The sequence below is a fragment of the Zingiber officinale genome, unplaced genomic scaffold (genome assembly GCF_018446385.1).
Source record: "Zingiber officinale cultivar Zhangliang unplaced genomic scaffold, Zo_v1.1 ctg196, whole genome shotgun sequence".
In the NCBI taxonomy this organism is placed as follows: domain Eukaryota; kingdom Viridiplantae; phylum Streptophyta; class Magnoliopsida; order Zingiberales; family Zingiberaceae; genus Zingiber; species Zingiber officinale.
The window spans coordinates 18,932-80,999 of record NW_024589879.1 but is presented as its reverse complement, the minus strand read 5'-3'; the positions used below and the strand labels follow the sequence as shown (position 1 = coordinate 80,999).

The window sequence follows — 62,068 nt, the reverse complement described above, 5'->3', positions numbered from 1 at the left end:
GGAAACTCTCTCCCGAGGGGACGGACTTTGATGAACACACTGCCTTTTATAGTCGCAGGGTTGGATGCTCGCCACATGCCGTGGCACTGGCCATGGCTGCCCGTGGCGCAAAGATTAAACTCGCCACGGGTCGTGGCGTTGGTCACGATCGCCCGTGGCAGGCCAGCAGAGAGGTTGCCCGTGGCAGGACAACAAAGCTTGCCACGGCCGCCCGTGGCAGGACTGGGCTTTTGGATTTCGGCATTTTGCTCCCTCAGACGATCCAATCTTTCCTCCTGTCATCCAAAATAAACGAGAGCAGTATCTAGGAACAATAAAATATGAAAATGAAGTATAAAATCAAATTACCACGAATTATATATGCAAAAGTGAGTCGAATGTAGTGCGAAAATATGATAAAAACCATATATACTTCACACTTATCAGTTTTCCTTCGGAATTAGGGATCTGGTGCCGAACTCTCTACGTTTATGGGGATGCAGATAACTATCGATCCCTAATCCAATCAGGACCATACCCATATATAGTGGATCCGCATTCATTATCAGCCCATAGATAATGACAGTATGCATTTAAGGTTTTACACATGTGAAGTCTATATCCAATAACCAAAATCCAATAAACTTAAGTTAGATTACATAGCGGATTTGGTTTCTTAATGGCATAAATTCGTATGTGACAAGTCACATGTTAGCCCACCTAAAGGAAATAAAATCCAACAACTATATGTTCTGCAATGAAAATCTCAGGGGTGGTGGTGTGTGCTTTAGTCCAAGAGTCCTTAAGACAGAAATATAGTACGAGCAAAGGATAAATTGACTGTACTGTATTTTTTTTTCACCTTTTTTCTTTTTTAAAAGACTGGATCAACCATCTGCTCTGTAATGTCAGTCACCGTGAATCAATTGCAGTAGGAAGGAAATTGTAATGTTCTTTTCTAGGTTAATATGCCATCTTGTTTGATTTTTGTGTTCTTTAGTTTTCCTTCTTTTGTAACTTGATTTTCTTGTTTGCTGGTATTTAGTATGGTTTTTTTTAATTGCTAACAATATTCATATAATTTGAAGTGGTTAATGTGGCCAAGTTCATGGAGAATGTTTTGAGGAAGGTGCTATAGATAAGTCAAAATTTTCCATGCATGTAAATTGCTAAGCTATTATGAAGATACATTAAATTAGATGTAGACTCATGAGGAAACTAAGAAATTAAGATTGGTAATGTAGTTTGTCATCTCCATGGCGTGTTATTTCACATGTCAAGTGTATGTGATATTGATAGTCAGTATTTAGTGTATTTCTTAATTATTTTAAATTCTAGATCATTAATCAGACCAATAATTAATGAGCTTTAGGATGAAGACACTTTCTGGTCCTTCTAAAATGATCTTCTATTTCAGGATAAAGATGAAGAGATACTACAAGTTATATATAAAATTATCCTCTGATGCCTTTACTAACCATTTACTGCATTTCCTTTACCTCTCTTATTAGAAATTTTTTGGCTTTAATTTAATGTATTCTTTAATCAAACAGAAACTCCATTCACTGCAAATAATTCATCCCCCAAGGTGAGATTGAATAAGTTGTTTCTGGTTATTCTCCTCTTCTATTTGGCAATTTATATTAATCTCATGTTTCCCTTTGATTTAAATTCAGAGAATGGGCCATACATCATCAAAATTAGCCATTGCTTCAGATTCGAAGTTAATAAACTCAGTGGCCTTAATTCCTTTGTCATCTGCATCTAGAGCAGATCTGTCATCTTCTTTGAGTGATTCTTTGCCGTCTAATCCAACTTTAACAAGGAAGCTGTTCCAATCACCCGGCCATGAACTCTCACAGGAGATATCTGACAGCAGAATAGCATCCCTTCAATCTGTTGATGAGAACAGCTCTGCTGGAGCAAGGCCATCGTTTGTGCTCTCTTCCTGCAGCAATGACTTCTCCATAGGTGGTTCCCATGGTGGGTCTTCTGATGCCTGGTCCACGCGGGCATTCTTTGAGCTTGTGGCTTCTTCAAATAAGGAAAGATGGTCAGCTGACAGTGTCAACCTTACATCATGTAGAAGCCAACGAGCTTGCTCAAATCCTCCGGATACACCTCCTCATCAGAAGATTTGCAAAGCATGCTCAAAGCGATTAACAGGGCACTGTGTGGTTGCTGTTTTGGTTTGTGGTCATCTTTATCATTCCGAATGTTTGGAGAAAGTTACTATTGAAACCAACCGATACGACCCACCTTGCCCTGTCTGTACGCATGGAGAAAAATCTGCAATAAGGCTATTCGAGAAGGCTGGCATGGACATAATCAAATCTTGCAAGGGTAAAATGGCAGAAACTGATGCACTTGGAGACGCTCAGTCTGATGATGGGAAGGGGGCTCGAAAAAACCTCAAGATAGGAACCAATTCGAAGTGCAGATCTTACAGAAGGTCTTTCTTGAAGCAGTATTTTTCCCTTGCTAAACCATCACAATCAACATCCAGAGGTGGACCTAAGATGAAGAAAGGATTCTGGGAAAAATATCGTCGCGAGTGAAGATTCGAATCATCAGTAAGTTTTAGAAGCAGGTTAGGCTGTGGCAAAATCATTCTGATCCCGCATTGCCATGCCACATAGAATGGAAAAAAAAGCATCACAAAATTAGTTTGCTGTTCACCTAGTAGATCAATATGCAGAGAAACAGGTGAAGCTGGGAGAAAATGAAGCCCTGAATCAAGCCCCTTCAATAATTTCCCCCTTTCTGTGAAATATTTGATTCTAGGGCACCTGGTAGTAGTATCTCAGAATTTATTTTAATTGTTGGCAAATCTGCTGTCTAAAATTTGGCACTCCCAGTGACTTTGGGGAGCATAGGCTGAGTGATTGTATGCTATATACGCTCATCTTGATATAGAACTTGTCTTCTGGTCGCCAATGTTTTTAATTTTAATATTTGATTAATTTTAGAGATGATGGAGCCGGTTTTATGAAAGTTTTTCATTAATTATCATGTAAATCAAGAAGCACAGATGACATGAATTTTTGAAACTTGCCAAGTGTAAGTTTAGGAAATGTTTATTATTTAGTTTCAGGAAATGTTTGCTCTACTTATCAATTGCCTGGCTTGAGTTTGCTTGCAATAGGAATGCATATTACTATTATTATTTTGAGTATCGAGGAAAAAAATCTCAATTTTTTTTTTAAAGATAGATATATAAATTTATAATATATTATTTTTATTTTTATAGATTTATCATTTTATGTGTCTATTTTTTCCATTGTAAATCATTTTTCTTAAAATAAATAGCATCTAAGATGAGTAAATAATATAACTTTCTTATTGGAATGAAAAAAAAATATAATTATTAATTTATAGAAGGCAACCCCTGTCCTAAATGATAACACCTTATAATTATATTATTTTTAAATTATAAAATAATATTTTAAATTTTATGGATAAATCATGGGCAAAAATTTAAAAAGGATGTTTTTAATTAGGGTCCCTTCCTTCTAAAACTATTCTAATTTCAACTTTTTCAACATTATTATAGCAACTTGATACTTTTTATATATATATATTTTATAAATTTAATCAAAATTATTTTAAATGTATTTTAAAAAAATAAATTTATTATAAAATTAGAATAGCAACCTGATTGTAGCGATCATTTAAAGTAATTTGATTTTTTTATAATGATTTGATTTTTTTTAAAAAAAATAATTAAGATTAAATAATATTAACTAGGTAAGTAAAAAAATTTATATAAAAATGTATGCATAATATTTTTTTTGAAGAAATTAAATTTTAATTTTACACGTTGTCATTCCGAAAAGGATCGACTTCAGGTAAATGAACTAAGTAATTATGAACAACTATGGACTTGAGTTTAGTAAGATTATTTATGTTCGCTCAATATATAAGATTAATTAAACAAACAACTTTAAATAAAACAAATAAATTTGAACATATATGTATTTATTATGTTAACGTTCGTAAACAACGTTAATGAACAATGTTCACGAACCATATTTATTAATAAAGCTCTTTTCAATATACTAAATAAATAATAAAATAAATAAATAAATAAATTAAAATTATTAATCTTAATAACCAATCAAACAATTAAAAGTTTCACACAATCAAACAAGCTTGAATTGAGAGTTTGATAACATCTAAACGAACCAAACTCAAATCAAGCTCAAGCCAAACTCGAACCAAGCTCAAGCCAAACTTGAATTGAGAGCTTGATATCCCCAGGGCGTAGCATAGTTGGGGGTGCATGATTTCGTGGCCGAGAGATCCAGAGTTCGATCATCGGGATGTCATTGCCTGGGCATCCCGGCTATGCGCTTTCAGCTATGTATCTACATTTACTTCCCTCTATATCCGTGGGACCGGCTTTAAGGGGGTCGCTGATGTGGCTGTTCTATATTTTTTTTTGAATTGAGAGCTTGATAATATTTAAACGAACCAAGCTTCAAACAAGCTCAAACTCGTAAAAAATAAACCAAACTTTTGAAATGAATGTTGAAGTTTAACTTGATTTATTTTAAATTTAGCTCGACTCGACTTGACTTAGATATCTTATCAAATAAATTTAAATACCCCAAAAATCTCGTTTACAGCCGTGCAGTTCCATGCCTCCATCCCACAATTAGGTAAGTAAATAAATAATAATAATAATAATAATAATAATAATAAAATTACCCTGAGATAGCATCGCCGCGACCGTAGCCGACAACCGCCCCATCACCGCCTCCGGCTTGTCACCAACGGCTCCTCCGCCCACGCCACACCATCGATCCCCGCAGGCGCCACCCGTGCACCTCTTCCCCCAGATCTGCCACCATCTCACCGCTGCGCCGGCCCAAGCCCCAGTGGGCGGCGCTCATTCGGGACGCAACCTCTGATAGCCCAGCCTGCAGTCTCGGCAGCCGAGTCACGAATCCTCAGTTCGCCCCAATCCGAACCAGAGAATTTCCATTCCGGACCAACCCTCGTTGGCTTGTTCACCATACGAGAAAAGGTGGCTTCCGAAGGAGATTGAGTCTCTTCCGTTGTCAAACCGGAGCCGAGATCTCCTAGACCTTGGCCCCCATCCTGCCTCAGGTACGTAACGACGTATTCAAATTTCAAATGGACAGTGGTTAACAACTCGATGATCTTTGTTCTTTGATTAATTTTACTTGTACAATCATCCTTTTTCTCCCCTTTGACCAGAAAACTGCTTTATCTCAAGGTATATTGTTGATAATCTTTGGTTGCACAGGAATGCCGAGCGGTGGGAGTTCACTAACTTTTGGGTTCTTCACTTCTGCGTTTCTCCGTTTCGGTCTAGGTACATTACACCTTATTACTGTCGGTCTTCATTATCTGACTTAGTGTACGGAAGGATAGATTACCAAATCTAGCATAAGCTCTTGTTTCTCTTCTTTGTTAGGTTCTATTCCTGATTATGTTTCAAAGTCTAGCGATAAATCAGATCTCTCACTCCATTCAGCCAATCTAACATGAAGAATAAGAGAAATGACGCCAATAACTGCTTGATATTGAGAATACAAAGAATTTATTTGTTTGTTTATATGTGCTGCTTCTTTTCATCCTTAGGACCCTCAAGGTTTTAATGATTTAATGTCATAACGATTTACATGCATAAAGTTAGCATAATGGTTTTGTTGGGAAACACATATTACTTTGTTGTTTATATTATCACTAAGGTTTGAAAAACGTATGCAAATGCTCTATGGTCAATTTACCACATAACACATGCAGTAGACAGGGGTATGTGCAGATACTATTCAAAATATTAAAAAAAATATATATTTTGATAAAATTCTATGAGACTCACATATATACGATAAAGTATACTAATTACTGCATCCAATTCATACTTTCACATAGAATATATATATCGATCATTTAATGCAAAAACATATGAAATATAATAGTCAATATTAATCCATCGTGTAAAATATATCATGCGTATAAGCATGCATATGGTTAATATATAAAAATCTTTATCATTTGCAAGATAAGAATTTGAGTTAACATTTACAATTACAAGTTATAAGCTATGGAATAGGGTACCGTATGCTTTTAAGTTGATTAGGTCTAGTTTAAATTGGTTCAAATTAACCACAGGTTTTTTTCTCTCAAAAAAATTGCATATGCAGATTGCATATGTGGCCATTAGCTTCTGCTATGTGCTCCCTTTTTAAACCCACTTAGGAGGCCACATAAAACCATGAGTGTCACTTGCACTTGTCCTTCTTGATCGCCACGCAAATGATTTATTTTTACAAGATGACTGGTGTTTCTAGTCTCTTGTGCCATTTTACTTTTCTTACATTAAACCTGTCCATGTGTGTATCTTTCTTAATATTTCCCTTGTTTCTGTTTTTTCTCTCACTGTTCAACAGCAACCTTCTTGCACTTCTACTACGTCACATCTCTCACGGTGCCAAGTTCTAGCTGTTACGCCTTGGATAATACTAGTCGCCTTGTTGATTTTGTATCCTCACTCTAAATGATAAACACTAGACTATATGCTTAAATTGTCATCATTTGGAGATTCTTCATGGATTGTTTTCTTTGAGCTGCTAGTAGACTGAGTGGACTGGCCATACTTTTGAATATGATGGAAAGGTACGAAATGATCACTTTTTTGAACAATTCCATTCTTTAGAATTAATAACTGATGGTTTTAGTGAGAATACCTTGACCAAGTCTCTTTTAATATAGCCAAATTTTACTTTGTATAATTTCACTCACAAGCCAAAACAAGTGTTCTTTCTGCCTAATTACTAGGATATATGTTTTAGCTCAACTTCTGAATTATATCCTTGGTTTGTTATATTCCAAGAATTAAAATTTTGTCAGGGATTCTACTCAGCTATATCACTGTTTCTGTAATCTCATAATGATTCTTTGAGGGCAGAAGGAGAGATTAAGGAGATACTTCTATAGAAAGATTTAATCTGCATGAAACAAATTACATCAGAAGCTTATATAACATTGAGACATGGCATCATAAGCATGTCTTACTGAAGCAAATAATTTATCCTACCATGTGATACAACATAAAATTAAAGCAACTATTGCACCCAAAGAATTAAAGTTCATTCTGTGCCAGTTGACATGGTTAAAGTTTTTCATTCTGCCCGCCAATTGACACACAACAAGGCACGAGACACACATAGTTGCAAGAATTGCAATTACCTTCCTCCTCTATGAGCCTTCCTTCGCTAGTGAGAAAGGAGACTAGGGTTCCACAATGAGTGGGACTTCTTCAAGGTATGCGGTATGCCTCTTCCTATCCCTCGTTCACCTCCTCTACCTTGTAATGCTCTTCCTTTGCCTCCTCCTCCTTTATCGGCCCTCTTCTCTTCCTCCTTCGTCATTGCTCCTCTTCCTTTGCCTCTTCCTCTTCTGTGGATGCTTTCTCCGCCTCCTCAAAGAGACCGACACCTAATCTAAACGAAACAGTTTTGTTCCAATATCTACTCAAAACTTTAAACCTTGAGTGCATCATGTATGCACATTGGATGTTTTTTAGCACTGCTCAATAGATTAAACTGAAAGATGTACAGGAAATATAAGAGAACATTATGGCATGAAGGGGTGACCAACTATGGAATTCTCAACAACCAACAAGAATCAAATACAAAATGCTTGGATGGCGAAATGGATATGTGGGTTTCTTTGGTTGTAAGATTATGTGGTCTTACACTAAGAAGCTATAGGTGTTATTGTAAAAAAGGTGAAGCAACATGAATACAAATGATCAATGTGGCCTTCCTTGATGCTAGGTCTTTGTGTTTGATCAATTTGGCAAAGTCTACTAAAACACTAGAAGTATGTTTGGGTTGTAATGAACAAGTTATGAAGTTGAATTACAAATTAGGGATTTTTTGGAATCTAATGTTCGAGGATCTTCTTGAGATGATTATTGCAGGTCATATGAAGAGGGCAGTAACCAAAATCTATTAGATGTGCTCCAATATGAAAGAATGACCTTTATCCCTACTAGATTTTTACTCTAGCATGTATAATTTTTTGTAATACCCATCTCTAATATTGCAATTCCTTTTCTTTCATATTTTAGTCATGTAAAATATAATCCTTAGAATAGAGCATTAGTAAGTTTTCCATATACATGTGTATCATTGAATCTACAGTTTGTCCGTGTATATATAGGATGCTGATTTGGTGGTTCGATTCTGCAAGGATGTGGAGCGCTGTTCTCAAGCGGTAAGGATGTGAGCTCTATGCTCATTCTGTGACTTCTTTTTCTATTTGCTTGTATTTAGACTGCTAATTCTTACTACAGTGATGTTGTCAGTATACCAAATTGGAAAAATTAATGGTGTTGATGAAGGACTGTTGGAACATATTTTATAAAACCTTCAACAGAGATCTGTAGATGCACCAATTATTTATTTTATTCTATTTGTCAAAACCTTTATGGAGAGCCGAAGAAGACAATATTAGAGGCATTATTATTGAATTCGGTGTTTATTAAGTTTGACTAATGATATCACTGTCCCAAGGCAATTCACTGGTGACAAAAGGTTCATGTTGCTGATCCCAACTTGTTGGGACCTTAATTTTGCTTTACTGTCATCATTTTTCTTCTACATTCTTCAGCTAATTCTGCTTCTTAACCACATATGCTATTTTGAAATTTCTTTGTTCAGTGATATGGAATATTGATTAATGAACACATATATTAGCATTAGGTGAAAACTTGATGATTTGATTGCTTACTAGCCAAAACCACAAATGGTATTAAGTCATGCTAAGGAAATATTCTTTATGTATTAGCCACGTCATTTCTGATGGATTGCCACACAATATCTCATTAATCAGCACTGTTCTTTGCTCTAATATTTCACTTGCAGAGGGATATATAAAGCAGTTACAGAAACTGGGTCATTATGATTATGTGTCTGAACCTTGGACTTCAATTCAAATTAAACTTCTTAGATTTATAATGTCAGTGTCTTTCTACTTTTTCTTTGTCAGATTTTAACAAAGTCAACCTACTATTGTTTTCATGAGAAAGGAAAATACTTTTTGAGCTATGTATTGATAACTTCAACATTTCTGCACATCTAAATGTATCTTCTGTTCAGAACACAAACATAATTTGCCACTCCATTTTGTAGGGATATATAGATTTTGGCCGTTATGAAACTTCAAACTATTTTGCAGCTGGTTCAGCACCAGTAGACTTTGTTCAGGTACATATGCAAAAAATGAGGTGAAAACTTTTGGCCCATATTCGCTCAATTTTGTTTCTGTACCTATTGATGTCAAAATATATATCCTAGATGGATATTAATGAAGACTCAACAACAGATTGACTTGTTGGGATAAGGCAGTTGTTCTTTAACTGGTTTTGATTTGTTGGGGCATGTCATTGGTCAAAAATCAAGAGGGCACTGCACCCTAATTATCAGAATCATAAGGGCGCCTTTTTTTTAAAAAAAAGTCAAAAGGATGTCCCATCATATTTTTCATACCGAATATAACCTTATTCCAATGCTGTTGTAGAAGGTATGACGTTCGATATGGTTTTGAATCTACTATGTTTTGTATGATTTTGCTCAACCGATGTGCTTGAAGCATCAGCCACCTTATTGATTTGATATATCCTTATAAACTTACAGATGATTTTAGTTCCATCACTTGCCATCTGATCTTAATTTGTCACTTCAGGGGTATTACAATGGAGACTTGCAAAATTGTGAACATAGTTTTGACCAAATGGGTCGTATATCTCAGGTTGGTTCATGGTATTCCACATAGTTCTTGGCTTTTATCAACTAACTATAATATATAATTCTATTTAATTTTGACCTCTTTTGTCCTGTGTTTTTTAGGTAGATATTATATGTGGAAGTTGCTTAAATGGAGCATGTACAGGTCAGTGCCTTTCATTTTAATCTCTGTTTTGTATAAAGCAAGGAAACATCTAAAGAAAATGAAAGCTAGAGAAAACAATCTCATAGGTAAAAAAATTATGAAATATTTATCTCCTTAGAGGAAAGGAAACTCAACTTTAAAAGATTGTTTTTAAAATGTAGAAAAAGCTTTAATGAAAATTAATTTAAACAATTATTTAAATTTTTTTTTTTTTTTTTGCTTGGATTTGAGCTCTACATGCATGCAAAAGTAAGTTTTCTATTCAAATCAGATAGAAGTAATATAGAGAAAAATTGAGAAAAGATCTTCCCTATCTTTTTCATCCCTCCCACTTTACACCAAAGGAAATAGAGGAAAGGCTCTTTTTCCTACAAAGGAAATAAATAACTAGGAAAAGAAAGAGGGAAGGGAAAAAAAACTCATATGAAAAGAATTGTGAACTAATTTTTGTCTCTCTCTTTCCTTGGAGAGAAGGAAAGAGGAAGGAAACTTAAGCTTCAAAACCTTATTTGTTAAAAATAAAAAAATTAACAATAATTTAAAAAGATAATATTTTTTAAAAAATTAAGGTTGAATTGGAACTCCATTAAACACAAAAGTGAGCCTTCTGGTCCCCAATTGAACTGAAACAATATAGAGAAAAATTGGGGATTCCCCAATCTTTTCCTTCCCTCTTTTTCTGCTAATGAAGTCCGATGAAAAGTGCGGTTGGAGAAATCTTACCTTACTTTATTTTTGGTTTCTCTCCCTAGTAGGAAATACAAATTTCTATTTGGATGGATATGTAAATCTTTGACAGTGTGCATATTTGTTGTATATGGTTGCTGGTCACTGCTTTAAAATCCTGGTAACTATATACGGATATAGAAATATAAATGCTTTAAATCCTTTAGTGGTTTCCAAGCATAGGGCCTTACCCATTTTCTAGCATAAGGTCGTGAGGCAATTAAACCAAGGCTTTTATCCTGCTTAAGTACTTGTGCATATATTTTATCAAGATAGTAAGATATTTATAACTAGGACCCTATACTCAGTTGTACCTCTTAGTATCAGAAGATAAGTAATATTCAACATTAAACAGTAGCTTGCATTAGGTCTAATATTGGTCTTGATCCTTATTTTAATCCCGTACATATCAACTAGGTACAATCAGTGACCTGAACGTTGCATTATTCCACACTTTTATCCTTTAACCATTTTCAAACAAGGGCACATTAAATCTATCCAAGGCTTATATACTGCTCAAGAACTGGTGTCTATATTTTATCAGGATAATATGATACTTATAACAAGGACCCTATACTCAATCATATCTCTTAGTTTCGGAAGCTAACTAATGTTTGGCACTAAATAGTACCATGCATTAGGTCTAATATTGGTCTTGGTCCTTATAATCCTGTGCATATCAACTGTGTACAATTAGTGACTTAAACCTTGTATTATGTTACACTGTGAATAAGCATTTAACTTTTACAGTTTTGTGTTGTTTTTCTTTACATTTTGCTGATTGTCAGAATTTTTGCAGGGCAATCTGGTTGCATATGTAGTGTAAGCTATGATGAATCTCTATGCAGGTATGTTAATTTGACTTGTCTTTTTTAATCCTTTTATGTTTTGACATTTTTGTTTTACTTATGACTTCATGTTGTTGTCTTATATTCTTCCCAAGAAAGATAAAACATTTTCTTTTCTTGTTATATTGGATAAATTTGAGAGCAGACAATATTTACTATTCATAGCTATGTCAGATGCAGTGATATTGTTCTTTACAATAGGCTTGTAAGATTCTAATGGATGAGGAGTCTAGATCATTGCAAATTTGGTCCTTTCATGTCTTTGTGAGTTGGCCAATTTTTTGTTCATGGAAAACCTGCCCAGATAATCTGATTATCTGCTTCTTCTGGTCCTTTCTAGCTCTCAGATCCATGTTTGGCTTTTGAACATCTTCCTGCATTAGGTATCTTGGTTCATGATGATTTTCTCGTCCAGATAAGATTCTCAATGATTAGACTAAATTGGATTGTTTTACATGCTTGGCTTGGTCAGCGCAATTTATCAAGCTGACCTAAAGCACAAGCATGTCTGCATCCACAGAATTGTTCAAATAGATCTTGAATGTCAAATTTTATAAGCTGGACTCCATGAGTGGTCACATTAGTTGGACCAAAATCATATTAGACAGATTGCTGCTTTGTTCAGTGTATCATGCATATACTCACATAGTTAGGGTCAAATATGAATCCACTTGCCAAAAACTAGCCTTGACCATTTTAAATTATAATATTAAGTGATGCTGAACCAGGAAATTTGAGTCAGTTCACTACTCTTACATACTGAGTGACAGCCTCATCAATTGATTGGAACTGAAAGAATATTAATTTCAGCTGACTTCTATTAGAGCAATAATGCATATGTTGTTACTATCTTAAGCCTGTCAATTGATTACTCTTTTTTCTTTCTTTATGAACTAGGGTGCATGCTCAACTAGCAATTCCATGCACTAATCGTGGTTCTCGAGTATTTGAAGGTTTTACTGTTGGTTTTCATCCTCGCTCATGGGAAATTGTAATACTAAATCTGCATTCTATTTTATGGCATTTTCTCTCTGTTGTTGAGTACAAGAATTCTCATTTGACTTTTGGAACAGGTGTCCAATGGAATGACTCAACTAGGATACGAGAAGCTTCATAATGAATTCAGGTGTTGTGCTCTTGGAAAATAAGTAGTTTTATAGCACTGTAATTCTCAAAATTATTGCCAGTCTTTCATTGTTTGATTGATTGATCCTCATTGTTATGTTGCTATAATGCTATTCACTATTCTCCAATGTTTTATTTTATTAAAAAAAATACCCGTATGAAGATGTTAATTTCTCAAGAAAAAATTGTGGATTTGGTTTCCTGAAAAATTATAGTAGCAACAAAGAAGATTGACCTTAACTACCTATGAAGATGTTGATAGGACCTTTGCGATTGGCTAGAGGGGGGTGAATAGTCTTTCTTCGATTTTTCGCCTACAACTTGTTAGTGGAAGCAAATAGAAAGAAATGAAAAGAAAGAAAACAAGAAGGCAATGCTAATTCCTTGGTTTACTTATTCTCCACCTCCTTGAGGTGACTAATCCAAGGCACACACCCACACAATCAAGCTCCAATATGAACTTCTCCTTCTTGTTATCACAAACAAAGGTGGAGAAACCTTCACAAGAAATGCCTCTTCCTCTTACAAGATGAGATCTAGGTTTAGGAGGAAGAGACTCAAATTTTTTTTCTTTGAAATCACTTGGAGAGCTCTCTTTTTGCTTAGCACAATGAGTATCTGAAAAGTTATTTTTGTTACAGTGATCTCCCCTCTTTTATTCGTCTTCAAAAGTTACCGTTTCTCACATAACCGTCATCGTTGATCAATTGAGAACATCTCTGATCAATTCAGATATAGCCGTTGAGCTTCATCGATCGATCGGATCAAAACCTGGATCGATTTAGCCGCATGTTGCATTGGTACAGAAATGAATTGAATCGATCGGCCGATCGATTCAAATGCTTTCTGCACAAACACAGTGCACTGCTGAATCGATCAGCCGATCGATTGGAGGAATCAATATTAAGTTGTTCAATAATTAAGAACTTCTATAAAATCAATATACAATTTATTTTTAAATTATACACAATAAATATATTTATCTAATAATTACTATATATAAATAAAAAAATATTGAAACCGTATCGGCACAACACGATACGATATCGAAACCATATCGTTCCGGTCTAGGACCGAAACCTCGGCACGGGTTGAGATTTTAAACCTCGGCACGGGCTGAGATTACTTCCACATTTGATGTTTTAGGTTTAGGGTTATGCATTGATTTTTATATACCATGTAATGTATCTCTTAACCAACAAGAATTTTAGTGGAGCATTCCTTTCCCTAATTAAGACGGTATCAAAGTCCCTCTTCTATGGTTAGGATTTTCAGGAAAGTAATCCTGTTAGAGGGAGACCAACAATTTTAGCAACAGTATCCCCTCATCTGTCTTCCTTTCCTCCTATCTTCAGAGTCCTAGCCTACTTATCTTTGTTTTAGTCTCGTTCATGAGTTGAAACTTCTGTCTGAGAGTGAGCATGAGCTCAAATCATCCATGGTAGCAGTTTTCTTCCTTTGTTGAAGAAATTGCTAAATCCCCTGTTTGCCTGCTCCTTGCCCCCATGACTAGTCATGGCCTGACAAGGAGACTTATCTTTGAATACACGACAAGGGATTCCTCTATTCTAGATTATTCCTAGGTTTCTGTCATCATCAGTGCTCTACAGCCTAGGTGAGTTAGTCTCAGATTTGCTCTTCCTCATTTTATTTCCTCCTAGCATTTGTCGCTTACTCCCCTCCTTGTCACTGAATCTGGGTCTATTTGTGTTAATGTCTAAGCAATCTCCTTGCATGAGAGTAAGCTATAATAGGTGGTGCCGTCTTCTAACTCCTGCCTCTGCAAAAGATAAGCATACCCATGCTGATTGAGCATGTGAATGACATCTCCTGATTTACTTGTCCTTGCTCATTTGTTTCAGAGGGTTTCCTCCTTGTTCATTCCTCTGCTCACGCTTATTCACCTCTTCATTGCTTCTTGGCGGCCAAACATCAGTTTACTGCCCATGGATTTTTAGACTCGAGCAATACCAGCAACACCATGGTATCAACTTGAGATTACTGCAGCATCATGCTTAGTCCGGTTCAGTTAGTCTCCAACAACCTGCCTTCAGAACTCTTCCTCCACAAGAGATCACTGCTATATGTGAGTCTTATTCCTTTGCTAGATCCAGATGGTGCTACTTTCATTCAGTTTTGAACATCTCTCCTTGCTTGCTTCTTTGAATCTTTCCTCTTTCTATATGGAGCCACTTCGAAGTTAGTATGCCATCTTCCAATAGTTCTAGGTCTTGATGCCTTTTTTTCAGTAAATCTGACCAGATTTCTTTGCTTTCAACCTTCTTCTAGCATCAGAAACAATGTCCTTATCTCATCCTCTTACCATTGGCTTCATTCATGCCTCCACGATCAGTGATTCAATCTCTTTCCTCCAGAACTGCTCATCTTCTGTCATGTGTGGAGCTACCTTAGTTCCCTCTTCTGCTGCTTTCCTTCCCCTTTATTCAGTTCGCCATGTGCTGTCAATGTTGTCACAAGGAGAAGCCCATTCAAGAGATTTACTAATGGTCTTGCCTCATCCTCTCTGCCGACTCTAGAACCCTTGTTGAATGCTTTCCTTCTCATCTTTCATTAGTTTGCCATGTGTTGTCAATGCCTTTGTGAGGAAAACTCCACTCAAGATATTTTCTCTTAGTGTTTCACCATATCCTTTTTGTCAAGCTAAGATGAGGCTAAATGAATCAGCACCTACATACTTGTCAACGCCTTCAGAGCTTTGCTTCTTAGTGTTTTCACTTTCATCATGGTCATGTCTTAGTTTTCGTGAGAACTTTTCTTATTTATGTAACAAGATGGATATAGATAGTCTTTATGTTCAAGCCCCTGAGGGGAGTCGTAGAAGGATTTAGGGATAGGGCTTTAGTTCCACATTGAGCGTTTTAGGGATAGGGCTTTAGATTGAGTACTATATACCATTTAGATAGATATCTATTAAGAAGAAGATATGAATGGAATAAATCCCACTTAACATAAACTTTAAAGAATGGATCTAAAAATCCTTTTTTTTGACTAATGATATAGCAATGATGATTAGTAAAGAGGCTGGAATCTTCCTAGAAATGGTGAGAAATTTCAGCTTTAATTGTTTACGTTGCTTTCATTGATTAAATTTTATGCCCTGAGGAGATCTGCTCACCAGTATTATAAATTATTATTATGTGCCTCGTTGTTTCAGTATGACTCCCAGAATGACAAGTTGAGTTTTCATGATAAGATATATGTTGATGTGCTCTACTCTGTCAGGCTTATTGTGAATTTTGTATTACTGCAGTTTTGGTACTGAACAGACACATGTATCTCTATATTTGACAGCAAAATTCAGCCTTTCTGGTCTTGTAAGAAAACCACTCATCAAGGTAAACTAATTTTTTTCATCAGGTTGTTAATGACCTTTTTGTATATTAATTATTGGTTCTCTGCTTTTGCAGGTTAACCCAGATAAAGGGCTAGAGGTCAAGTTGACAGGTTCAGCAGAAAATGGCAGAGCCCCTACAACTTTATCACCAACAGTTCTCAATATATATTGGAGATGTATATTTCTTCAGCAGTTTAAACACCTACAACTTTGTCATTAATGATCACCAAGAATGCTTTGCTACTATTTTACAGGTGAAGTAGCTCGTGACACTCCTTATGAAATCGAGATTATGGTACCAGTGGATGGCTATGATCCAATTGGATTCACCCTGACAAAGCTATGCGGTTAGTTTTTCTTTATATATTTGCATGATATCTGTAGTGTTTAATACTTTTAGATGCTATGTAAATAGTGCTGGAATATTTTACCAATGTAAGTTCTCTGCATTGAAAGTCTATAGTTTAACTCTTTCATACTGTGTTGTTGTTATCTGGTTTGGTTTTAAGTGGTTCAAATGTCTGCTTTTTAAATAGTGATGCCTATTGTCCATCGTGGTATAGCATAACAACAGATCAATTATAGTATTTACTTGTCATTTCTGCCACCAGCAGAGCTACTGTAGTCCAGTTTGCTGCATGTTTTTCTCTGTAACAGATCACTATACATGAAAATTTGCAGATTAGTAATCAGTCCATGTATTAGAATTATCTGGATCCCATTTCAAAAACAATATAAAATACCATGGTTTTTAGTGACTTTGATAGTGACATTTGTTAGAGTTGACTGAATGGAATGATGATAACTTGAGTAGGGGTGTAAACGGAAATTAAGTAAATATCAAATTTTCTATACAATTTAAATTTAGTTATTTGTAGAAAAATTTAGAATGACTATAGCATACTATTTATTATACTTTTAACATTCAATTTAAAAGTATTTATGCTATAAATAGTGTTGTTAGATTAGAGAATTCAATATAACTATCATATTTATAAATCTCTGAACACACTAATTGGTATTTGAAATTGTTTGATGCCAATTCTGTAATGCATCATATGCAGATTATAGGCAAGAAAGAGAGGATGATTCTACTAATGGATGGGCTACATTTGGAGTGCTTTCTTGCATGTACGTCAGCAATCAATATTTGACAAATTGCTGGTATTTGATACATATATATGTTTTCTTTTTCTTTTGGAAGTGCCTCCTACGTTCTATTGGTCAAACACAGGTTCAATATCTGACAAAAATAATGTTAGTTAAGTAACGAACATTAGAAGATTTTTATAAGCCACAATTGTTAGTGTTATACCATTGAGAAAGTGTTGGAAAAATATTATGTACGAATGGGATGGATATTTGAGCAATTGTTTATCAAGCGGGTCTAAATAAGCATTTCTCCTTAAATTCTGGTTCTTTCTTCTCATTTTTGTCTTCAGTTATGAAATCTCTATCTGTTTAATTCAGCTTCATTGTCTCCTCTATGATTATTTGCTGTGGAGGGTTTTTCTATAAATCCCGTGTAGAACATCAGGTAATTTACTTGTTAAATTGGCAATACATAGTGAACTTGCTTTGGGAAAATGGATGTGACTTGATAAATTAACCGCACTAATCTGCAGCATGGTCTTGATGCCTTGCCAGGAATTACAGTCCTTTCTGCACTTCTGGATAAGGTGGGTGACTTTTTTGCTAAAGGATGAACATCATTTACTTCCATCTCTTCTACCCTTAGTTCTGATTTGTTACGCAATCAATTCATTAGACATTTAATCATTTTCTTACATTGATCAAGGTATCTGGAAGTCGTAGCTATAGACTAGGAGATGTAGATAGCCATAATTTTGCAAATCAGACATCTTGGGAACGCCCATCTGCTTCAGCACAAGGAAACCCAAGGACAGAGGAGACTAGATATGGGTCAATCTGATAAAAAAAGCATTGATGACTAGGTAAACATGGACTTCTCATTTATAAATACCATGCCACATCGATTTTTTCTATCAATTTGGGAATTTTGATTCTACTTGGCAACTTTAATGTTTTATTTCAGAGAGGTAATTTCGATTTGTTTCATCATATTATGTTACACCAAGGATTTGAAAATATCCCTGGGTGAATATTTCATAAAATTTTCTCCAATGATATGCATTAACACTAATGTAGATCTGTAGTTCACATTGTCATAAGAGGTATGCTGTAGTAGATATAAAGTTCTTGGAAATTTGTTTATGAGCATCGTTTTTAATTCCTGGCAGACTGTCTTTTCTGTCATATTTTTTCCTTTTGTAGATTCACTAGTCCAGAAAAAATGTACATGAAAATTTGAGCTGGGAAGCTGAATGGCGACTGTACACTCTGGATATTCCCTCGCGAAATGATAAAGCAGTTCCGAAGTTGCACTTGAATCCCATTTTTTTGGCAAGTTTCCAACTTGACTCAATTGCATTAGTTTTTTAACCCATCCTTCAATGGCGTGCACATTGTATTGCACGCTTACTTTATCAAGAGGTTATATTAGAGCAAGCTTTATGATATAGCTTTTTTATTTATTTTTCCTTTGGTTTGTTTCAACAAAACTTGTGGAATTCTGATATACTTGGAGATATGGAAATCATGGGCATTATGCTAATTGTGGATGCCTACTACCAATTATTGGTGCTCTCCTTCATCCATGCTAGATCCTTTTCTCAAAAGTTAAACTATAAAAAGACAGGATTGTTATAATTTACATTAAGTTTGCATCTCGAGCCCACAAATAAGAGTGTAATATTCGAATCTAGGCAACTTTATTGATCTGAAATCGTATATCACATTTCTTAGTTCATTGATCATTGGGAGAATTGACGCAACAACCCATGATGGTAGTAGTGCTCATGATGGCTAGCATTCACGCGGTCTTTTCCTAATCCTTTTGATTCTTCTTCCATTTAGCAGCAATTAAGAAACCGTTGCTAGCTAGGCTTCTTGAGAGACTTAAAGAAGTATAAACCCTCTTGGATGAGTTGATGTAAATCTATGTTGATAGCACATCAATATAACTTTGTTTTTTTCTTCTCCTTTTCTTTCTTGGCGTTTATGTAGCGGAGTTCATTCTATTCCAAAATCGTTAGTCACTTGGGAATAGTCTTCTCTTAACCTACCGTAACATGAATTGTGGTGATCATTTGATTATAGTAGAAGGTGATTATACTCCTTTCATATGCCTCTCATATTCCGTCCTCACGTACCATGTTATTTAAGGGGTGAGAAGAGTTGTTTTTTTTTAAGAATATATATCTCAGAAATTGATTCTTTGTTCCATTATAACAAGTCTATTACAACTAACTGGACATTTTGTGGGGACTGTGATGATCATTTCCTGATAACACCACTAGTTATTTCTCTCTAATTAATATAACCACATCATGGACTCATCACACTTACGAGACTACAAATTTAGATCAGTCACATTGACAGACAGAGTTGAGGTGAAGAGATGCAATTCAATTGTGTCGAATGGATGCACAGGCACACAACTCGCCTTCATCATAAGGGCTACACTTCTAGACGACTGAGCTAACCCACACTATAACAAAGTTGGGCTGGTCCCCCTTCATATTAAAGGGAGATTAAGAATGCGAATGGTCGCCATCTGAATGGTGGTAATTGGGTAGATTAGTTTAACTAATTTAACCATAGCCAGGTCAACATTCCAAGTCAAAAGGATTAGGTACTTTCAACTGCTCCCATTTTACTCGGCGCTGAGCTAGCTACATGTCTCTTATTTTCTCAATATCTCATCAAACACTACTTTAATCACCTTCCAAATAATTAAGTAAACTAATCCGATCGACTTTTCCTTCTTCTTCTTCTTCTTCTTCTATTGCTTGAATCATTCGCTTGCTTCTCATGCAATCAATTCAGGAACTAACGCGCAACTCTGCCTACTCACCCAACATTAAACTACTCTTTGAAGACCGCATGCAGTTAAGTAATTCATGTTCAAATCGCTTTTCAATGCGAGCAAATATAACAGAGGGCGACCTACCTACTGACAACTACTCTTCGCTTTTCTACCGTCTCCTCAATTGTTTTCTTTTCATTTCCTATTATTTTATCTTTAACTTCTTCTGCTTGCATGCATGCATGCATGAATGATTCTAATCCACGCATTCCTCTATAAATACCCACCATACTCTTCTTCAAGCAATCAGCTAATCAACTAGTTCTGATCGATGGGCTCGATCAAGCAGCACTACTCCACCCTTCTTCTCTTACTCGTAATTGCCATCGCCGCTTCGTTCCTCAATGCAGGCGAAGCATTCCCCCTCTCCTCCCATTTCTACGGCCATTCGTGCCCGCGGGCGCTCGATATCGTGAGATCTGTGGTCGCCAGAGCCGTGGACAGGGAGCCCAGGATGGCTGCTTCCCTGCTCAGGCTTCACTTCCATGACTGCTTCGTCAAGGTTTTATTCGATCAGATGCCATGATTTTAAGCTCATAATTAATTAATGGCCACTGATGCTTTCGCAGGGCTGCGACGCGTCGCTGCTGTTGGACAGCAACGGCCCCATCGCGAGCGAGAAAGGATCCAAGGCGAACAAGAACTCCGCGAGAGGATTCGAGGTGATCGACGAGATCAAAGCTGCCCTGGAGACAGAGTGCCCCGGCACCGTGTCTTGCGCCGACATCCTCGCGCTTGCTGCTAGAGATTCCACTGTCTTGGTAGAGATCCGTAAATAAATACATTTCTGAATTCTGCTCTGTTTTCACAGTCGATTTATTCGATCATTAATTAATTGGTATTTGATTCGTAGGCAGGAGGCCCCGACTGGGAAGTGGCACTGGGGAGGAGAGACTCACTGGATGCGAGCTTGAGTGGCTCCAACAACAACATTCCGGCCCCCAACAACACCCTCCAAGCCATCGTCACCAAGTTCAAGCTGCAGGGACTCGACATTGTCGACCTTGTTGCGCTCTCAGGTGGCCACACCATCGGGCTATCCCGTTGCACCAGCTTCCGGCAGAGATTGTACGACGGCCACACGGACTCGCTGGAGGAGGGCTACGCCTGGCAGCTGCGGTCCCGGTGCCCTCCCTCCGGCGGCGACGACAACCTCTTCCCGCTGGACCTGGTCAGCCCCGCCAGGTTCGACAACTCCTACTACAAGAACCTGGTGGCCGGCAAGGGGCTGCTCAACTCCGACCAAGTGCTCTTCACGAGGAGCCCCGAGACGTCGGCGCTGGTGCGGCTCTACGCCGACGACGGCGGCCTCTTCTTCGACCACTTCGCCAAGGCGATGATCAAAATGGGCAACATCTCGCCGCTCACTGGGGACCACGGCGAGATCAGGAAGAACTGCAGGAGGATCAATTAGGAGGTTGCTCTGCTCCATTCATCTCCATCGATCGATCGTTCTATTTATGGTTATCTATTTGTTTGCGATATGGTTTGTAATTTGGTAAACGTTGTGCTGTAATAAGAAACAATATAATATGGTTAATGATATTCGCTTTATGCTTTAATCATATATAGTTGAATGTTTGGAATTAACAAGAACTCAGCAATCAGCATCGACATGAATTCCATGCAAGCTAAGATTTTATGTGATATTGAAATTTCTTTAATCACTTTTAATTTTTTTGTCCTTGGTCTTATTTAGTGTATTCTTGGATTTATTTTTTTTCCTAAGCTAATCTATTTAGTCTGATGGATTATAAAATTTATACAAATATCTCTACAAGATTCATTGTTTTCGCAATTTATTTACTTTACTTTACTTCTAATGTTTGCCATTTTCTAGTTTTTGTCTCATAAAATAAGCATTGATCCAAGTTTTACTACATTTTTCAATTTTCGTTATTTAAAATTTATTGAATAAAAAGTATTAATATTCAATTGAATTTTGGTTACTTTCGAATGAAAAAAAATAAAATTGAAGTACAGAAATTATACATGAAGATAAATTTACGTGATAAAAAGATTTAAATATAATAAAATTTAGCCATTTATAGTGAAAAGGAAGATATGGAAAAATTGAGGGGGCGTTTGGTTCTTTCCTAGGAATAGGAATCGAAATGCGAATCATAGTATTGTGGAATGAGAATGAGCATGAGCATGGATATCACTCTTAAAAGTAATGTTTAGTTAGTTGCATATTTTCTATCAGAATAAATCAATTTTTTTTTTTTACCCTTAAAGAAAAATAAGATAAAAAATTAGATGTGAGAGAAAGTTGAATGTGAGAGAAAAATATGATGAGAGAGAATGTATGATGAGAGAGAAAATGTGCTGAGAAAGAATGAAGAGAGAGAAATATAATTGTGATGAGAGAAAATGAGGAAAGAGAGTGTGATGAGAGAGAGTATGATGAGAGAAAAAATATGATGTGAGAGAAAGTATGATGGGAGAGGATGAAGAGAGAGAAAGTGTAGTGAGAAAAAATGAGGAGAGAGAAAGTATGATAAGAGAGAAAGTGTGATGAAAAAAACGAGTGTGATGAGAGTGATTGGGGAGAGAGAAAGTGTGATGAGAGAGAAAACATGATGAGAGCGAAAGTGTGATGAGAAAAAAAAAGAAAAGAGAGTGTGATGAGAAAGATTGAGTAGAGAGAAAGTATGATGAGAAAAAAAAGAGAGAAGAGAGTGTAATGGAAGAGATTAAGGAGAGAGAAAGTGTAACGAGAGAGAAAGAGGAAAGAGAGTCTGATGGAAGAGATTAAGAAGAGAGAAAGTGTATGATAAAATGAGGAGAGAGAATAAGGAGAGAGAAAGTGATATGAAAGAAAAATTAAATAAATATATTTTGATATTTGATATTAAGGGAGAAAATTTTAGTTTTAGGTCAAGGGTGTTTTTGGAATAAGAGAATATTTTGATTGTTGAAAATAAAGTAATGACTCATTGAAGGGGTACATGAGAATAAGTTATTATCCAATTTTAAGGATTCATTTTCTTATTTGTATTCCTATTCCTGTAATTCAAATATTAACAATGACAATTAATGATTGCTATTCTCATTCTTCACTATTATTTTCCTAAATAAACCAAACACCCCCTTAATTTATATGTCTTTTCTTCTGTTAAACTCTTCAATTTGATTATTATTCTTTCCAATTTCATTCCAAAAACTATTTTAAACCTAAGTCATCCTAAAAATTTAAATTTCACCCTCACATATAATTTTGTTTTCATTTGGTATTAATGTTTTTTTTTTTATTTTAAATTTAAAATCTCTCAGGATACTCTCATTCTCCCACCACGAAATTTTATACCATTCTCATATAAAAACAATCATATCCTTATACGAAAAAACATTGAGGTTACAATCAAATTGTACTATGCTACATCAATATTTTTAGTATTCAAATTCCAAAGTTTCTTTATATTCTAGATATTTATTGATCAATATTACAATGCATATAAACTCTTCTTCTGCCATGGCAGTGAATTGACAGTAATACAGGTAGAGAGAGAGGGAGACAAGTATTGTACAGAATGCAAGCTTTCAATCGCCCAATAAAACAGGGGAAGTAACAATTTATGCACAGAAGTCGCAGACGAACACTTCACCAGTCACTCGTACCATCGCTGGCCTGGACTGGCATCATCTGATCAATTTTCTTCTAACAAAGAGAGTTAATGGCGTTCTCTTCTCTCTTTTGCTATTTTGAGGGGACTTGGGATGGTCGATTGGCAAGGGGGAGCTCAGTGGGAGTGCACACCACCAGAGCTCTCCTCTGCAAGTGCCTCAGGCTCTGCTCCATGCTGATCTGAACCATCTCCGCCAGCATCTTCTTTGCCTTCTCTGTCTGCTCGTCGCCGTCGACGACCTTCGAGACGATGCTGCTCACGATGTTCTCCAGCGTGTCGGCTTCCAGTTGGCGTCTCCGGTAGGGGGACTCCCTCAGCAGCTCCAGCAGCCGTCGGGCTTTCGCTTGGCACTGTACTGACCCCTGAACCGTCAGCTCGAGGAGGCCAGGAATGGCGCCTTCTCGGAGAATTACTTCCCGGTACCGACTCCGGTCGCTCTCGCACATCGTTAAGAGGGCTCCGACCGCGTGCTCGCGGCTCGGAGGGGATCCTTCTTCGAGAACTTCCACCACGCTTAGAACCCCACCTTCCTCGCGCGTCAGAGCGGTTCTCCCTTCGTCGAAATTGACTAGTAATTCCAGAAGGGCGCAGCACTTCTCAGCTGGTTTCGTGGACTTGTCGCAGGATTTGAGGAAGCTGACCAGAGAAGGTATGGGATGAAGCGAGAGGATACTTCTGAGGTTGTCTTGGATGGTGGAGAGATTTTGGAGGGCTGCAATGGCATCCATCTTGGCTTGCTGGCTTCCTTCCTCGACGACCTTGACAAGAAGGGGGATAGCTCCGGAAGCACTGATTCTTGGCTTGTTCACGTTTGAAGCCGACAGCGTAAAAAGTGCAGCAGTAGCAAACCCTTGCAAATCCAAATTTGTAGAATCCAAGAAGCTAATTAATGGTTCCAGGGCACCTGCATCCACGACGCTGATCTTGTTCCTGAAAATTCAAGAAGAAAAAAAAAAATCAATTCGTATCCTCTTTACTTTTGGGACCAAGGATAGATTAGGGAACAAGAATTTGCTTAAAAAGGAGCGATTTTTAACCCTAGTAAGCACGAAAGATCGCACCTTTCGTCCTTGACGGCAAGATTGAGGAGGGCGAGGATGGCGGCCTCGCAGGACTCGTAGCTCGGCGACCGCAGCATCGCCACGAGAGGGTCGACGGCGAGGGAGAGGTGGCGGCGGTTCCTGGAGGAGGTCTTGGTGAGGCGCCGGATTTCCATCGCCGCCTGAACTTTTTGCTCCTCCTCTCCGGACCCGACGCGGACGATGATGCCCTCGAGCTCCGCCGCCGACACCCTCCCGTAGAGGCCGCGGCTGCTCGAGCTCTCGGTGGAGGCCCAGTTCTCTGACGATCCCATGAGGAGAGAGAGAGAGAGAGAGAGAGAGAGGGGGGGAGATGAGAGCGGAAAGGCGAGAAGAGGAAAGGGATAGAGAGGAGCGGATGGGGGAGGAGCGGGGCGGAATTTATTGCGGGCCGTAACGGTGGAAATGACGGCGCCGACGGCCGTTAAATTGTTCGTGTCGGCTACCTAAATTTTGACCGCGGTGGGGCCAGAGGAGGTTAGAATGGTTACTTGGTTAACCGAGAGGGGACCACTTGGGTGTCCTGCGGAAGAGAACAAATAGATAATTTCATAATTCGTATGGACTAAACAGAATACGGCATGTGTTTAAAGAGGTGGGACCTCTTATTAATCTTGCCACGTAACGTAAAATCAATACAAAAATCTTGGGAAGTATTTAAAACGATAGGAGCAAGTGCAAGAACCTTTAATTCTTCAATTTTGATTAGATAAATTTGATGGAGCATCGAATGAAAATAGATTTTTTTCTTTATGAGTGTCCAGATCGTAAACGAATTAATCCGGATTAAATTGTACCATATTTAAGTTTATTTAATAAGAGCATCCATAATATTATATCTATATATCATCTCGTCAAAAAGTATGAAATGCATATACTCATTATAATAATATCTTTCTTTCATTTATATTTCTTTTAATATTAACATTCATTATTTATAATTCTCACAATCCATTTAATCATCTTAAAATTATATTATATTGAATAAATACATTTTAAATATATTTTAAAATATTTAAATTATTATTATTTTTTTAATAATAATCTTACTTTTAAAAATATAATTTTATTATTTAAAAAAAAATATATTTATTAAATAAAATAGATGTATGTGAGAAAATAAAATTACAAAGTTGTGAAAATAAAAATGATGGGTATTTATAGATAGAATTTCGAATTAGTCGCTAAAAAATAGTCGTTAAAAATAGTCATTAATAAATTAACCGTTTTATTTAATTTTTAATTTAAAATTTATAATTGTTTATAATTAAAATTTAAAAACTAAAAAAAATATAGACATGGGTTGACCCACCTCATATTCACACGAACGCCTTCAAGACTTTGAATGTGTTTTAACAAAGGATGTTATAACACCCTTTTTCTAATGTTTTTAACAAGCGATTATTATAATACCCTTTAATATCTACATTGCACAAAATAGATTGAGTTGAGCTTGAAATGATTTAAGTTGTTAAAATTGTTGTTTAAACTTAATTTGATTTCTTTTTTCCAAATTTAAGTTTGGTTCAATTTGAGTTGAGCTTGGTTCTCTCACTCAAATTTAATTGATTAAAATTTTTAATTTTTTAAACTTAATTGATTGTTGAGCTATAATATAAACTTGTTTATTTATTTAATAAGTTTTTTTATTGATGAATATGATTAAAAAAATTTTGTCTATAAATATTGTTCACAAATATTATTCACGGACAACTCAAAACTTTTATTATGAATATTAACGAGTTAAATACAAATATATTCATACATGTTTATTTAGTTTAATATGTTATTTAAAAATATGGAATTGCCACATAAATCATCCTTAGGGTGTTCATGAATATAGAGAAAGATAAATACATAAAATCATTATTCATTCATTTAATTTATATATATTGATCAAATCAAACACTAAACCCAACTAGAGCCGGCGTTATATTGGCAAAGCCTTACGAGAGAAACGCCAACAAAAACCTAAAATCATGCTGCTAATTTTCTCCGAGTTTGACTAATTACGTACTTCATTCAAGACAATTGTTGAGCGAGTACAAAGTTTTTAGGTTAAACAGAGCAGATTTACGGAAGTCGTAGAAATGAAACAAAAGTCAAGGAAAAATCCAACTTTGAGTATCCTAAAGTATGACTAAACGAAAAGCACGCTAAAGTGTGGTAGAGTTTTTCATCATCATCTTTCATGGCGGCTTTTGCAAAACCAGGCTAACAGTTTACAGCGTTCAATCCCCAAAAATAAAGAGTAAAAGCAGAGAGAGAGACTTTGACCAGTGATGCAGAATTACCAAACAACACACATCATCTAAAAGGATAAAATTCAGATAAACAATGCTTCACTACGGTGCATGATCAGCATCAGTTTCACAATCAAAAGCCTGAATTATTAAAGGGGATAGACGGATAATGATCAGCGAGTGTTGGGATACTAACACGGCTTCTTTAGTTTGGAGTTAGATCAACCACTAGCATTGCTTGCCTGCAAAAAAGGGCAATTAATGGAGCATTGGTCTCGATCAAATGGGCAGGTGTCCTCGGACACTCGACTAGTTGGTTGCCTCCTCACCAAACTTTTAATGCCCAGAACAAACAAATTAGAAATCCTCATCTGCTGCAGCTTCCTAATTTAATTCTTGACCTTCAACTACTCTAGCGAAGACAGCAACCCATACCAAATCTAAAGCTTCATTTAGTTGCCTCTGCATGATTAAGCACGGAGAATTGTCAAAATACATCTGCTACGTGCAACTTTGACGTAGGCTTTTTCCGTGGCAGAGCTTAATAATCAACTGAAAGTGTAAGATTTTATGGCTTGCTTACTGCTTGCTGCGACAGCACTGGCCTACCGACTTTGTGTTCTTTACCTCCTCCACCGAGCTAAAAGTATCGAACGCGCTCTCTGATTTGTCGACCACAGGGAGCAGACGGCTCAACAGCCGATCGAGCAAATCAAACGTGGATGCGGAAAGAAAAGCACTGGCGCAATTAATAGATAGAATCGAAACGATTGGCGGGATTTAGAATTGAACAGGGAGACTTGGAGGCAGCGGCACCTGCTGATTAAAGAGTTATTGCTGGTTGAGACAATCCGTCGAACACCTATTGGCGGTGGCTTTCCGGTCACAGGGGCAATCTGGCGAACACCTACCGCGTGCGCTGTCACTGTTTGAGCTAAGAGCGGTCACCAGAATGCCAACACGCGGCTCGAGCTGCTCTGCTCTCGCCGAAAGGGACGCGACAGTGAGTGGAATAGGACTCACAAAGCTCCCTTCCAAGTTACAATTAAATCTCATATAAAATGGATAAAAATAAAAATAAAAATAAAAATAAAAAGAAAAAGTTTTTTAAAAAATTATGAAGGTCTCTTTTTGATTTTTATTTTATCAAAAACCATCACACAGACACGGTAAAATAATATTATTTTACATTATTTTTCATACTACACATTCAATTCTAAATTGATCAGATAGTTATATTAATCCATATTGTAACGATTATAAAATTATGACCCCTATAATTTTGATAACAGCTACATGTTTATTATCATAGTTATAACAATTATATAATTTTGTAGTTGTTATCGTAGTTATAGTATTTACCGTTGTTATGTTTGAGATAATTATCTTATAGTTTATACCTATTTATTAGATAAATAAAAATTCACTATTTGAGTGTATAGTCTATATGTGTTTGATTGGATCTTAAATTTATTTATTGAATATCTGTAATATGATTCATAACATAAGAGAACTTGTGATTAGATCACAACTTATGAGCATCTCTACATGTGCAATTATGAATGTATTGAAATAGTTCATACTTGATGAATTGATGAGTTCGAACATTATCGATTCTGTGATACTAGCACGGATTATACTCCTTGATCTAACTACAGTTATTCCTCACTAGCTGAAGATATTGAAATATCGAGAGTTAAACATAGATGTTAGTTATGGTAACTAGTTCATTGGAGTGACATGTTATAAGACTTCATATGGTTCTCTCTATATATAGATATGTCAATGAAACTCTTATTATTATTCGAGTGTAAGTTTCCTTCGACTTGAGATATTCAAGTTATCTTGGTCATGACCACTTATACTTTGCTATCTTAAACAAACATCTCCATGGAGGTGTGGACCCGAGATGATTGGGTATAAATTGAAATGTTCGAAAGCATTTGAATAGCCAATAAAAGATTCACCACTCATTGTAAAAGGAGATGTATACCCTATGACACTTGTCATGATTGTTACTCAAATTTTAGCCAAAGCATCATATGTCAAAAGGATGAGACTTTTTGACACATATACGAGTAATTTGAATCTACAGGATAAAAAAATATTACTTGAGCTAGGTGTAACATAGTCAGCCTAGTGGGGACTAACACATAGACCATGTCTTGAACCAAGTGGGTATAAGACGAGTGAAGGAAATGAGACACGACTCATTGTAGTTATTGAAGGGTTCAAAAGTGGTTCTGGAATCAACTGTGATTTTTTGATAAATTTGATATCATAATATGCTACTAGGTGTCACTCATGATCGTTCTATAATTAATGGTTAATTATAGATGACTAACATAATCGGGAACCTATAAAGTTACACGCACTGCGAGTTTATCTTAGAGACTTAAAATGAGTTTGAGAATTGAATTCTTAAATCAAGAGAGAGATAGAGTTTAGTTGAACCAAACAAAAAGGACAAATATGAAAAGTTATTTATCGAAACAAAACCCCGAATTAGCCATGACTATTATAGGAGATATGTATTCATTTTGGTTTGATAATAAATCAAAAGGGGTTTGATTTAGTTATGAAATAATTTAGTTTAATAATAAATCAAAAGTGTTTGGTTTAATTATGAACCAAGATGATTTAGTTTTGAGCCAAACTTAATCTAAATGGTAATGAATCATGGTTGACTTTGCTTATTAGGTTTGGGAGATGACTTACTCCCCAAGTCATGTAGGAGTATATAAATACCTTCTATGAGGAGAAGAGAGAAGTGATTTTATTCTTTGAGAGAAAACTCTATTTTAATTAGGGTTTCTTAACATCCTTTTCTCCCTCTCCATCTCTCTAGCTATTGCCCAAGAGTTACCGTCGGCCACCTCCAACTACCAAATTTGATGTCGACGAATTCAGTGTCAACGAATTCAGTGCCAACAAATTTAGTGCCGATGAATTCAATGTCGGCGAATTCAATGTTGACGATTTTAGTGTCGCGCCACTCTCCAAATCATACCGTGGGAATTCTCTCAGATTGTTCCGCCTTCGCACGCAAGACTAATACCTTTCGCGAAGATGGAACTCGTGACTTCTGAGGTCGTCTTGACAATAGCTCGGCGTAAATACAAATAGAGGTAAGGTTTTAGAGTGTCGCTTGGTTGATTCCAATTCCACTCCTCATCAATTTGTTGTTTGCTCATTGATTCTGAAGGAGATTTGCCTTGCGAGGCTAGCAAACATTTTCTACAAGGTTCGTTAATGAATGGTTAGGTATACCTAAAGTAAATTTACTTTCCGTAAAATTTTAATATTATGATCATGTCTGTATGAGATATATCTTATATTCGTGTGGTGCATGAGATATATCTTATATTCGTGTGGTGTGTGTATTGTAATCATTAGAAATTATTATATTTTTATTTCCGCTGCATATGTTTATGAAATATATTTTAGCACACACCATATCGGGCATTCCCCAACAATAACTGTCACGCCCCAGGTAGTCCTTGCCAGAAGAAATTTCGGCAGCACATCCCCTGTACGGGTGATAATATAAAACTTTACTACAAGACCCTCTGGGCCACACAAACCTCGGCCAACACGGCCGAAACAATAATAATAAACATAACTAAACAATCCACACAGTTAATAATAAATCAACCTCTGGCTGACTACACAACCACGCAGTTTATTTGAAAACCACATACTCCACTACTACAACGGAAAAGGCAAAACACAACAGAGAAACCAACGCAACAAAAAATAAGTAGTAAACCCAAAGTTCGATAAAAATTCCCCGAGTACAAATCATACGCATCACACACACACATATATAAAATGTAACAAGGAACAAAAAGACTAAAGAGTAGAAAATCGACGCGACCCGAAGTGGGGACTAGCGATTGGAACCTACTGGCGGCCTCAACCTGAAATAAGAAAATATCAATAGGGTGAATCCAACACTCAGCGGATACCAAGTTGACATGCATAGTAAACTATAACTAATAGTAATAAATATGTGTACAGTCTCCTGGAGTAATGGAAAATGCAAAACTGTAAGATAAGAAGAAACTGTACTCACCAGGATCTCTTATCAGAATGATATGGTCGTCAGACCAAAGGTAACATGCCCCTGTATGCATGTCAAACATATGCATCCAACCAATATGCAACAAATAAAATGCAGTAAACACAAGCAATAAATGCAATCATGCATATGATGCCAATGACATGTCCTGGTCACCTCTGATGCCAGTCAGCCATCTCACACACGATGGTGAGACCGAGTGGGTAGGGCTATGACAACTGTGCACTCTGTCATCACTGCTCCTGATGAGAGACCGAGTGGACAGGATGTTGTCGGAGTACACCTATCCTCCTATCCCAAATCATAAGTGGGGGAGCTCAATGCTCTCATCTCCCTGAGCCAGTCCAGAGGAGGGATCCCTGACGTGCTACCACGCTGCAGTCACACTACCCATGAGCGGACCAGCGGAGCCAAACAGAGCAACCTGCTGCAACACACCCTGCCTGAATAAAAATTATTGGAACCCCAAAGTTGTTTTGGTGTGATCAACAAGTTAAGTTAGATCCTGTGTGTTTTTAACCTTGCGTCTAAGTGTGCAGAAGCTTAGGAGCACAAGTAGTCGAGCGGAAGATGCAGCTAGCGAGAAGGACAACACGCGGTGGGTCCGAGGGATGAGGCGCTATAGAAGAGTACATCGGCGGACGAGAAGGAAGCGTGTGGTGGTTCCGAGGGACGAGAAGCCGGAGCGGAAGACTGCTCGGGGAACAAGAGACGCAGCTAGCGAGAAGGTTGGCACGGGGTGCGACTGAGGAACGAAGACTGCGGATGAGTATGCTGGCGGATGAGAAGAAAACACGCGGCGATTCCGAGGGACGAGAAGCCAGAGCGGAAGCCTACTCGAGAAGACCGGAAGTTGAGTTCGGGTGAGCCCTATCCCGGATGGTAGAGATCACCCAAGCGAGTGGAAGACTCGGTCTGAGGCGAACGGAGCCGAAGCAGAAGACTCGGGCTAGAAAAAGTCAACGGGGTTGACTTTTCCAGCCGGGGCGCCCGGAGCTGTCCGGGGCGCCCGGAACCCTTCCGGGTGCCCGAAGTTGACTTTTTCACAAGATCAATTTTTGATTCGATCTAAACGTTGGGGGATAAAGTTTATCCCCCCAGGGCGCCCGAAACCCTCAAGGCGCCCCAACCAAGGCTATAAATATAGCCTTGGTCCAGAAGCTTTTTCAACAATCAGAACTCAAGCAATTCTTTCAACACTTGTACTTCGTCTGTAGTTTAGCTTCTTTTTGTGCGCTTCATCGTTGTATGAGGCTTCTCCGCCTGAAAGAGTTTTTAGTGCAAGCATCTTCCTTGGATTAACAACCTCCCCGATTGTAACCAAGTCAATCCCAGTGTGCCTCATCTTTTTTTGATTTATTTTCTGTTTAGCTAATTTATGCAAGTGTTAGTTTAAGAGTTCGAGAAGGGTTTGCGTTTTTGTTTTGTCATGCTATTCAACCTCCCTTCTAGTTGGCCGCCAACGCTCCAACACGTGGTATAAGAGCCGAGGCGCCTCAGAAGGACTAACCGCCGACTGAAGCAACAAAATGATGGTCGTAGCTAGCATATACCTACCAGCATTCGAGGGGGAGTTTGCTTTATGGAAGAAACACATGAAGGCATATCTAAACACAGATTTTGGTATTTCAGTAATTATGAAATTTGGTTATGAAGCACCAAAGACAACGAATGGAGAAGAAATCAAGAAATATCTCTTGAACGAGAAGCAACGTAACGAATCGATGGCAAACGCTCGGGATGAATTTCATTTTCTAAGTGTAATACCAGATGAAGATATAGACAGAGTCGGAGAATACAAAAGTGTAAAAGAACTTTGAGAAAAGTTCTTAAAGATCTACGAAGAACCAGCTGAAGTCGAATCTAACTCTTCGATGGACACCAAGTCACCATCAGAACAGTCTGAGAACGAGGAAACTGTCGAGACAGCCGAACTCCATCTCGAGGACACAGAAAGTTCATCCCAGATGAGCATCAATGAAGGGCGAGAATCTTCGGAAGAAAGCAACACAATAGGGGGAGAATCAACAGTTGACAAGGTAAGTCAGGTATGGTCTCTACCTTCTGAACAATTGGATAAATCAATTGAAAAGTTGCCTGAAGATTTTTGCAAATTCAAAATTGAATCGTCGAAAGAGTTTTTCGGATTAGAAAATCTTTTGTTGAAAGAATTTTGCAAATTAAAAGCATTGCCAAAAGATTCTTGTGAGTTACAAAATATTTCGTCGAACAAATCTTGCAAATTAGAAACATTGCCGAAAGATTGTTTACCAATCATTTTGTTGAAAGAATTTTGCAAATTAGAAACATTGCCAAAAGATTCTTGTGAGTTACAAAATACTTTGTCGAACGAATCTTGCAAACTAAAAACATTGTCGAAAGATTTTTTACCAATTATGTTGTCGAAAGAATTTTCTGCATGCTTAATATTGTTTGTTTTAAATCTGAAAAATTATGATTTGAGAAATTATGATAGACTAAAATAGAAATTTAGATATCATAATGATATTAAAGAAATGGCAATAACATGAGAACGAAATTTGTTTAAATAAAAATAAATAAATAACTATTTTTGCCTAAGTTAAAAGTTTTTCTGAAATTGAAAATTTTTGCTTAAATTTTTTACTTAGAATTTTCAAAAAACTTTTTTTACAAAATTGCCTAAGTCAGAATTGTTTTTACTTAAAGCGATACTTAGAAATTTTTTTTTGAGATTGCTTCTGTGAAAATTATTACAAAAATTTTCAATGTTCTCAAAATTTTTTAAGTTTTAACCCTTAAATTTTTTCTTGCAACCCCATTTTTTTATGTGATCAAAGGGGGGAGAGGAAAAGTATAAGTTTAGGGGGAGGTAGGTAGACCAAAAATAATTTTTCTATCTGTTTGCACTTAATTGCAAAAATTAGTTAATTTATTTTAATATCTATTTTTACCCTAGCTTAACTTGGGTTGATCACATTAAAAAGGGGGAGATTGTTGGAACTCCAAGGTTGTTTTAGTATGATCAACAAGTTAAGTTAGGTGCTGTGTATTTTTAACCTTGTGTCTAAGTGTGCAGAAGCTTAGGAGCACAGGTAGTCGAGCGAAATACGAAGCTAGCGAAGGACGGCACCCGGTGTGTCCGAGGGACGAGGCGCTGCGGAAGAGTACACCGGCGGACGAGAACGAAGCGTGCGGTGGTTCTGAGGGACGAGAAGCCGGAGTGGAAGATTGCTCGGGGAGCAAGAGATGCAGCTAGCGAGAAGGTCGGCACGGGGTACGACTGAGGGACGAAGACTGCGGATGAGTACGCTGGCGAACGAGAAGGAAACATTCGGCGATTCCGAGAGACGAGAAGCCGGAACGGAAGCCTGCTAGAGAAGACCGGAAGTTGGGTTCGGGTGAGTCCTATTCCGGATGACAGAGATCACCCAAGCGAGCGGAAGACTCGGTCTGAGGCGAACGGAGCCGGAGCAGAAGACCCGGGGTGAAAAAGTCAATAGGGTTGACTTTTCCAGCCAGGGCGCCCGGAACAGTCCGGGGCGCCCGGAGCAGTCCAAGGCACCCGGAGCCCTTCCGGGGGCCCGGAGTTGACTTTTTCACAGGATCGAGTTTTGACTCGATCTGAACGTTGGGGGATAAAGTTTATCCCCCCAAGGCGCTCGGAACCCTTAGGGCGCCCGGAACCCTTAGGGCACCCCAACCAAGGCTATAAATATAGCCTTGGTCCAAAAGTTTTTTCAACAATCAGAACTCAAGCAATTCTTTCAACACTTGTACTTCGTCTGTAGTTTAGCTTCTTTTTGTGCGCTTCATCGTTGTACGAGGCTTCTCTACCTGAAGGAGTTTTTAGTGCAAGCATCTTCCTTGGATTAACAACCTCCCCGATTATAACCAAATCAATCACGGTGTGCCTCGTCTTTTTCTGATTTATTTTCTGTTTAGCCAATTTATGCAAGTGTTAGTTTAAGAGTTCGAGAAGGATTTGTGTTTTTGTTTTGTCAGGCTATTCAACTCCCCTTCTAGCTGGCCGCCGACACTCCAACAAAAACCACTAACTCACGAGTGGTTGTGTGTGCAGATCCATGTAACTGGCGATGTGCTCAATAATAATGGAGCCGACAATCACTCAGCATACAATCATGCGAAATGGTGCGTGATACTAAGCATGAAAATCCTGACCATATCTACCTCCATAAAACATGTATCAAAATAAATGGGTCAAAATAAATAGATCTAGCTACACGGGTCGAATATGGTAAATGTCTAGTCTAGTGTATCTTAAGGCATGGTATGTCACTACCACCATGAGCAAAAATAATCATGGCAATAAACAAAAGGTATAAAACATGAATGCAGAATAAATAAAAGTATGCAACAGGTATCATGTAGTGACATACTAAAGCAAAGATAAACATAATTATTACTAAAGGCTATAACCTACTATGCATATCAACATGACATATCAAAAGAGATAAGTCAAGGTACTCGCTTTAAAAAGTGGAGATCGTCTCCGAAATAGACCCCACGTCGAGACGCTCGTCTCGAATCAAAGTCCTACAATACATGATATACGGATTTAGCTAATACATATAAATTAATTAACTAGATCAAATCCCTGAGAAGTTAACCTAAATCCAAATTCAAATATAAACCCTAATTAGATTATCTAACTCCTTAATTAATCCTAACTAACTCATTCGAATTAGGATTTGTAATAAGTATAATCAATCACAACAACTTATCTAAACCAATACTAAATGTAAGAATTTCATAGCACAACTTACCCAAAAATTTGTTCATGCTGTTACTCACAACCGGAGCTATAGCGGCTGGGTCCAAAGCTGGAACCAAGCAACTGTACTCAACCCTCCACTCCATTTGAAAAACGATCCCAAATCCAATTAGTTAAGAATTCTAACAATAATATACCTAAATCCACATCGCTGTTGAAGTTAGCAAGGATCTTTACCTAACTTTCCTCTTCCTCGGTGATGGCAGTAGATCCGATCAGATGCTGGTGGTGGCACTAGGTCAAGTTGTTGCCTAACTTATAGCCGACACTATCCAGAACCCACTGCCAGGGATCCTTCACCATCAGACAATTCCCATAATGATATCAAAACACAAGCCTCTACCAATCTAGAACCCAAAAGCAAACAGACTTACCCAACCGACAATTTCCCTCTCTGGCCGAAATCAGCGCAGTGAAGAGAGGCTAGGGCTAACAGAAATTGGTGCAGTGAAGAGAGGAGGCGTCGACGATCGTGGTGGTGGCAGCGAAGGATCGGGGAAAGTAGGCGCCTCGGATCTGAAAACTAGAAATGGTCGGCGGTGATTCGGGACTAGGGCACAGCGAGGGCATGCTGGGTCGATTGCATGACCGATATGGTCTCCAGCGAAGGGGAAGGTCGCTGTCAGTTGGAGGCAGGTACATGCGATCGACGATCGACAGTGAGATCGGTAGAGGCTGGAGTCGGGGAGATCGGCAACGGCTCGTCTAGGGCTCAGCGTTGATGAGGAGGATCCCGGTGATCATTGGCTGCTCGCGTGGGGACGCAGAGAACAGAGGGAAGAAGAAGAGGAATTATAAAAGGAATTGGGGAGAGAAAAGAAGAGGAAGCGAAGAAGGGTCGGGCACGGGTTTGACAACGGGAAGAAATAGAAAAGGAAAAGAGAATAAAATTTTTCCTCGTTCTAGTGAGGTAACTTAAATAGGCTTTCTCGTGATATAATATTTATCCCCGTAATTTACACCATACGACCTCTGAAAAATTCCTAGAAAGTTCCTAAAAATTCTGAAAAATTCCGTTAAGGTTATTTCATTATTTAATCTTATTATGTAATTAATATTTGTTGTCGTATTTTACAATAACTTTGTTGCTACTATAACATAAATGTTATTAAATAAGATAAGTCTGTGTTGTACTAGTTATGATAGTTGGTATAAAGTGAATGTTAGATCAATATATCAAGTTCGTATTGTAACAGATATGAATTCATAACTATTGCAACGCGAATTGTAACAGTGATGTGAACCCAAAGAGAAGAAATCTCAAGAACCTATAACAAATTGAAGAAATAAAGAAGAAAAGTCTAAATCAATAAGATGAATGAAAAAAACCTTGACCCAATTCTTAAGAAAGCATGAACCTTGGTATAGAAAATGGAAGACATCATAACTTTGGGATGGAGTTTGATAAGTCTTTGAACACCACAAGGGGATGTCTTGATAAGTACTAATTCAACAAGTGAGAGTCTCACAATGCTTTAGATTGAAACAAGTGAAAGATATATGTGTGACTGTCATCCCCTTTATTTATAGTTATAGGATGACCTAAAAATCCTAAAAAGTCAAAAGTAAGTCCATTTAATAAAGGGTTATGTAGACTACTTAGCCATTTTGAGCTTATGATATCATTACAACCCAAATTAAGGTAAAAATTAAGCTTACATTTCAAGCATATGTCTACATTAGCACATTAAACACTTCATTCATGGTTTTTGCCTTAACCCTTAAAATTGGGCATCCATTGATGCATAATAGATTGTCAACAACATGTACAGTGGGATGCTCCTTTTCTTTCATGTCCTTAACTTGATCTCTATCTTTAATTCCATGTTTCCCCCTCTCCTCAAAAGGATTCATTCTCGAAACTTGATCACCTATATCAAAGAGAGAAAGATCAAAGACATTAAATGTGCAGTTACATTATACTCACCTTGTAAGTCAAGTTTGTAGACATTATCATTGATTCGAACAATGACTTGAAATGACCTATCTTCTCGTGGATGCAACTTAGTATAATGTTTAGTAAGGAATCTATCATTTCTCATATAAACCCAAACCCAATCTCCAGGTTCATTAGTCCCTTGTTGGCTTGCTAGCATATCGTTCATTTCTCTTTTCAATTTACAACCGAACTTTGACATGCATTTGCCTCACAAACTCAGCTTTTCTTCTACCATCTAAACTAGCACGCTAAGACATAAACAAAGGTGACAAATCCAAAGGAGTTAAAAAGGTTGAACCCATATATTGTTGGTACATGGAGCATGAGACGATCAAACTTAAGTTTTGATTATGACAAAGAGTCCAAAGTTAACGTTACTTGTTGTCTAACAAGGTTGAATGAGCTTGCAAGAAAGTTCTAAGTGTGCTTAGGCAAAAGTCCTAGTGAATTCTAGGCAGGTGGAAAATCCTAGGGAGAGATAACCCTAGGTTTTAGGGGGAGATAACCCTAGGTGGCCGGTGGAATGTCCTAACTGCGGTTAGACAAAGCAAAGTCTTAGCAGGTCGAGCACTCACTTGGGCGAAATCCTAGAGTCGGGGACTCTAGGTGAAAATCTTGGTGGTGACAGATTAGGTGGAAGTCTGGATGGGTCGTGGAGCGGACATTCAACATGAAAACTTGAAATATTGGACGGTGAGCAAAAGTCCAGATGGTCGTGGAGGACTGATCTGGCAAAATGTAAACTCTCGTGAGAGGAGTAGGTGAGAACGTGTTACTCCGAAGAGGGAATAGTAAGTGTCAGTTCGACCTAGAGTTTCAACGAAACTCAAAGTCAGAACCGGACAGTCAGAGACTATCAAATTTATATTATATATATGGTTTGTTGTCTGTACTAACTTCAGTTTGCAGGGAAAAGCAAGGGTGGAAAAAACTAGTTTGAGCGTCTGGACTCCGAGCGCCCGGACCAGTCTCGCCCAAGGTGGGCGGCAGGCCCCAAGCGATTCGGGCGTCCGGACTTGGTCCAGGCGCTCGAACCCAAAAAATAATCCATAAGCCTATATAGAGTGCGTCGATTGGCTGGGACACATGATCTAGGCGCCCAGAGGGGTTCCAGGCGCTCAGAACAACCTATATAAACAACATTTGACCAAGGCTAAATAACAACATTCAAAACGACTTCTGCACTTGCACTTCTCTGATAAAGCCTCTACAACGTCCAAAAGCTCCGACGACGACTCTGCTGAAGTTTTCATCCCACCAAGTCGTTGGTATTTTTAGTTTTCTAATTACTTGTAATTGTTTCAAATTGTACTTGTAATCTTTACTATTGATTAGTGATTGTCCATCGAAAGCACTCTCACGTGTAGGCCTTGGAGTAGGACTCACCACAGGCTCCGAACCAAGTAAATCTTGGTCGTGTTAGCATTGTTTGTTTTTCGTTTCTATCTTTATTCCGCTACGTTTTATTTGACTATTTTAAATGAACGTGAAAGCCACGAGCGCTATTCAACCCCCCTCTAGTGCAACGATTCTATAATTGATATCAGAGCGGGGGCGCTTCGAATCAATGAAACCACCATTCAAGTAATTTTTTTTCGTGGTATTAATCTTTTAAATTTTTAGAGTCGATTGGAATTGGTACAGATGCCTCTTCTCAATTAGTTTTATCTCAATCAAGTTTTCTTCCTTCTTGAAGCTGGTGCAACACCACTCGAGTTCGTTTATTTAAATTCTTTATCCCACATTACTAAACCAAGACTTAGTCTTGGGACAAGTTCTTTTTTTTTTGTTCAAGATCTCCTTTTCAAATGGTCCACCAAGAAGGTTATAGCACTGCCTGCCCTTCCCTCTTCTTCGACGAAGACTTTGGCTACTGGAAGAGCCGAATAGAGTATCACTTGAAAACACAAGTTAAGATGTAGATAATCATCCAAACGGGATTTGCATATCCCACCGAAGATGGAGTCCTCATCCCGTGCGACCAATTGGATGCACCAACTAGAAAGAAGATCAAGGTTGGCACCAAAGCTACTCAAACTCTACAATGCGGCTTGATAAAAGAAGAGCTTAATTGAGCCAGCTCGTTTTCAAGCGCAAAGCAGCTATGGGAAAAGTTGATCGAGCTGCACGAATAAACTTCCAACACGAAGGTAAGAAAATGTGATTTGATATTAAATAAACTTTATAATATAAAAATACAGGAAGGTGAATCAAAAAGCCAACTTCATGAGTGGATTCAAGACCTGCTCAACGACCTCCACGCAATCAGTCAGAAGGTGGAAAACCGCGATGTCATCAGGTATGCACTAAATGCATTTCCGAAGAACACTTTGTGGGCATCCATGGTAGATGCTTATAAAGTATCTAAGGACCTTTCCTTAATAAAATTAGATGAATTATTTTCCGAATTCGAGCTTCACGAACAAACTAATACTACATTGATCGAGAAAGGTATTGCTTTGATTGCAGAAATAAGTAGGACATGAGAACCAAAAACCAAGCACTAGACTAAACCCGAGTCCGAAGATGAATCATACTCAAAAGACGAAATCACCACCGAACTAGTCAAACTAGTCCGGAAAGTACTTAAGAAGAAGAAGGCGACTCAATTGAACACGAATGCTAAGTTTGGAGTTAATTACCTGCTAGGACTGCAACAAGAAGGGATACTATAAGCCTGAATGTTCAAACCAGAAGAAAGGAAGGTGTTAAAGGCAACATGGTCCGATTCATCGGAAGAGTCGGACAAAGAAGAACACGAGCAAGCAAGCTTTATTGCTCTGCCAGCACAAGCGTACATTGTCAAAACTGAGTCTGAGTCCAAAACCCGCGCAGAATAAAAAATTGAGTTCGAAAGAAGTCACGAATCCGTATCCGTTTCCAAAGGGCCAAACCACTTTGTAAGTTCTCTGTTCACTGGTACTCAAATAGATGAATTACAAAACTTAATTGAATACTTGTTAAGAAAATTGACTAAATCCAATCTCTAGGCCAAGTCACTCCAAAAGGATGTAACAGTCCTTAAGGAAGTGACTAACTCGATTTCTTTGATTGAGAAAATTCAAGAAGGAACCTCAACTCAAGTCCAACAACTTAAGGAAGAGAATTCCACTTTGAAAAGTCAAGTCAAGGAACTTGAGGACACGTTGGAATGGTTCACCTTGAGTTCCAAGAATCTTGATCTGATTTTGGAAAACAAAAGGCCGTATACAACCAAATCGGACTTGGATACAAGGCCAAAAATTGATTCGAATCTTACTTATTTTTAGTGAATCGATCAACTAAGAACCTAGTTCAAGCATGAGTCCCCAAATCTAACTTGATTAATCAAGTCAGACTTGATCAATATTAGATTCTCAAGGATTAAAATAGAAAGACCATCTTTATAAATAAACCTGATTGATGCTTGATTTACTGTTTTTCTCTTATGCATGCTTAGATTAGGATAGATAAGGACTTAGGCTTGATATATACTTGACTAATTAGACATAGGATTTTCAGAAAGAAAACTAAATATTTAATTTCTTTAAAAGGCTTTGTCTAGAAATGGTTGATGATCTAATACTCAAGAAGGTCTAGTGCCTCGTCACAATCTGGAAGTCAATTATTGAAATAAATATTTAATTGACTAACTGTTAAACCTTAGTTTAACTTAAATAAAAATCAATCATTAGATTTGAATTTAAATTAAAAATTAAAAGTAACCATCTCATAAACCTTATAAGGTTCCCTAATTGAAAATCTAGAAAAGGGTGAGATGGATCTAGGTTTAAAATAATAAAGTAGTTAACTCAAATTAATTAAACTCAATTCAATTAAGTTAACTAAAATTCGACTAAAACTAATTCAATTAATCGAAGTCATCTTAATTAATTTTAAATTATTAATTAATTTCAAAAGTATAGTTAATTTTAAATTATTAATTAATTTTAAAAGTATAATTAATTTCAAATTATTAATTCATTTTAAATTATTAATTAATTTTAAAAGTATAATTAATTTTAAATTATTAATTTCAAATTCTTAAATATAATTAATTTCAAATTCTTAATCAATTTCAATAGAATAATTAATCCTAATAATTTCAAAAATATAATTAATTTAATTATTTTTCAAAACATAACTTTTAAAATTCAAACTTAGTTATTTTTCAAATTAAAATTTAAACTTAAAAATTCAAATTTAATCTATTTTGATATTCAAAATCAAACTATTCTCCTTACACTTAAATATCTTTTAGAATCTTCCATCTCACACAAACTCATAAATTTAACATGTTTGATAACCTAGAAAAGGTGGGATGAAAAATCAAAAAAATAGGTAATTACTTTTATCTTATTTTATTTGCTTGGATTCTATGACCCTAAAAATTAAATAATTTTCGTAATTTTTTTTGACATTGATCAAGGCAGAGTGAAAGAACTCAAGTCAAACATTTTTCTAAAAGTTAAATATTTTCTCAAAGTTAGAGTTTGTTAATTACTCTCAAAATTAAATATTCTTTTAAGTTAAAAGCATTTTCTTTAAGTTATTTCTTTTGTTTCCTTTGGTTTAATTATTTTTGAAAAGAAAGACTAACTATTTTTGAAATGTAACTTTAAATATTTTTTTTGAAAAAGAAAATTCAAATATTTCTATCTGGAAAAATAAGTTTTTGAAAAAGTATTTTTAACTAAGTTTTTATGTACTTAACTAAGTTGTTTTAAATCGTTTCAATAAAGCTAAGTATTTTTAAATATTCATTTTCTTAGCTAAGTATTTTAAAAAGAAAATTTTAAAACTAAGTATTTAGTTATATTTTTTTAAAGAAAATCTTTCTAAGCTAAGTATTTAGTTATATATTTTAGCTAAGTATTTAGTTATATTTTTTAAAGAAAATCTTTCTAAGCTAAGTATTTAGCTAAATTTTTAAAAAGAAGAATATCTTTCTAAAACTAAGTATTTAGTTATTTTTTTTAAGAAAATCTTTTCTAAAACTAAGCATTTAGTTAAACTTTTTAATCTTTCAAAAACTAAGTATTTTTAATCCCTTTTAAGCTAAATGTTTACAATGATAAATTCAAAGGGAGCTTCAAATTAAAAAGGGGTTAGTTTTTTTTTAACTATCCTTTCAAATCAATTTTTCTCTATCACTTAGTATCTTTTTGATGTATGACAAAGGGGGAGAGAAAGGTTAAAGTTAAGTTAAACATATAACTTTTAATTAAGGAGGAGCATAAGGGAGATTTTTTTTTTCAAAATTATTTTACTTATGCATAAGTTCTTTTAATTGTTTCACTTATGCTCATGTTTAAGTTCTTTACATTATTGTTATGTTTTACTTAACTTTGAACCAAGTTATCATAATCAAAAAGGGGGAGATTGTTGGTGCAGGGAGCATCAGACGATCGAACGTAAGTTTTGATTATGGCAAAGGGTCCAAAGTGTTGGTGCGGTTAGCACTAACGATTTAACCCAGGTTTTGATGAATGACAAATCAGGTTAAGTTAGTCTGTTGTTGTCTGACACTTTGATAAAGTGTGCAGGAGAAGTCCAGACAGGTCGACGGGCCGACCAGATGTTTGGCACGAAGTCCAGCTAGGTCGACGGGCTGACCGGATAGCTGGCGAGAAGTCCAAGCGGGTCGACGGGCTGACCGGACGCTTGGCGAGAAGTCCAGCTAGGTCGACGGGCTGACCGGATAGCTGGCGAGAAGTCCAGACGGGTCGAAGGGTAAGTAAAGTAAGTCACTGGAGGGGAGTGACTGCAAGGACGCGTTCCCGGGAAGGGAACATTAGGCGTCGATCCAGCTTAGATCCATTTCGGATATCTAAGTCAAGATCGTGACTAGATTCCGGTCTCGGAAAGACGGAATCTAAGTCATACTTTGCTTATCTATAAAACTGTGCTAACAATCTTTGCTGCAGGGTACATTTTGCCTCGGACTAACCTTTTCTTGCAGGAGAAGGACTTTCTGGAGAAGAGGGGCCCGGGGGGCGCCCGGAGGTCCGGGCACCCGGAAGGGATCCGGGCGCCCGGAGGCAAGTTTTATCCCCAGGACGACGTTGACACTTGGAGCATGCTGGTTGGGAGTGTTACGTCACATTCCAGGCGCCCGGAGCAGCATATAAAAGAAGTCCCAGGCAGGAGCTTCAATACATCTGCTTTCTGAGAACTCTGAGCTCAATCACTCTGCTACTCTGCGCTTCAACGACGTTCACAAAGCTTCGACGACTCACTCCGGTTTTCTTTTAATTCATTAGTTGTCGGTATAGCTTTGTTTTTCTTTCATTAGCAATATTTGTACGTAAATTGTAATTATCTGAATTGCTAGTGAATTGCCCAACGAAAGTACTCAAGGAGTACGGGCCTTCGAGTAGGAGTCGTCACAGGCTCCGAACGAAGTAAAAATCAACCGTGTTCATCTCTTTACTTCCTTACTTTTCCGCTGCGTTTTAACTCGAGATTTTCGAATCGATATTCACCCCCCTCTATCGAATTCAACGGTCTTACAAGTGGTATCAGAGCCAAGTTCCGCTCTGATTTGGTGCAACCACCAAACAGATAGGGGGTGAAATTTTTTTTAAAAACTGATATTATTATCTTTTTGGAAGATTTTTTTTGCATTTAAAATCTAAATTGGTGCAACACCAACTTAGAGTTTCTGTTTCTCTCGCACTGCTAATCCAAGATGAAGTCTTGGGATATTTTTCCAGTTAATTTCGTGTGTGTAGTTTATAATGTCTCAACAAGAAGGCTTCAGCACAGTACGTCCTCCTCTATTCAACGGGGATGACTTTTCATACTGGAAGAGGAGAATGGAGGTCTACATGAAGACAGACTACGACCAATGGATGAGCGTCACAAAGGCTTACAAAATTCCAGTAGACAACTCCGGGAACGTACTAGACCCTGAAGACTGGACAAATGATGTGAAGAAAAAGGCATCAATTGAAAACAAAGCCATCAATACACTACACTGCGGACTAACACGAGAAGAACTGAACCGGGTCGGACCGCATCAAAACGCTAAGGAGCTTTGGGATAAACTGATCGAGCTGCATGAAGGAACAAGCGACGCGAAGGTAACAAAGAGAGATTTGCTGTTAAATAGAATTTTTAATATAAAAATGCAGGAAGGAGAAACGGCAAGTCAGCTCCACGCGAGGGTCAAAGATATCCTCAACGGTCTCCACGCGATAGGCCACCAAATGGAGAACCGAGACTTAATCAGGTACGCGTTAAATGCTTTTCCGCGAAACAATTTGTGGGCATCAATCGTAGATGCCTACAAAATTTCAAAAAATTTATCTAAATTAAAATTGGACGAACTCTTTTGTGAATTAGAACTTCATGAGCAAACTAACGCCGGGGTCGAGAAAAGTGTAGCTTTATTTGCAGGTTCCTCTAAAGAAAAGAAGAACAAGCCTGAATCCGAAGAAGATTCCGATCAAGACTCTGAAGACGAAGAACACCTGGTGAACCTGGTAAGGAAAATGTTCACCAGGAAAAAGAGAAGCTTCAGCAAACAGGATCTTCAGAAGATCAGTTCGCCAGCCGACTCAAGAAATGTCACATGTTTCGGATGTAACAAAAAGGGGCACTACAAGAACGAATGCCCAAGATTGAAACTTGACAAACCAAAGTCAACAAAGAAGAAAGCCCTCAAAGCAACATGGGACGATTCCTCCTCAGACGAATCAGAGGGAGAAAGGCAAAAGCACCAAAGTCACCTCGCGCTGATGGCTCGCGAAGCTGAAACGGAAGACGAATCAGAGGAATCGGAAGACGGGTCCGAACCCGAATCGAGCCACGAGTCCGTACTCGTTTCCGAAGGTTCCAAAGAGGTATACCTAAACTTAAATCGTAAATTCTTTAGAATTATCTCGTGTTTAAATAAAAAATTAGTTAAATTGGAAAATAAAAATAAATCGCTTCTTGAGGAAAATCAAAACCTCAAGGAACAATTAAAAAATTCGAATCCAACTCAAGATCGAACACTTGAGGAGGAGAATTTATCATTAAAAAATGAACTTAATAAGTTAAAGGAAATGTTGGAAAAATTCACAACAAGATCTAAAAATTTAGATTTAATTCTAAATAACCAAAAGACATGCTATAATAAAACCGGACTTGGTTATAAGTCAAACTCAAACAAAACCTTTAAATCATTATTAACCCAACACAAAGCAACTAAACAAGCTTGGGTCCCGAAAGCGTGCTTAACCACGCAAGTAGGACTTAATCAATTCTATATACCTAAAGATAAAATACATTATATAAACTTGAATAAATCAGATCAAAAACAAAAAAATAAATCTAAATTAAAATCAAAATTCAAAACTCAACAAAATTTAGATTATCACCAAGTTGATTATAACTATAAAAAGAATCGATACAAGCCTAAAATTAAAACTTAAATTAATGGCCAATAATTCAGGGAGAGGCTCCAGAATAGCTGGCACCTCCAAAAACTAACTTACCCGACAGGGTAACCCAAAACTAACAAACCCGGCAGGGCAATTAGAATTAGAGACCAAGTTTAACTTGAATCATGGTATTGGTGAAATTTTTGGATGATAGTACATTAGGGAAACTTGGGCATCGCATGTCTAGAAAGATATGGTTTCGATCTGGTGCATTTGGCCAAGTGGAACTAACCGAAACTACCCTTAAATGAATCCTAACTAGTTAGACCAAGATTTAGTACTAAGTTCCGTGGATAGGACTATTCGGAAAACCTCGAAAGGTTGGTTACTCCTAATGATGTCCTTGTGACTCACCAAGCTTAGAAGTTTATCCGAAGAATGTCTATTTGTGGAAACCAAAGCTAAGTCTGAATCTAACACAAGTTAAACCAAAAGTCTGTAATCAAACCAATTTCATCTCACAAAATCATAGGATTCCCTGATTGATAATATAGTTCGGGTGAGATGAATAAAGCTTTAAAAATTAATTTCAAAATTTTAATTTTAACTTAAAAATTAATTTCAATTTTAACTTAAAAATTAATTTCAAAATTTTAACTTAAAAATTAATTTCAAAATTTTAATTTTAACTTAAAAATTAATTTCAAAATTTTAATTTTAACTTAAAAATTAATTTCAAAATTTTAATTTTAATTTAAAAATTAATTTTAATTTTAACTTAATTTCAAAATTTTAATTGTAACTTAAAAATTAATTTCAAAATTTTAATTTTAACTTAAAAATTAATTTCAAAATTTTAATTTTAACTTAAAAATTAACTTCAAAATTTTAAACTTAAATTAATTTCAAAATTAAGATTTTTTTTAAATAATGATTGATTAAAAATTGATAAACTAAGACTAACATAAAAATCCTACTTGTTGTAGGAAACCAAGTGGATTTTGGACAGTGGTTGCTCCAAACATATGACTGGAGATCACACCAAGTTCACTCAATTAACCTACAAAAGCCTAGGAACAGTTGCCTTTGGAAACAACGGTAAACTCAAGATAATTGGTATAGGTAATATTGAATTAAAAATAGATTTCATAATTACAAATGTTCTACTTGTTGAAAATTTTAAATACAATCTTCTGAGCATAAGTCAATTATGTGACACTAGGTATAAGGTAAAATTTCTATCTACAGAATGTTTGATCAAACATCTAGATAATCCAACTATAAACCTAAAAGGCTTTAGAAAAGACAATATTTATGCCATTAACTTAACCACTTCTTCAGTCAAGTGTTATTTAACACAAAAAGAAGAAACCTGGTTATGACATAGAAGAATGTCACACACACATTTCAGAAACATAACTAAATTAAATGGTCTAGTTAGAGGCTTACCAAAATTACCTAACTTAGATTTAACGATATGTAATGCTTGTCAACAAGGCAAACAAACAAAATCTACCTACAAACCAATTAATGAATCCCAAACCAACTCAGTCCTAGAACTTTTACACTTAGACCTATTTGACTCCCATGGAGTTAAATCAATAAATGGAAGTCTATACTGTTTAGTTATAATAGATGACTATTCTAGGTTCACTTGGGTCAAATTCTTAAAAAATAAAGATGAAACCTTTGAAATTTTTACAAATTTCTGCAAACAAATTGAAAATGAAAAAGGCATAAAAATTAAAAGAATCAGAAGTGATAATGGAGGAGAATTTAAAAATCATAATTTTGATAAATTTTGCCTTGAAAATGGCTATCATCATGAATTCTCTTGCCCTAAAACTCCCCAACAAAATGGAATTGTAGAAAGGAAAAATAGAACTTTACTTGAAGCATCTAGAACTATGCTAAACGAATACAACTTACCTAAATATTTTTGGGCAGAAGCTGTTAGTACAGCCTGCTATGTACAAAACCGAACAACACTAAACAAAAAACACAATAAAACATTTTTTGAAATATTTTACAACAAACAACCTAATATAAAACACTTTAAGGTATTTGGTTGCCCAGCCTTTATCCTAAATACTAGAGAACACTTAGGCAAATTCACTTCCAAAATAGAAAATGGAATTTTTTTAGGGTATTCTCTGAATAGCAGAGGCTACAGAATTTATAATAAAGTTACCTTAAGAATTGAGGAAACCACCAATGTAAAATTCAAAGAATCCAATCAAAACCTAGAACAACCCCAACCTCAACCAGTTGACCCTGTTCATGAACATATCAATTCTGAAGGAACAAACCAAACCCAAAATCATGAAGAAGAAGAACAACTACAAGAAAGTCAACCTTCTAGAACCATAAGAGTCAACCCAAACCATCCTACTGATCAAATAATTGGTGACCCAGACCTTAGGGTCCAAACTAGGTCATCTTTCAGAAACCTAAGTCAAATCTCGTTAATCTCAAATATTGAACCCAAAACTGTAGTTGAATCCCTACTTGACCCAGACTGGGTCATAGCTATGCAAGAAGAATTAGCTCAATTTGAGCGCAATGAAGTTTGGGACCTAGTACCTCCACCTAACGATAAGAAAATAATAGAAACCAAATGGGTATTTAGAAACAAGTTAAGTGAAACTGGAGAAATTACTAGAAACAAGGCCAGGTTAGTTGCCAAAGGGTTCAGTCAAGTTGAAGGACTTGACTATGATGAAACTTATGCCCCGGTAGCTAGACTAGAGTCCATTAGAATGTTACTAAGCTATGCAGCCCATAAAGGATTCAAACTATACCAAATGGATGTCAAGTCTGCCTTTCTTAATGGATTGATAAAAGAAGAAGTTTATGTAGGTCAGCCACCTGGTTTTGAAAGCCTAGAACACCCTGATTATGTCTACAAATTAAAAAAGGCATTATATGGACTTAAACAGGCACCTAGGGCATGGTATGAAAGACTAACCTCTTACTTAATCTCTAAAGGGTTCAACCAAGGTCAAGTTGACCCAACACTATTTGTGAAATCAATAAAAGAAGATATTTTTATAGCTCAAATCTATGTAGATGATATCATCTGTGGTTCGACAAACTCAGAATTTTTAAACGAATTTACAAACCTAATGGAACACGAATTCGAAATGAGTCTGGTAGGAAAATTAACTTATTTTCTAGGGTTACAAGTCAAACAAACAAATGAGGGAAATTATATTTATCAACAAAAATATACTAAGGAGTTACTTAGAAAATTTGGAATGGAAAATGCTAAAGAAATAAAAACACCTATGGCCGTAAACACAATCCTAGATGATGATCCTAATGGGAAATCTGTAGACTTAAAACATTATCGGAGCGCAATAGGTAGTCTACTTTACTTAGCTACAAACCGACCTGACATTTTATTTGCAGTTAGTATGTGTGCTCGATACCAAACCTGTGCTAAAGAATCTCATTTGACTCAAGTCAAAAGAATCTTTAGATACCTCAAGGGAACCACAAATGTAGGAATTTGGTATCCTAGGACCAACAACTTTGAATTAATAGGATATTCTGACTCAGATTATGCCGGATGCAAATTAGACCGCAAAAGCACAAGTGGTGGATGCCAACTACTTGGTCCATCCCTTGTCAGCTGGTTTAGTAGAAAGCAACACTGTGTTGCACTATCTACAACTGAGTCAGAATACATAGCTATAGGCGAATGTGTTGCACAATTATTATGGATGATGCATACTCTAAAAGATTTCAACTTAAATATCACAAATGTAAAAGTATTAATTGACAATATAAGTTCAATTAACTTAACCAAGAATCCTGTGCATCATTCAAGAACCAAACATATTGAAATCAGGCACCACTTCATCAGGGATCATGTTACTAAAGGTGATATTGAACTCAAGTACATTGAATCTAAATCAAATTTAGCTGACATTTTTACAAAACCACTCCCTGAAAGTGAATTTAGCAACTTACGACGACAATTAGGGATGTGCTCAATAGACTAGGAAATTTCAAAAATACTCTCAAAAATGGTTTCATCAAATTATAGGTTAAATTTGTCTATTTTCAAAACTTTCCATTTTTAGATTTTCAAAAACAGTTTTGGCCTTAGATTAGTTTTTGAATCCTTAGAAAGCATGTACCCATAGGATTAGTTTTGAGCATCTCACCAACACCTTAGGTTTACCTTGCTTGTGTTTGAAAAACATAGAAAGGGGTGAGATGCATAGGTCAACTGTCTGGACTTAAGATGCTTATATCAGTGCATCGGCATAAGTCTGGACGTTAAATACAACTCAGATATTAATCAGATTAAGCTCATCAGTCAAATCAAACACTGACTGCTTATAATCAACTTAATCTGACTAACCAAGTGAAAACTGCTATTTTCTGATAGTTAGTTAGTAACTGATTGGTTAGACAGCTATGTAAATTTGAGTATCAAATTCAGGAGGATTAACTAAAGCGTTTTTTTTAAATTTCTTTTGAAAATTCTACTCCAATTACTTTGAAAATCTTATATTAAAAATTCTTAGCAAATATTTTCAAAAGCTTTATCTTAGATATCAGGTTCAGGGGGGAGAAATAAAACTAATTCAGTTTTTCAAAACGAATTTTAAGCTTAATTTTGAAAATCAAAGTTTACAAACAACTTTTTTAAAATTGTGAAATTTTTTACAAAAATTTGAAAGTTTGAAAGGTTTTGAATCTAATACTTTTAAACTTTGAAAATTTGATTTTGAAAAAAAAAATTTACAAAAAGATTCTAAAAATATGATCTTACTTTTACCAAACTCCTTTGAAAACTAAAAGTAAAGATTTAAATTTAATTTAACTTTACTTTGAAAATTGTCCTGAATCTAGTTCTTAAAATTTGATTTTACTTAATTTTGGCATTTTGATTTGAAGGTTAAATTTTACAAAATTTTTTTTTTTTACTAAAGCTTCTCAAACTCATTTTCCTTGATTTTGAAAATTGAATCTTTTACAAACTTAGTGTTGAAAAATAAATTTCAATTAGTTTTGAAAAATAGATTTTTTCAAACTTAGTTTTGGAATTTTGGTTTTTCTAAAAGCTAAAAGCTACTGCTTTATACAAGTTTTGAAAACTTTATACTCCCCCAAATCAACTTATTTTCTTGGATTTAAAAATTATATTTTTTTCCCTTGAATTCTGAACCAAACTCAGTTATCTTTTAAGATTAAGTGTTATTGTTTTCAGTAACTCTACACTATGCTTGTTTACTCTTGCTTATTTTTTTGATGAATGCCAAAGGGGGAGAGTTAGGTGGTTAAGTTAGCTAAACCAGAATTGAAAATACAAACTAACTTAAAAACCCTTTAAATGCTTGTTTTTTTTCTTGCATATGTTTTCACTAACTTAACCAGGTTGTCATTCCATCAAAAAGGGGGAGATTGTTGGTGCGGTTAGCACTAACGATTTAACCCAGGTTTTGATGAATGACAAATCAGGTTAAGTTAGTCTGTTGTTGTCTGACACTTTGATAAAGTGTGCAGGAGAAGTCCAGACAGGTCGACCAGATGTTTGGCACGAAGTCCAGCTAGGTCGACGGGCTGACCGAATAGCTGGCGAGAAGTCCAAGCGGGTCGACGGGCTGACCGGACGCTTGGCGAGAAGTCCAGGTAGGTCGACGGGCTGACCGGATAGCTGGCGAGAAGTCCAGACGGGTCGAAGGGCTGACCGGACGTCTGGCAGGTAAGTAAGGTAAGTCACTGGAGGGGAGTGACTGCGAGGACGCGTTCCCGGGAAGGGAACATTAGGCGTCGATCCGGCTTAGATCCATTTCGGATATCTAAGTCGAGATCGTGACTAGATTCCGGTCTCGGAAAGACGGAATCTAAGTCATACTTTGCTTATCTATAAAACTGTGCTAACAATCTTTGCTGCAGGGTACATTTTACCTCGGACTAACCTTTTCTTACAGGAGAAGGACTTTCTAGAGAAGAGGGGTCCGGGCGCCCGGAGGCAAGTTTTATCCCCAGGACGACGTTGACACTTGGAGCATGCTGGTTGGGAGTGTTACGTCACATTCCAGGCGCCCGGAAGGGATCCAGGCGCCCGGAAGGGATCCAGGCGCCCGGAGCAGCATATAAAAGAAGCCCCAGGCAGGAGCTTCAATACATCTGCTTTCTGAGAACTCTGAGCTCAATCACTCTGCTACTCTGCGCTCCAACGACGTTCACAAAGCTTCGACGACTCACTCCGGTTTTCTTTTAATTCATTAGTTGTCGGTATAGCTTTGTTTTTCTTTCATTAGCAATATTTGTACGTAAATTGTAATTATCCGAATTGCTAGTGAATTGCCCAACGAAAGTACTCAAGGAGTACGGGCCTTCGAGTAGGAGTCGTCACAGGCTCCGAACGAAGTAAAAATCAACCGTGTTCATCTCTTTACTTCCTTACTTTTTCGCTGCGTTTTAACTCGAGATTTTCGAATCGATATTTACCCCCCCTCTATCGAATTCAACGGTCTTACACAAAGTTCAGGTTACTTGTTGTCTAACAAGGCTGAATTGTTAGGACCAAAAGTAGCTAGAGGGGGGGGGGGTGAATAGCTCGTCGCGTTCGCTCGGTGCGCTTCGTTGCTTGTTTCTTCTTGGATGTGCAGCGGAAAATACAGAAACAAACACAAGCACGCTAACACTAGGATTTTACTTGGTATCCACCTCACAAGAGGTGACTAATCCAAGGATCCACACCAACGCACACACCCTCCACTATGAATAACACTCCTTTATGGTAACTACCAAAGGCGGAGAAGCCCTACAACACTCTCAATACAAGAAGAAGAAAGGGAAATACAAGTTAAGCAAAAGCTTACAAGATGTGCAGTAAAAACCCTAACCCTAACTTCTTCCTCTTGCAATAGATCCGCCTCTTGACTTGGAAAGCCTCCAAGAACCTTCAAGAACTGGCGATCACGTGCTTGTAGAGAGCTGTGGAGGAGCTGGAATGAATCTGAGAAGAGCTCGTGAAGAGATGCCGAAGACCACGCTCGCCTGCGGCTTTAAACCCGACGCAGCGGATCCCGATCGATTCGAATGTTCCGATCGATCGGGAGGCTTTGGATCGATCCACGGATCGATCCGAGCATCCCGCGTGCAGAAGCGCGCTGGATCGATCCACGGATCAATCCATCGCTTATCGCGCGAAGCAGCCGCGTCCATCGCTGATCGATCGGGACCTCTGATCGATCCACGGATCGATCCGAGCTTCGCGACAGAAGAATGCGGATCGATCCAGCGATCGATCCCACTGATCGATCCACGGATCGATCCGGCGCTATTTTGCCCAAAACCAAGTCCCAAACCTCCCTAACCAATATCCGGTCAACCTTGACCTGTTGGTACATCATGCCTCGCATCTGGTTACTCCCTTGACCTGCTAGGACTCCCCACCAAGTGTCCGGTCACTCCCTTTGACCCACTTGGACTTTTACTCGTCGTGCCAAGTATCCGGTCACTCCATTGACCTACTTGGACTTCCACCAGATGTCTGGTCAACCTTGACCCATCTGGACTTCCTTCCTTGCCAAGTATCCAGTCAATCCTTTGACCTACTTGGACTTCCACCAGATGTCTGGTCAACCTTGACCCATCTGGACTTCCTTCCTTGCCAAGTATCCAGTCAATCCTTTGACCTACTTGGACTTCCCAACACCAGATGTCCGATCATTCTTGATCCATCTGGATTTCCTTCCTTGCCTAGCTTCACTCACTAGGGTTTTCCATCTGCCTAGCTTCACTCACTAGGACTTTCACCTGGCTTCACTCACCAGGACTTTCACCTAGCTTCACTCACTAGGGTTTTCCATCTGCCTAGCTTCACTCACTAGGACTTTCACCTGGCTTCACTCACCAGGATTTTCCATCTGCCTAACATGCCAGTTAGGACTTCCCAGTCAAGTATCCGGTCAACCTTGACCTACTTGACTCTTCTTCGATCAATATCTTATTGTCAAACATCTAAACCCAAACCAAGACTCAGCTTGGTTAACCAGGTCAACCTTGACCTGAGGGATGTTGCACCAACAATCTCCCCCTTTTTGATGTTTGACAATACCACAATAACCCTTACAATCCCACATGTAAGTTATGCTAATCCTATAGCCTCCTTCTTCATGCCACTAGGTAATGAACCCATAAATTAAGCTTTTCATTCTCCCCCTAAGAGGGCAAACTCCCTCTAGGTAATGAAAACCTAACTTACTTCCTTTCATTCTCCCCCTATTGGCACACATCAACCCCCTACGCATAAAACACATCAACCCGTCTTTGGACACACATCAACCTATGCTCCAATTTTGGGCACACTTCAACAACTCCATTTGTTGAAGACTCTCCCCCTGAAGAGTTGCTCATCGTGATCACAATTTCACTCATTGTGATCAACTTAATATCGAAGGTCCCATACCCTTCATTATCCTTAACTTCTCCCTCAATGTTGACAAATACCCAACCTTGAGCATTTTCAACCACTTGAGTTGCCACTTGAAATGATGAGGATATCCACTCCCCATTTATCCCCATTTCAAGTTTAAATGCTCAACCTTGAGCAAGTTCACAACAGAAGGTTAACCACCTTCCAAGGTTCATGAAAAATAATTTTCATGTCTTTAAAGAGTCCCTCCCCCTAAAGACATGGTGGAAACTTCTGTCATTGCACCAACAATGACTTGGAATCCCTAAACCTTTAGGAAACCCAGATTTAGAAGTTTTGAGGTTCAAATGTTCAAAATTTGAAACAAACCTCAACCTAAACTTCAACTTAGCCTTCCTTTACCATTCCATCCTTGTTTTCAACACGAAAACACCCTTTTTATGTATACAAATGTATTTTAAGGGTTTGGAATGAGTACCTAGACTAAAAATAGGTTCAAAGTGCTGAACTCAGGCTTTCCCAGCCAAAATCAGCAACTTGGATCGATTGGAGTTGGGTTCCAATCGATTGAACCTCGCTGAATCGATCCACTGATCGATTCAGACTCCCTGGATCGATCGGCTGATCGATCCAGCGAGCTTCTGCTCGCGGGAATTGCCTTCTGAATCGATCCACGGATCGATTCAGGCACTCTAATCGATCCATGGATCGATCGGAGCTCCATTTCAGTCAACTTCAGAAACCCCTAGAAAATTCTACAAAAATCCAAAAATTATGAAATTTCGTGTAGACATTGTTTAGGGCATATATTATCAGGAAAAAATAGTTTTCTATGAAAATACATCATATTTTCAAAGATTGACACAAACTTGAAAACTTGCAAAAACTTTAGTGTTTTCTTTAAGTTTGTGTCTAACTATTCAATGGTGATTACTATCAAAAGATAGCCTTCACCAAGGTTTTCCAAAATCATTTTGAAAACTTTTTCAAACCAATATCCCACCATATTCCTTGGGCTTAATGCACATGACTTGTACATTAGCTTTCCCAATGATGGGAAAACACATATCTATGTGTTTTGATGAAACTAAAACTCAAAAGAATGCACTAAATCAGCATCTTGAGTTTTGTTCATCATCCTAACATCTCACTTGTATCTAATGTGCACTAAAACACATACAAGTCATCTTATAGGTCTTTGTGAGATGTAGATTTTGGTTTTGCCCTAATCTAGGGATCATGCATATCTATCTAGGCATTTTGGAGATATTAGGCACCCACCTAGGATGTCACTTGTTAATAAGTGTTGTTAAATGCCTTTTGTCCTTAATTACAAGGAATTAAACTTTATGCATGATAATGTTATGACATTCATCAAAAAGAAATAATTTTCAAAAGAAAATATCCTATACCTACATGATGTATGAATGTCATGACATGGTATTTTTGGATGTTTCATAATAAAACATGAACGCAAAAATAGACATGATGTCATGACATATGATGGGCAAACAATCATGGCAAGATTTAGCATAAATAAAATATACCTAGATTAACTATCTAAGTATCCTTAAAACCTTAGCTAAACTTACAACTTAAACCTAGATTGCCCTAAAGTGCTTCAAGAAAATGTCAAAGCCTAAATTGGCATTTCTAATTCCCTTGATTAATTTATGCCAGTCGAAATTAAGCATATCCTCAAATGTTGGCATATTTCATTTTTCCACAAGAGTAGCACTTTAAAGTTAAGGCCCGGATTGCCTTAAATTTCCTAAGAACATACCAAAATCCCAACTTGGTAGCTCTTATGAATTTCCCAATATGTGCCTTTTAAGATTAAAATCAAATTTTCACCACTAGGCACATTTTACTCTTTCAAGGAGTAAATAATAGTTCCATTTCATTTTCAAAGGTTAACAAAAACCTTGAAAATGCTCCTTGAGTGTCAATTTCCTCAAAGTTGGGTTAACTACCCTTCTAATTGGAGTTGACACTCTCTAACCCATCTATGGGGTAGAGAAGATGCTCCTAGGAACCCAACACCTATTGGTGCTCCTTGGATGCTCTAGGTACTCACTAGGGATAACTTCCCTAGATACCTTCCTAGTGACCTTGTTGGGCTTCTTAGAAGCCTTGGTCACATTTTCTAGGTCAACCCTAGGGATAGCCTCCCTTGTGACCTTGTTAGTGACTTTCTTAGACTTCTTAGAAGTCTTAGTCACTTTGGTTGCAAAAATACTCTTAGGGATGACTTCCCTAGTATTCTTGACTTGACCACTAAACCTAGGGTTTGTTCCATAACTATATGGAACCCTATGATAACTAGGCACATCCTTCTTGTTAGGACCAAAAGTAGCTAGAGGGGGGGGTGAATAGCTCGTCGCGTTCGCTCGGTGCGCTTCGTTGCTTGGCGTTGCTTGTTTCTTCTTGGATGTGCAGCGGAAAATACAGAAACAAACACAAAACGCTAACACTAGGATTTTACTTGGTATCCACCTCACAAGAGGTGACTAATCCAAGGATCCATACCAACGCACACACCCTCCACTATGAATAACACTCCTTTATGGTAACTACCAAAGGCGGAGAAGCCCTACAACACTCTCAATACAAGAAGAAGAAAGGGAAATACAAGTTAAGCAAAAGCTTACAAGATGTGCAGTAAAAACCCTAACCCTAACTTCTTCCTCTTGCAATAGATCCGCCTCTTGACTTGGAAAGCCTCCAAGAACCTTCAAGAAATGGCGATCACGCTTGTAGAGAGCTGTGGAGGAGCTGGAATGAATCGGAGAAGAGCTTGTAAAGATGCCGAAGACCACGCTCGCCTGCGGCTTTAAACCCGACACAACGGTCGATCCCGATCGATTCGAATGTTCCGAATCGATCGGAGGCTTTGGATCGATCACGGATCGATCCAGCGCTTCGTGCTCAGAAGCGCGCTGGATCGATCCACGGATCGATCCGGCGCTATCGCGCGAAGAAGCATCGTCCCGATCGATCGACGATCGATGGGACCTCTGATCGATCCACGGATCGATCCGTGGATCTGATCGATTCAGTGCGGATCTGTCCTCTGGAAAAACGGCTGGATCGATCCACGGATCGATCCGGACTTGATTTTGCCCAAAACCAAGTCCCAATCCTCCTAACCAACATCCGGTCAACCTTGACTGTTGGTACATCATGCCTCGCATCGGTCACTCCCTTGACCTGCTAGGACTCCCCACAGTGTCGGTCAATCCTTTGACCCACTTGGACTTTTACTCGTCGTGCCAAGTATCCGGTCACTCCATTGACCTACTTGGACTTCCACCAGATGTCTGGTCAACCTTGACCCATCTGGACTTCCTTCCTTGCCAAGTATCCAGTCAATCCTTTGACCTACTTGGACTTCCCAACACCAGATGTCCGATCATCCTTGATCCATCTGGATTTCCTTCCTTGCCTGGCTTCACTCACCAGGACGTTCACCTAGCTTCACTCACTAGGGTTTTCCATCTGCCTAGCTTCACTCACTAGGACTTTCACCTGGCTTCACTCACCAGGACTTTCACCTAGCTTCACTCACTAGGATTTCCTTCTGCCTAGCTTCACTCACTAGGACTTCCTTCTGCCTAGCTTCACTCACTAGGACTTTCACCTGGCTTCACTCACCAGGATTTCCACCTAGCTTCACTCACTAGGATTTTCCATCTGCCTAGCTTCACTCACTAGGACTTCCTAGTCAAGTATCCGGTCAATCTTGACCTACTTGACTCTTCTTCGATCAATATCTTATTGTCAAACATCTAAACCCAAACCAAGACTCAGCTTGGTTAACCAGGTCAACCTTGACCTGAGGGATTTTGCACCAACAATCTCCCCCTTTTTGATGTTTGACAATACCACAATAACACTTACAATCCCACATGTAAGTTAGGCTAATCCTATAGCCTTCTTCTTCATGCCACTAGGTAATGAACACATAAGTTAAGCTTTTCATTCTCCCCTAAGAGGGCAAACTCCCTCTAGGTAATGAAAACCTAACTTACTTCCTTTCATTCTCCCCCTATTGGCACACATCAACCCCCTACTCATAAAACACATCAACCCGTCTTTGGACACACATCAACCTATGCTCCAATTTTGGGCACACTTCAACAACTTCATCTGTTGAAGACTCTCCCCCTGAAGAGTTGCTCATCGTGATCACAACCTCACTCATTGTGATCAACACAATAATGAAGGTCTCATACCCTTCATTTATCCTTAACTTCTCCCTCAATGTAGACAAATACCCAACCTTGAGCATTTTCTAACCACTTGAGTTCCCCCTTGAGTTCCCACTTGAAATAATGAGGATATCCACTCCCCATTTCAAGTTCAACTGCTCATCCATGAGCATTCTCTTAACAGAAGGTTAACCACCTTCCAAGGTTTATGAAAAATAATTTTCATGTCTTTAAAGAGTCCCTCCCCCTAAAGACATGGTGGTAACTTCTGTCATTGCACCAACAATGACTTGGAATCCCTAAACCTTTAGGAAACCCAATTGTAGAAGTTTTGAGGTTCAAATATTCAAAATTTGAAACAAACCTCAACCTAAACTTCAACTTAGCCTTCCTTAACCAATCCATCCTTGTTTTCACATGAAAACACCCTCCTTATGTATACAAATGTATATTTAGGGGTTTGGAAAGGTTACATTGACTAAAATAGGTTCAAAGTGCTGAAATCAGGCTTTCCCAGCCAAAATCAGCAACTTGGATCGATTGGAGTTGGGTTCCAATCGATTGAACCTTGCTGAATCGATCCACTGATCGATTCAAACTACCCTGGATCGATCGACTGATCGCTCGCGGGAATTGCCGTTTGAATCGATCCATGGATCGATTCAGCAACTCCAATCGATCCATGGATCGATCGGAGCTCTGATAGTTGCTGAAATTCCATTTCAGTCAACTTCAGAAACCCCTAGAAAATTCTACAAAAATCCAAAAATTATGAAATTTCGTGTAGACATTAGTTAGGGCATATACTATCAAGGAAAAATAGTTTTCTATGAAAATACATCATATTTTCAAAGATTGACACAAACTTGAAAACTTCCAAAAACTTTAGTGTTTTCTTCAAGTTTGTGTCTAACTATTCAATGGTGATTACTATCAAAAGATAGCCTTCACCAAGGTTTTTCCAAAATCATTTTGAAAACATTTTCAAAACCAATATCCCACCATATTCCTTGGGCTTAATGCACATGACTTGTACATTAGCTTTCCCAATGATGGGAAAACACATAACTATGTGTTTTGATGAACCTAAAACTCAAAAGAATGCACTAAATCAACATCTTGAGTTTTGTTCATCATCCTAACATCTCACTTGTATCTAATGTGCACTAAAACACATACAAGTCATCTTATAGGTCTTGTGAGATGTAGATTTTGGTTTTGCCCTAATCTAGGGATCATGCATATCTATCTAGGCATTTTAGATATATATTAGACATCCACCAAGGATGTCACTTGTTAATAAGTGTTGTTAAATGCCATTTGTCCTTAATTACAAGGAATTAAACTTAATGCATGATAATGTTATGGCATACATCAAAATAAAATAACTTTCAAAAGAAAGATATCCTATAGCTACATGATGTATGAATGTCATGACATGGTATTTTTGTCTTTTTCATAATAAGTCATGAATGCAAAAATAGACATGATGTCATGGCATATGATGGGCAAACAATCATGGCAAGATTTAGCATAAATAAAATATACCTAGATTAACTATCTAAGTATCCTTAAACCATTAGCTAAACTTACAACTTAAACCTAGATTGCCCTAAAGTGCTTCAAGAAAATGCCAAAACCTAAATTGGCATTTCTAATTCCCTTGATTAATTTATGCCAATTGAAATTAAGCATATTCCTCAAATGTTGGCATATTTCATTTTTCCACAAGAGTAGCACTTTTATATTAAGGCCCGGATTGCCTTAAATTTTCTAAGAACATACCAAAATCCCAACTTGGTAGTTCTTATGAATTTCCCAATATGTGCCATTTAAAGATTAAATCACTTTTTCACCACTAGGCACATTTTACTCTTTCAAGGAGTAAATAATAGTCCCATTTCATTTTCAAAGGTTAACAAAAACCTTGAAAATGCTCCTTGAGTGTCAATTTCCTCAAAGTTGGGTTAACTACCCTTCTAATCGGAGTTGACACTCTCTAACCCATTTATGGGGTAGAGAAGATGCTCCTAGGAACCCAACACCTATTGATGCTCCTTGGATGCTCTAGGTATTCACTAGGGATAACTTCCCTAGATACTTTCCTAGTGACCTTGTTTGGCTTCTTGGAGGCCTTGGTCACACTTTCTAGGTCAACTCTAGGGATAGCCTCCCTTGTGACCTTGTTTGTGACTTTCTTAGACTTCTTAGAAGCCTTAGTCACATTTATTGCAAAAATACTCTTAGGGATGACTTCCCTAGTATTTTTGGCTTGACCACTAGACCTAGGGTTTGTTCCATAACTATATGGAACTCTATGGTAAGAGGGCACATCCTTCTTAGCCTTTGGTTTGTATCCCAAACCTCTATGGCCATTGGATGGCTTTTGTACCCCTAAACCTAGGTTATGCTCTTTTTGCCCTAATAGGATATTTTCCATCCTTTTTAGGGTCTTTTCCATTTTATCAAGTCTTGACCTCAAGACTTGATTTTCCATCACTAAGTCCTTAGTTTTTGTTTTTCCATTTAGTTCATGAGCATTTTTGTTTCTAGGCTTGTAGCTACAATCCTTAGAGTTCTTGCCTAGACTTTTACCTACATTCCTAGCCCTAAGAGTGGTAGTTTTAGCATGAAGAGCTACATGTTTTTCCTTAATGCTATCATGCTTCCTATGTTCATGGTAAATAGCATTGAAATGATATAAATTTGACCTAGCATGCTTTTTACCATAATGTAAAGGAGTAGGCTCAATAAAAGATACCTTCTTCTTTACCTTGGAGGCTCCCCCTTGACTGGTGCCTCCTTGAGCCTTGATCATCTTCTTCCCCTTGGGACATTGACTAGGGTAATGTCCCTTTTGATGGCAAAAAAGCACACAATATGCTCCTTGCTCTTCTTTGTTCGGGGATGGTCTCCTTGGGCTTCACCTTGCCCTTTTGTGCCACTTGGCCCTTCTTCTTGGCCAATTTAGGACACTTGCTCTTGTAGTGCCCACTTTCCCTACACTCAAAACATATTATATGATTTTTATTATTAATTGAAATATTTATACCTTTGCTTGTAGGGGTGGCACTTGTTTTGGATGTAGAAGCTTCTCCATTTGATTTTTCTTGACTTGTGGAGGTAGAAGCTTCTTCCTCCTCTTTTTCTCTTGACCCGGATGTAGAAGCTTCTCCTTCTTCTTGATCCGGTGTCACCAAGGATTGCTCCCCCTCAATCCTAGAGGTGGAGGCTTCATCATCTTGAATATGAAACAAGGAGTATGCTCCCTCCTTGTTCCCTTCGTTGCATTCCCTTGAGGATGAAGCTTCTTGGATTTCCTCTTCTTCGGAGGTTGAGCATCTCTCAACCTCGGAGTCCTCCTCTTGGTCTTGCTCCAAAGAGTCACCCTCTTTAGATACTTCTTGATTCGGTACAGTGGAGGGGATCTCTTCATGAAGCTTGGCCA

The 62,068-nt window shown here is 37.5% G+C and overlaps 4 protein-coding genes across 6 annotated transcripts; 3 read left to right on the top strand and 1 right to left on the bottom strand.

Moving 5' to 3' along the window:
- The first annotated feature begins 1,494 nt into the window (after positions 1 to 1,494).
- Positions 1,495 to 2,931, top strand: LOC122036696. Its single transcript, XM_042596097.1, has 2 exons — positions 1,495 to 1,567; positions 1,656 to 2,931. The coding sequence occupies exon 2, from the start codon at positions 1,659 to 1,661 to the stop codon at positions 2,535 to 2,537; it is 879 nt and encodes a 292-aa protein (XP_042452031.1). The 5' UTR covers positions 1,495 to 1,567; positions 1,656 to 1,658; the 3' UTR covers positions 2,538 to 2,931.
- Positions 2,932 to 4,688: 1,757 nt separating this feature from the next.
- On the top strand, positions 4,689 to 18,598 carry LOC122036694. Of its 3 annotated transcripts, none has more exons than XM_042596095.1 (19): positions 4,689 to 5,091; positions 5,252 to 5,320; positions 6,402 to 6,493; positions 6,589 to 6,627; positions 8,179 to 8,232; positions 9,150 to 9,224; positions 9,703 to 9,768; positions 9,867 to 9,909; positions 11,435 to 11,483; positions 12,381 to 12,474; positions 12,557 to 12,609; positions 15,880 to 15,964; positions 16,037 to 16,139; positions 16,218 to 16,310; positions 17,028 to 17,094; positions 17,434 to 17,500; positions 17,589 to 17,642; positions 17,762 to 17,918; positions 18,259 to 18,598. In XM_042596095.1, exons 2-18 carry the CDS (start codon positions 5,254 to 5,256, stop codon positions 17,894 to 17,896), a joined length of 1,236 nt encoding a protein of 411 aa, XP_042452029.1. In that variant the 5' UTR covers positions 4,689 to 5,091; positions 5,252 to 5,253; the 3' UTR covers positions 17,897 to 17,918; positions 18,259 to 18,598. The 3 variants fall into 3 exon arrangements, with proteins under 3 accessions (XP_042452029.1, XP_042452030.1, XP_042452028.1); XM_042596096.1 differs by having other exon boundaries at positions 18,225 to 18,598; XM_042596094.1 differs by having other exon boundaries at positions 17,762 to 18,598.
- Positions 18,599 to 20,151: 1,553 nt separating this feature from the next.
- LOC122036692 (peroxidase 49-like) lies at positions 20,152 to 21,477 on the top strand. The gene is made up of 3 exons (XM_042596092.1): positions 20,152 to 20,414; positions 20,482 to 20,673; positions 20,766 to 21,477. The coding sequence occupies exons 1-3, from the start codon at positions 20,184 to 20,186 to the stop codon at positions 21,324 to 21,326; spliced, it is 984 nt and encodes a 327-aa protein (XP_042452026.1). The 5' UTR covers positions 20,152 to 20,183; the 3' UTR covers positions 21,327 to 21,477.
- A 1,825-nt stretch (positions 21,478 to 23,302) lies between these two features.
- On the bottom strand, positions 23,303 to 24,970 carry LOC122036697 (U-box domain-containing protein 3-like). Its single transcript, XM_042596098.1, has 2 exons — positions 24,603 to 24,970; positions 23,303 to 24,471 (listed from the first exon to the last, which is right to left on the bottom strand). Exons 1-2 carry the CDS (start codon positions 24,893 to 24,895, stop codon positions 23,613 to 23,615), a joined length of 1,152 nt encoding a protein of 383 aa, XP_042452032.1. The 5' UTR covers positions 24,896 to 24,970; the 3' UTR covers positions 23,303 to 23,612.
- Between the last annotated feature and the right edge of the window lie 37,098 nt (positions 24,971 to 62,068).

Coding starts and splice junctions, on each gene's coding strand:
- LOC122036697 (XM_042596098.1), bottom strand. CDS start 24,895: ATGGGATCGTCAGAGAACTGGGCCTCCACCGAGAGCTCGAGCAGCCGC. Junction 24,472..24,602: donor CTTGCCGTCAAGGACGAAAG/GTGCGATCTTTC, acceptor TTGAATTTTCAG/GAACAAGATCAGCGTCGTGG.
- LOC122036696 (XM_042596097.1), top strand. CDS start 1,659: ATGGGCCATACATCATCAAAATTAGCCATTGCTTCAGATTCGAAGTTA.
- LOC122036692 (XM_042596092.1), top strand. CDS start 20,184: ATGGGCTCGATCAAGCAGCACTACTCCACCCTTCTTCTCTTACTCGTA. Junction 20,415..20,481: donor TCCATGACTGCTTCGTCAAG/GTTTTATTCGAT, acceptor ATGCTTTCGCAG/GGCTGCGACGCGTCGCTGCT. Junction 20,674..20,765: donor CTAGAGATTCCACTGTCTTG/GTAGAGATCCGT, acceptor TTTGATTCGTAG/GCAGGAGGCCCCGACTGGGA.
- LOC122036694 (XM_042596095.1), top strand. CDS start 5,254: ATGCCGAGCGGTGGGAGTTCACTAACTTTTGGGTTCTTCACTTCTGCG. Junction 12,610..15,879: donor AAGCTTCATAATGAATTCAG/GTGTTGTGCTCT, acceptor GTATTACTGCAG/TTTTGGTACTGAACAGACAC. Junction 15,965..16,036: donor TAAGAAAACCACTCATCAAG/GTAAACTAATTT, acceptor CTGCTTTTGCAG/GTTAACCCAGATAAAGGGCT.